General features: G+C 38.3%; 5 protein-coding genes and 1 non-coding gene across 9 annotated transcripts in view; 4 read left to right on the plus strand and 2 right to left on the minus strand.

The window, feature by feature from the left end:
* The first annotated feature begins 4,571 nt into the window (after nt 1-4,571).
* Nucleotides 4,572-6,684, plus strand: LOC104422531 (3-ketoacyl-CoA synthase 12). The gene has a single exon (XM_010034875.3). The coding sequence runs from the start codon at nt 5,096-5,098 to the stop codon at nt 6,503-6,505; it is 1,410 nt and encodes a 469-aa protein (XP_010033177.2). The 5' UTR covers nt 4,572-5,095; the 3' UTR covers nt 6,506-6,684.
* A 3,428-nt stretch (nt 6,685-10,112) lies between these two features.
* Nucleotides 10,113-14,700, plus strand: LOC104422532 (nudix hydrolase 9). Of its 2 annotated transcripts, XM_010034876.3 has the most exons (9): nt 10,113-10,274; nt 10,422-10,496; nt 10,880-10,936; nt 11,429-11,514; nt 12,154-12,212; nt 12,777-12,925; nt 13,314-13,457; nt 13,656-13,814; nt 14,218-14,700. In XM_010034876.3, the coding sequence occupies exons 1-9, from the start codon at nt 10,173-10,175 to the stop codon at nt 14,314-14,316; spliced, it is 930 nt and encodes a 309-aa protein (XP_010033178.2). In that variant the 5' UTR covers nt 10,113-10,172; the 3' UTR covers nt 14,317-14,700. The 2 variants fall into 2 exon arrangements, with proteins under 2 accessions (XP_010033178.2, XP_010033179.2); XM_010034877.3 differs by lacking the exon at nt 14,218-14,700 and having other exon boundaries at nt 13,596-13,732.
* A 1,527-nt stretch (nt 14,701-16,227) lies between these two features.
* LOC104422533 (E3 UFM1-protein ligase 1 homolog) lies at nt 16,228-26,287 on the plus strand. Of its 3 annotated transcripts, none has more exons than XR_001981884.2 (21): nt 16,228-16,687; nt 17,196-17,507; nt 17,587-17,853; nt 18,517-18,564; nt 19,612-19,677; nt 19,780-19,883; nt 21,824-21,917; nt 21,999-22,055; nt 22,781-23,225; nt 23,319-23,473; nt 23,571-23,636; nt 23,721-23,789; nt 23,877-23,969; nt 24,077-24,142; nt 24,576-24,622; nt 24,712-24,775; nt 25,121-25,198; nt 25,282-25,344; nt 25,594-25,686; nt 25,874-26,025; nt 26,176-26,287. XR_001981884.2 is itself a non-coding variant. In XM_010034879.3 (21 exons), the coding sequence occupies exons 1-20, from the start codon at nt 16,514-16,516 to the stop codon at nt 25,973-25,975; spliced, it is 2,463 nt and encodes an 820-aa protein (XP_010033181.2). In that variant the 5' UTR covers nt 16,228-16,513; the 3' UTR covers nt 25,976-26,003; nt 26,121-26,148. The 3 variants fall into 3 exon arrangements, 2 of the variants coding, with proteins under 2 accessions (XP_010033181.2, XP_010033180.2); XM_010034879.3 differs by lacking the exon at nt 26,176-26,287 and adding an exon at nt 26,121-26,148 and having other exon boundaries at nt 25,874-26,003; XM_010034878.3 differs by lacking the exon at nt 26,176-26,287 and having other exon boundaries at nt 25,874-26,114.
* A 3,962-nt stretch (nt 26,288-30,249) lies between these two features.
* Nucleotides 30,250-37,200, minus strand: LOC104422534 (probable NOT transcription complex subunit VIP2). The gene is given in 15 exon segments (XM_010034881.3): nt 30,250-30,594; nt 30,703-30,844; nt 31,007-31,048; nt 31,141-31,193; nt 31,305-31,742; nt 32,008-32,177; nt 32,180-32,201; nt 32,301-32,389; nt 32,978-33,073; nt 33,185-33,397; nt 34,097-34,478; nt 34,598-34,776; nt 34,854-34,962; nt 35,382-35,528; nt 37,059-37,200. Coding segments are annotated over 14 exon segments (2,013 nt in total). The 5' UTR covers nt 35,400-35,528; nt 37,059-37,200; the 3' UTR covers nt 30,250-30,534.
* On the plus strand, nt 34,854-34,934 carry LOC120289256. Its single transcript, XR_005547180.1, has one exon. It is a non-coding gene; the product is annotated as a small nucleolar RNA snoR35 (small nucleolar RNA).
* A 33,415-nt stretch (nt 37,201-70,615) lies between the features above and the next one.
* LOC104422535 overlaps nt 70,616-71,692 on the minus strand; it is a 2,215-nt gene continuing 1,138 nt past the window's right edge. The window contains exons 2-3 of the mRNA XM_010034882.3: nt 71,611-71,692; nt 70,616-71,185 (exon numbers count right to left, since the gene is read on the minus strand). The exon at nt 71,611-71,692 is cut by the window's right edge and continues 92 nt beyond it. Of these exons, the coding sequence (XP_010033184.1) occupies nt 71,003-71,185; nt 71,611-71,692 (265 nt within the window). The 3' untranslated portion in view covers nt 70,616-71,002. The remainder of the gene's footprint in view (nt 71,186-71,610) is intronic.

Genomic DNA, 71,692 nt, shown 5'->3' on the forward strand with positions numbered 1-71,692 from the left:
TTCTCCAGCAGATGCTGCGAGTGGGCCTCGCGTTTTGTCCTCGCTCAACAAACCAGGTAGCGGACTGGGCCGCACGAAATCAACGCCTGAAGTCCCCTTCCTCCGAATTGGTGGGCCTCGCCTCCTTCAAGCCTTTGGGCTCTTATATGTTTCGATGCCCCGGTAGCGGGCCAAAGCGGGTTTCCGCTTATATGATAAATAAATTTCATCCTTTTGACAAAAAAAAAAAAAACAGCTGGGCAATCTTCGAAAACTGATGACAAGGAGGAACTGATTAAAGTGAACGACAACGACTCAAGAGAAAGAGGGAAAGGAAGGGGAGGCATCGCGGCATTCAATTTCACTCGTTTTTAGGACCGATTGATCGAGTCCGTGACGTGACGGGAAACCAGAGACCAGTGGAGCCTCAGGTCTCAGTTTGAACCCAGGTCCGTCCTCGATTTTTAAGGTTTTTTTTTTTTTTATTTATTACCAACCTAACTTGAATGCTTCAACTGTATCCTCGTTAAATGCGGTCCTCACTGTCCATAAATTCATCAAAATCCGTAAAATCTGCCCAATCACATGTGCCTTCGTTTCTCTTCGCAGCCAGCTCATCGTCTGATTTTGTATGAACTGAAACTTAAGAAGAGGCAGACGAACCATCTTCTTTTCTTCTATTTTTGTCTGAAACACTTCGTGAACGATGAATCAGTGATGGCCCTGAACTCACGTCCTTCTCGTCCATCTCGTTGAGCTTTCCTATGCTGGGACTGGATTACTTGCTCACGTTTACCCGTGGTCTGGGTGATTGAAAGGAACTGCTGGTACATCCAAGCCGATCCGCGTTTAATGCTGTGAGTCGACGCATTGATTGTTACGTTCCTTGTTTAGCTTGAGCCCAGTTGAGTAATTTGACATTAAACTGATAGGCTATGAACTTTGTAAATGTTGACTCAAAGTGGGTATAATATGAGTGGTTACCACTGCCAAATGGTTGATTTTTCACATGATGCGGTATTCATAAAGTTTTGGAGATAGATTTGGGCAGTTGAATCGTATGCGTTTCCAGGTGATTGAGTCTCCAAGCCTATTATCAAACTCGTGCTCGATCTTTGAGTTCGAGCTTTAGCTTGTATATAAAAGCACTCGATGGACTCAACTGCCCAAAAGCACATCTATAGTCATAAAAGCACATGCTGCAGGAAAATTGAAACTTGGCGAGGGTATAATGCTAAATCTGAGTCGGGATTTGAGCTATTAGGAGGATGTACAATGCACACATCTATAAACAAAGCCATTATTAACCTTACTCGTGTTTGCACGCGTGCATGTACATACATGGTTCAAATAACAAGCATAAATTCGGAAAAATGTCCTAGCAAGTTGAAATTTTAAGGTTGAGATGTCTTTAACTAATAACAACCATATCTAATATCATCTGGATCATGTCCATATGTTAGTTGACGTGGTGGAGCAAACCAGTCACCTTTTAGTAGGGACAAGGAGTAAAGCAATCAAGAAAACCCAAGGTGTAATAGAATAGACTATTAAATTTTTTTTCCAAATCAATTGAACTTATAGAACATAAGTAGAAATAAAATTGCTACTCTTATGAAAATTTCTTACCCAGCTACATTCAAATGATCTCTTTGTAGTGCTCTAATCGGTTCATTTGTCAAGGCGCGACTAATAACTTCCAGGACATGTTCCTCAAGTTCAAGCTTGACTTAATCATGTTAGTCTTCTAAGCAAGCGATCAATCTTATTCGAGAACGATAAATGTGACGTGTATGGATTGATCATTTCATCCATTTATAACACGTTAGACAATCCATTAAAATAGAAAATGTTACATCAAAATATATTAACATATTTATATTTGAGAACTTCTTTAAATATAGCAAACATGTTACACGAGATGTCATACCATGTCATAATGTCTTGTCACGGATACAGTTGCATTCATTGGATATGACACGGAGTTACAAATTGCTAGCCCAACTTTATGGATCAAGGGTGGCCTATCTCCATTAAAACTTTGACTTTTTGTGAATTTTATTAAAAAAAAATCTAACGGCAAGAAATTGATGTGGTACGAAGTACTTATTGCACCCAAATAAGCCCATAACTCATTGGAGCTCTCGGGGATTCCCTAGGTGAAGGTCATCGAATCTTTTTCCTGAAAACTGATCGAGTGTGTTGCTAAAAATGAGTGATTTGAAAAATATTTTTCTAAAGTTAATTATATCTATGACTTAGAAAAAAATGGTCAACATATGATATTTTCATTATCAATAACAAACTGTCCCTAAACATTTTTGTTGATGATAAGAATGTCTTTTGTCCATTAATTTTCTAAGCAATATAAGCAATCATTTTTTAGAAAAATGTATTCCAAATTATTAATTTTCTCCAAAAACAAACGTGTCAAATATAAAATAGTTTTCTCATCGCTTAATTGAAAGGCAGGGACGGAGTACAAGAAATTTATCAATGGGGGCAACAATACAAGACCAAAAAGGTAACTTTAAAAAATTTATAAGATCGAACAAACAGTTATTTTATATTTATGTTGCATAAGAATCACTGGACCGTAGATTTTGTTGAGGAAAATGAGAGAAAATACTTCACAAACTTTAGGTTAATATGTAATGTGATCTCTGAACTTTTTATTTATTCGATATGATGCATGTACTTTAGTTCAATGTACAATGTTGTCTATAAACTTTTAGTTTATTCAATGTAGTCCCTAAATTTTTTTACACATGTTCAATTTAGTCCATGGAGTAAAATTGTCAATATTTTTCCTAAACTTGAACTAATAGAAGAATGACATTGGATATTTCCATAAAGTTACAGACTAGATTGAATATTTTATCAAAAGTTCAGGAACCACATTGAATAAATTAAAGAGCTAATTCCCTGAAAAACTCCAAACCGGTATACATATGACAAATTTACCCTAAACTAATTTTTTGACCACAAAAAATCCAAAATTAATATGTCTTTGACAAATCTACCCCGAACTAGTACACTTATGACAAATTTACCCTCTATTAGTTTCTGTTAAATTTTATTATCAAATTATTAAGTTTGATGATATTTGACAGTTGACTAATATATCAGTTTTGCATTTTACTCTTCATATGTCACATTTGTGTAATTTTTATGATTTTTTGTTGTATTGATCAAATTTAATAGAGGGTATATTCGTCACAAATATATTATTTTGGGATTTTTGGCGGTTCAACAAACTATTTATGGTAAATTTGTCATAAGTATATCGGTTTGGATTTTTTTTGTAATTATTTGAGGTATATTTGTTACAAGTGTACTGGTTTGGATTTTTTGTGATCATTTGAAATACATTTGCCACTTATATATCAATTTGGGATTTTTCATGGTCAAAAAATTATTTTGACGTAAATTAATCACGCGTATATCAATTTGGGGTTTTTATAGTATTAAATCTAAATTAAAAGTTTATGAATAACATTACACATTAGGTTAAAATTCAGAGACCACATTGAATAATTTAAAATTAGGAAGTTGGCCAAAGTTTAGAGATCACTTTTGTTAGGACTTCAGTATGCATGCATCTCGACACTGCTTCCTAGTGGAAAGGTGTCAAATATGACCCGCAGTGCATAAATATTTTTTTTCTTGTGCATGCGTTTTCTCTTTATAAGAGCACGTACATTCTTGAAACAATAATTGAGGGAATTCGCAAATTATTGCATACGAGCCCATGAACGTGTAGAGCCTAAGTTAAGCGTGTGGGGATCGATCAGAGGTGCATAACGTGTACTTTTGCCTACCTTTGAGGCGGTATTCTCCAGCAGGCTGTAGCTCCTTTGAATGCCTTTCCCAATCCCATGTCCTTGTCCTTTTCCAAGAAAGACTTGCAGTTTCGTGATTTTGTTGTAATGCTAACGACACAGCAACAAAGACTCAGTAGACCGAAAGCTTATGTAGGATGATCAGCCGTATATAACCTCGGAAGACTAGTATGCAGAAACCATAAATGGTCCGTTGTCGCATAAGTTCTCGTATACCAGTCTTTGTAATTGTCTTGCGTTTCTTTGCTTTGTCTCGCGGACAGATTGAAGTTGATGCCGCGATCGCAGCGCGCCGGTTTGCAGAATCCTTGCACGAAGTGAGAGCCTGCACGAAACTCCAGTATATTCTTGCGGGCACTTAAGCCAAGTCATTCTTTCCAAGAAACGTTATTTTACCCTGACGATTTTTCGCTTCGTAAGCTGCATCACATGCCCCAGTAAACACAAGCACTGCAAGTCGCAGTCTGATGAAAATCAGATGTATCGTATAATAAGATATTTCTCTATTTGAAGTTGAATCTACAACTTGGTGTGTCATCTTTGATTCCCTGCTGTCACTCGGTACGGCCGCAACATTCACTCAAACACATCACTTTGCGACTCGCTCATTCCTGCAAAATACAAATATGCCGTATAGTTCGTATAGGCGATTCTATCTACCGCCTGCGTCATTCTTAAATGCCGGTAACCACCGTCAAATAAGCTCCTAGCTGTGAACTATAAAGGCGTCTCTTTATTTTGAGGCCCTGAGATATTTTTTCATTTTGAATCTCTCCCTCAAGTTGGAAGTACACTTGCCTCGTGGGGTTCAGATTCAATTCACTTCGAATTAGCAAAGACTTTTCCATGGACGAGCAGTGCGCATTAGAGCTACCAACCCCTCCGCAAAAACGGGTATCAATAATTTCCAGGGGAGGTGCACGATGTTTATGGGACTTGTATATAAATAACTGTTCCTCACAATGCCAATTAAGGGCTGGCTTTGTCTAAGCATTTCTTATTGAAAGTTGAGTGTTGGGTGTGGGGGAGGGTGAGGGGCGAACTTAAAAGCAAAGTGAGCGAGTGTGTTTTAGCATATTTTCATGTCCGACTCATCGTATTCCCTCCTCTTTTCATCTGTGTGCTTCATTTGATACTTGAGATCTTCCAAAAGCTTATACTGCCTAGCTGTGCTGCTCCCATCCCCTAAAGTGATTCATTAACACATTCGAATAATTCCCTAGAATCATCCCTTTTGGCCCCTCTCTGTCGTGCGCGCACACAAACACACACTCATGGAGCTTATCATGATAATGTATGCTTCATCCATCTTGTACCTCCTTTTCATCATATGGAAAAGGATTGATGAGAGGAGAGACAAGCACTGTTACATCTTGGACTACCAGTGCTACAAGCCAACAGATGACAGGATGCTTGGCACTGGGTTTTGTGGAGAACTTATGAAGAGGACCAAGAGTCTTGGTCTCTTGGAGTGCAAGTTCCTGCTTAAGGCCATTGTCAACTCCGGCATCGGAGAGCAGACCTATGGCCCGAGGATGGTCTTCGCTGGCCGCGAGGACAATCCCGCATTAGCAGATGGGCTTGTCGAGATGGACGAGTTCTTCCACGACAGCATCCAGAAGCTCCTGGACAGGTCAGGAATTGCTCCTTTGCAGATCGACGTGCTCGTTGTGAACGTCTCAATGCTCGCTTGCATCCCGTCCCTATCTGCCCGGATCATCAACCACTACAAGCTGAGGCACGACGTGAAGGTGTTCAACCTCACTGGGATGGGGTGCAGCGCGAGCCTCATATCGATGGACATCGTGAGGAATATCTTCAAGTCCTACAAGAATGCGAACGCCCTCCTTGTGACCTCGGAGTCACTGAGCTCGAACTGGTACTCGGGCAACGACCGGTCCATGATCCTGGCTAACTGCCTGTTCCGGTCGGGTGGGTGTGCCATGCTGCTGACCAACAATCGGGCCTTGAAGAGTCGCGCCATGTTCAAACTAAAGTGCCTGGTTCGAACCCACCACGGGGCGCGGGACGAGTCCTATGGATGCTGCCTCCAGAAAGAGGACGACCAGGGCCTGCCTGGCTTCCACCTCGGCAAGAGCCTACCAAAGGCAGCCACCCGGGCGTTCATCGACAATATGAAGGTGATCGCCCCCAAGATCTTGCCAGCCAGAGAACTGCTCCGCTATGGGGTGATGACTCTAGTCCGGAAAATGAGGCGGGGCTCAGCGAAACTGGCCGGGCCGAGGCCTGTGCTTGACTTCAGGACTGGGGTGGACCACTTCTGCATCCACACAGGCGGGAAGGCGGTGATCGATGGGATTGGGGCGAACCTCCAGCTGAGCGAGCACGACCTTGAGCCCGCGAGGATGACACTGCACCGCTTCGGGAACACGTCTGCGAGCAGCCTGTGGTATGTGCTGGCATACATGGAGGCAAAGAGGAGGCTCAAGAGAGGTGACAGGGTGTTCATGATCAGCTTCGGTGCTGGCTTCAAGTGCAACAGTTGCGTGTGGGAGGTGTTCAGGGACTTGGGAAATGAGAAAGGCAAGGCCAATGTTTGGGAGGACTGCATTGAGAGCTGCCCATCAAAGAACACGGTCAACCCTTTCATGGAGAAGTACGGTTGGATCAACCAGGAGGACCCAAGCACCTTCAACAAAGACTCCTTAGTAAGACATAATTGAATTGAAGAAGAAGAAGCAGCAGCACCAGCAGCTCATTTGGTTTTGCATTCTTGAAAGTTGAAGTCCCTCTCTTTAGTTTCACCTTTGTCCTTTAGATGATTATTATTTCCTCCATAATACTTTAGTCTTATTCTGTATCTTTTTGGAGTGGCATTGTTAAGTTCATGTTCGCAAAATTCTAAACGCAAGTGCACGTATCGAACAATTAATATAATGATAAGAAAAAGTATCATCCCACGGAGATCGATGATTAATAAACCAATTAAATACTAAAATAGACTAATTCTAAAAAATTTCTAACAGATCAAAATATAATTAAAAATAAATTAAAAACGAAATTTGTAGACTAAATGCAGTAAATCGATTAGATAAATATGTTAAAGCATCCGATTTCACCATAACCACTAGATATGAATTTCATATTATTGTGAATACAAGAACGATATCAAACATGTGATAGCGGAATTTTCTAATCTATTTACTATCTATCTCTAGGTATGGCAAACCTACCCAGCTTATTAATCCACTATATCTCTATGTGAATTAAAATAAGCATAAATGCATTAAAAACTATGAATATTTCTAGCTTACAATCAGTCTTTTGGATCACTTTATCATCGAAAGCTACACAAATAATGCGATATATCTCTATCCACGTTTAATTCATGGTTATACATTATAATGAGTAATTGCATATTATCACTTCTCAGTCTCAAACATGCACATCAAATCATTCAAATGGTGGTTAGTCACTCAAAAGCATTAAGCACAATAATATATAACTCACATGAATGAAATCAATTGTAAAACATAAAAATCATGAAATTCACGTCATCATGGTTAGGCTACATCGTAGCCCTAACAAAAGAAAATTAGAACATAGTATAATAAGAAATAAAAATATAAATCAAACCTAGCATCTTGAATCAAAGAACAAGAATTCTGTCACCACTTTGGTCTTCTCTTCAAAATACTTGAAAAACTCTCCGAAGGATGAAAACGATCTAAAAAAAAAAAAAAAAAAAACCTCTGCTCTCTCTCTGTTCTCCTATTTATAGGATATATCCAAAATATCTATCTCCCAACGCTTGCAGATAATATTAGGGAACAAAATCATGAATTTCTTGATTTGATATCCATCTGCTGCTTTTATTTGAATTCATGATAGTTGCCATTATTTTCCTTATCATCTCCATATCTCATTATTCTGCATAAACAAGGAAAATTCAAATAATCATAAGGAAATCCAAATATTTTCTCTAAGATATTGCATTAATTGTCGCCTAAAATAGATAAAATAACTCTATTTTTATAGAGTTATTAGTTCAATTGGTGGATTTCACTGCCCAACAAGTTTAAATTGCTTAATTCACCATATGATGAGAAATAACCATCTTCTCCATGTACTCTTTTTTTATTCGGGCTTTCGTTGCTCCTTTTCTAGTTTGCTTGTACACTTTGATTTTCCCAATCTTTGAGCTGTAATTTGTTACTGTTGTTTCTGAAATCTGAAGGGAATATAATGTGTCATGTGCAATATCATTTTCATGCTTATTGTGATGATCTAGACCAATGATAGTACGGAGGGACTTGCTACGATTGACTCGGCAGTATGCTTGCGAGGCTAGGTGCTTATCTTCTATCCACATCAGTATCCAAAGCGGACAATATATGTATAGTGATGGATCAAGGTCCTTACACTTATACTTTCAGTTTTGTGATGGGGCCAACAATTCTACCCGTTGTCTTGCAGTTGCGTGAGGGATGGATGATGGTGGGGAACATGCGTTGAAACCTTGAGGGGCCGCGCTGCCTCGACGTGGTGGACCATGTCTCTTGAAGAACTCGGTGCCTAATCCAGGCCTGTGAGCCTGTAGGGTAAGAAGCCGCGTGAAGGTACAATCTTTAGATTTTATTTAGTAACATTCTAGAAATCTGAAATGGATCATATCGAGACTTTGATTCCATATTAGAAAATATAGCCAAAAGGCATAAGCCACTGGGCAGAGAAAACAGAGACATGCGCAGAAGGTCGCTGGGAACATGCTGGAATGTACTTCGATGGGTTTAAGAATGGGGGAGACGATACACATCCGTGGGAAAAAGAGAATGCCGTGCACGTGATGGGAGTCACTTGGAGAAGTGCTGAGAAAGAGCACATACGAGAACGGGAAGAAGAAAGGCATCCGCGCTCTAGCCCAAAAACCTAAATCCAAAGGGAGCTTTTTTATGCATGGAAACACAGGAAATAGAAAAGAAATGCAGTATGATTTCTCAGGTCATAAAGACGACCTGCCGTTTTCAGTTATATACTACATCAGCATCACATGGCCAATATATATAAATATATATATAGATATGCTTGTGTTATATATTTGTTCATTTATTTATTGATACATATATGTACGCACTAGTCAATGATCATGGTCCCCCTTTCTTCGAGTACAGTTCAGATTGAGTTAATGTAGGCGAAACACTTTGATGGTGAAATAGAGAGAGGAAGCGTGACGTTTTCTTTCCTTCTCTTTTTGGGTCAATTCTCACTAAATGAAAATTATCTTATTGGATTCGGAGTTTACCATTCTTGACTACAATGCCACAAATTTGATCGAGTTTCGGAATCTTGGGTCCACTGTTACTTGGCTCACACGTCACGACATAATACTAATTTTGAGTTTGACACCGTCAAAGGTCGATCCACACCACACTACTGTAGTTGGGAAAGTTAGGAAAAAAAAAGGGAGATAAAAGTTTCTGATGAAAATTGAGAAAATAAAATTTTTGTGAGGAAGAGAGGGAGAATATGGATATTTTCTAAAGTTAGAACTTACCATTGTTATACAATGTTTTAAACTAATAAACTTCAATTGTTTTCTATGACCGACCAAAAAAAAAATTTGTTTTCTATGGCTACGTTTGTTTAGTAGAAAGCGATTAATTTGAAAAATATTTTTCTAAAGAATAAATTTTCATATTGCTTACAAAGATGAATATATGAAAATATTTTTATCATCAATGAAAATGTTTAGATATAAATTGCCGTTGAAGAAAGAAATATTTTATTTTGACAAATTATTTCTAACAATACAAGCAATAAATTTTTTAGTGAAACAAAAAAAAGCTTTCATAGAAAATGAACGATTTGAAAAATGTTTTTCTAGTAATGACCGTCTGTATTACTTGAAATAATTAACCAATACAAACTATTTTCATGATTGAAAATAATTTATGTCTAAATATTTTCATGGACAATGAAAAAAAATTCTTTACTTCATGATACCATGCTTAGGAAATTTTTTCTCTAAATTATTCATTTTCCGATAAATAAACAAAGCCTTAAAAAATAGGTAACTTTTCCCGTACATGTAAATATTGATATGTATTGGTAAGTGTTGTCGGCGGACCAGCCTAAGCCCGATCCGAGCTATAAAGGTCCGAAGACATTCCGTGGGTGGGCTTAAGCTAGAGCGCTTAGATCGAAAGCTCGGCCCGAAAACATGCATATAAAAATCTTACGACGGGCCGGATTCGGCAGAAACTTAGGCCCGACTTTAAGGCCTGCCCGATCCGACCCGCCCGATCTCGTGGAATTTTTGCGCGCTATCGGAGGCTCTTCCTCCTCATCGGACGGAATATCCCGCCAAGAAGAACTCGAGCACCGGCGTCGATGGATTCGCAGGCGACGGCGAGCTCCGCGGCCGAAGATGGAGACGCTTCCACTCCTTACGATCTCCTCCTCTCGTGTCCTCTCGGCCTCTCTCCGTCGCAGGTGCCTCTTCCTTCGCTCCCTCCTGCTCTTCCGCCGGTTGCCGCTGAAACCGGCGGCGCACCGTCCGATTCGCTCTCGGAAGGCGCCGTCACGTGCGATCGCGCCCGTTTGTAGTAACCGCGTTTGTGGTGTTCCTCTTTTTTGCAGGTTTCTGCAGATTTCGATGGATCGCACGATAGGATTCCGCATCCCGACATCGACTTGGAGAATTCCATTACTGAGGTGAGATCTTTTTGCGCTTTCGATGTTCGATCGTCTCTCGCGATATCGTGAATAGCTTCGCCTTTCAGCTCTCGGATGGTGTTGAAGTTTGGTCTTATGGTTCTGGGCCTTCCGGCCATTGCGTTAAGTTGACGTACTTGTCAGATTGGCATGAGAAATTACAGGCAAATTGAACTCGATCGAACTTTACTTTGCTGTTACAGTACTTTGGGTGATTGCTTTCGCATTTGATTCCGTGATCCGCAGTCACAGCAGTGACTGAGCTTTGATTGCTACAAGAAGCACCTTATCGACTGGTTTAGTGGATTTGTTCTAAGACGCCCGTTCCAAATTCCGGCAATCAGCTGTGTTTTTTTCTTCCTCACTTTGTCTCTCTTGTTCAGATATGGGACCAAAGAGTTCACAAAAATGCTTCTCTGTACAATGGGACGAAGTTCAGGGTATGTTGATACTTCTTTTATTCTCTGGGTGTCTTGAATTTAAGAACTTGTAGTTAGCTGGATGCTTGATCAACTGTCGCATTTGTTATTGTGGCACCATGATTTGGCAGCCTACGGTTTCTTGTGGTAATGCTTAATGAAGGAATGGGGTGGTGAAGTTCCAAATAAGCTACAGACTTTTGGCCAGGGCTGCCAGATGGAACTTTTGCGTTGAACACTGTCTCTGAATATTTGGGATCACTCACTTTTAATCTTAAACAATGGACTTTCTGAGATGTTGTGTATTAATAGTTATTTTATGCACCTTCATACCTGATGACATTAGAGGCTTGATCCCACTCTTTGCTGATCCATTCTTGGTAAATGTCTCAGTTCAAAGTGTCCAACAGCCAAAATTAGAATAATCAAAGTGAAACTTGTGAGGCTGTAGATGCGCATGCTTACTCATGCGTGTTAAGATGAACTGCGGTTTGAGTAATTATAGATTCACAGTATGCAGGGTTCATCACACATAAGGAAGGAAGTGAATCCGGTAAAATTTCTTGGGTATCACTCCGCCTTGGCCTAACAGACTACAGGTTTGTCTTTTTCCCTCTCTCTCTCTCTCTCTCTCTCTCTCTACCTCAATGAGGAATGTTTTGATTTTCAAGGCATAGATTATACATAACACACGGAAGACAGTGCAAGGACGACTGCATACTTTCCTTATTTGGTTTGCTGGGCAAGTTAGTGTCCATCACTAACGAAATTTGATGGATAATTATTATCTGATTCATGTCATGAGCACAAGAAGTCTAAGGGAGCATTACTTGAAATGTCAATCCAATGAAAATCATCAATAGACAGATCAAATAAAACCGGGTGACAGCTATTTAGACCTATCGTTCCCATTTCTAATTTCACCAAGCACTCTGTTTTGAGTTAGTAATACTTTTGTTGCAGATTTAGAACCCTACTAAACTGATGTACTAATTCTAAATGATGAATGGCAATACCTTCCCTTCTTACTGCTTCTGATTCACTCAAGAGTCAAGATTACCATTCTGAAGTTGCTTTAAGGAGAAACTTTTTTTTTTTTTTTTTTTTTGGAATATTTTGGTCATAAACATTGGCAAACGTTGTTAATTTCACAGCATATGGTTATTATGTGATTTTATGTTTTCATTAATGAATGTCTACAGTCTGCCGCTGTTATGATGCCATATACTTTGTTTCAGGACTTTTGTTGGGACAAACTTGAATCCTCTGTGGGAAAGGTTTCTGGTTCCATCACAAGGTATCTTCAGTTCTTGTTGAAATTCATCTGGAACTGTGCACTGTCTCTATTTCTCACATGCACACATATATGAATGAAATGCTCTCATGGCATGAGAATGTACTATTATTATGAAGGGCTTAATACCACAAAAGACATTAAACTATGCCCTTGGCGACACAAATACCCCAAACTTTATTTTGTGTAAAAAAACCCCGAACTTATATAAAAAAAAGTTGGGGGTACTTGTGTTACAATGTGCAAGTTTAGGGGTTTTGGTGACAAAAAACAAAAAGTTTCAGGTATCTGTGTCACGGAGGGTGTAGTTTGGGGTTTTTTTTGTGGCATTTGCCCTATTATTAATATACTAATGTAAGATATAATTAGGTTGTTTTGCTTCTGAGAAGAAAATTAAGTGGAGACAAGCATACAATAGTTTTTAATGATTCATTTTCTGTAATTAGATGGTTAGGCATTATTGGACATAGCCTACAAGAGGTTCAGATATCTTGGGGTTGCTTGCATCTTCTTCAGTCCCCCAACGATTTTCATGTTGTCTCTATGCCGTTTGTTGCCTTTGTACAGAGGACACCATTCGCTGTCAACACACCTCCAGTCCGTTAGGCAATGGTGCAATTGTGGAGACATCAGACAATAAAATACTGGTACTTCGAAGAAGCAATAATGTTGGGGAATTTCCTGGTCACTTTGTGTTTCCAGGAGGCCATCCAGAGGTACTAAACACAAGATCATAAGAGCTTTTTTGCTTTTTCCAACCCAAAATTGGAAATAAATTGGCACAGTACTACTTGTTTCTAATAGTAGAACGTGTGTTGGATGGATGGTTAATGCTGTGAGAGAAAAGTTGGCATCACCATCATGACAGCATTCCATACTATCACTTGACCAGATCTATTGTAAGAGATTACATAGAATACGACCTAATCAAAATGCATCCATTTGTCTCATACACTATGGGGATGGTGAGAAAATATATATTTTACATCCCAGAGGGGCTATAATTGGAGATACATGCAGTAATGAATTTATCTTTTAGATTTTGCTGGAATTTTGGACTTTCAATGCCCTTATAATTGTTCACTTTTTTTATCTTGATTACAGCCCCAAGAAATTGGAATAGCGTGCCATCAGCCTGGCAAGAGTTTGAGGGAGTCTGAGATGCTCAACAAGAGAGTTTCTGAAGAGATGTTCGACAGCATTGTCCGAGAAGTGATTGAAGAAATTGGAGTACCTGACTCATCCCTTGTGAGTTACTTCTGAATTTGAGTATAACCAAATCGTCTGTGTTTCACTTGCTTCCTGAGCATATGGTCTGTGCTTCAATTTAGTTAACTCACTATGAAATTATTCTCAGACCATGTAGACTAAAAAATGGCATTGCAGGGTAGGCAGACCTACCTAGCTTGATGAAGCACATCTGTTGACCACTTGACATTCATGCAGAGCAATCCACTTTTTATTGGTGTATCTCGTCGGAAGATGAATGTTAGACCAGCTGCCTTTTTCTTCATGACATGCACTCTTCAGTCTGATGAAATTCAGAAATGCTATTCTAGTGCACAAGATGGCTTTGAATCAACTCAACTTCATGAAGTGACACTGGTGAGTCCAAACTTCTGTTTTATTTGAGTTGCCGTCATAATCCTTGACATGTAATGTGCAAAGTTCGCCTATTTGCAGAAATTACATTCAAGCATGAGCAATTATTCAGTCAAGGAAAAAAAGCTTGAGAAAATATAGATGTTGTGTAGACCCACTTGTACAATCGGAGTTGTATCTTAGTGTTGGATCCCATAGGAAGTGGCATCGGTGGTTCTTATGGAACCTATGAAATAACCTATGGATATTCAAATCATGATGTTGGATGGTTGGTTACTCCCAAAATAAGCTACAGTTCTTACGCATTACTTCTAAGACAAGTGTGGAAAGCATGAATAGACTACCTACATGCCTTTTATAGCCCTTCGACTTCGATCTAATCAGTTATCTATTCTTGTGCCGTCAGATTGAATTGGAGAACTTGGCTTCTAAAATGCCCGGCTGCCATCAAGGTGGCCTTGCTCTCTATAAATTGATGTTGGAAGCTGGGAAGGACGCGAGATGAAAGCTCTGGACTCGTGGTCGACAAAGAAAATTCTCAGATGCATTGACAACGAAAATTCCCATAACTTCCCTCCTTTTGCTTAAAAATATAGAATCACATACTTAATGCCATCGAAATGGCGAGACCCACACGGGCTCCGTGGCCATGCGATTGAATGGCCGGTTCACGTTCTGCGAGACATAATGTAAAACTATCACTTTGTTAATCCGATTTAGAATCCACACAGAGGATAAATATTCAATACGTAGGAACCACAGAGTTCTGGTTCAACATTCTGTCACCTTCCCTGTGACAGTCTGCATGGATTATTTTGCCACGGTTTGTTCGACTTCATTAAACTGTCAACAAAGGTTAATCTCATAATTGTTGTTTTCTGGATGATCATCGGACCTCCATCTCTGATTTTTTAAATCAGTTCTTTATTGTCGTTTACATTGACTGACGACTTTATTACAGTACTAGCTTGTAAAATGGGTCAGTAGAATGTTTGTACGTGACTTATAGGGTCTAGGAAAGCTCCCTATATGGTTCCTGCACTGGGGACAGCTATGATGAAAGGCAGGCAGTTGAATTTGATTCTATGCGGAGACATGTAAATGTGCATTTAGTAATCATTTTATTTCGAGAACAATTTTTGTTCAAAAATGATTTTAATTTTATTTTGTTTCAATGAATTTTGATTATTCGAAGGTGCTTGATAAACTGTCCAAATTTTTATTCCTGAAATGGAAATGTATTTGATAAAACCCTTAAAATTTTTAATCCAAATCATTTTTTTTAATCTTTTAATAATTTTATTAATTTTTTCTCTTTTTTCCCTTTTCTTCTTCTCCTTTCTTCGGTCACTAGCCATGGCCGGCAATTTTGTTGGAGCATTGGCAGCCCTCGACAACCCGAGTCACAATGAGGCTCGTTGGCCAAGTTTTGCCGTGAGCTGGGCGAGGTCAACCTAGCCTACATCTAACAAGGCTAAGCAGTCTCACCTGACCTCGCCGAAGCTCGGGCCAATGAGCCTCACAGTTGCTGGTCATGGTTGAGATTGACGTGCTTTGCCAATTGTTGTCAAGTCGATCGCCAACTATGGTTGAGGTTGGTGATCGAACAAAGGAATAAGAAAAAAAAAAAGGAAAAAGAAGAAAAGAGGAGAAAAAAAAAAAAATTAAGCTTAATTTTAGGAATTGTTCATGAGAAAAAGAATCGGTTTTTTTTTTTTTTTTTTTTGATTCTGCTCCAAATTTATTCTCAAAGACAAAAATTTTGAATTTTTTTTTGGGAATAAAAAATTATCAAATGAATTTATATTCTTTTTTATTCAAAGAAACAAAATAATTTGAAGTGTTACGGAATAGAACTTAAGTTTCTTGGAAGAATTTAGCTTCCATAAGAGGATGATTTTTTTGTTGAAGAATGTCCTAAATAATGAATGCATGTCACCAAAAACAGTTTTTTTAACCATGAAATAATTATTCTAAATTAATTTGTTGTCTTAAAAAGAAATCTCAAATCGGTATCCTCGATTTAAATCTACTGGTTGTGAGTATTTTCAATATTTCATTAAAATGCTCGATGGGGCGATTCACAAAGCAGAAGAGACCAAAAAAAAAAAAAATAAATTGATTGTTAAGATAAAAAGAATGCTGTGAGAATCCAAAATTCGAGAATCAACGAAAAGAAAAGAGCCTTCGTGTGATAAACTGTATAACAGAGGAGCGAGGAAAGAGCGTCGAGAAAAAGATAGGGTTTTGTTTTGGGTAGGGTAAAATTAGACTTTTAATAAAATTTTGAGGGTGAAATGGATAATTAATAAAAATTTATTAATTCTCTCGATGTCGAAAATGCTGAAATGCCTGCCTTGGGCTTTGAGCATTTCAAAGGCAAATATTTTGACAGGTAGTCTTCAAAAGCCAAACCAAATGCCCTTAAAATTTTTCTCAAGGGATTTGGGGGGTTGAAGCTCTTTGGAAAGCTGAACCAAACATCCCCGTAATCCCTTCTTGGCCATTTTCCAACTCCTCTTTCGGAGCGGCATTACGCAATCGAGGCTTTGCTAACTGACGCGATCGCGCTCGCGCTCGGGACAGCAGCAGAGCGGAAGCCTCGACGACGCGTGCGGTTTTTTTTTTTTATTTCTGGGCATCCTGAAGAGGAATTCTCCATCGGAAAACAACGCTTGCGATCCCTGCGGGAAGAAGGAACCATGGACGACGAGCTGCTGGAGCTGCAGAGGCAATTCGAGTTCGCGCAGCAGGCCAAATCCAGCGTCCGCCTCTCCGACCGCAACGTCGTCGAGCTGGTCCAGAAGCTCCAGGAGCTCCGGATCATCGACTTCGATCTCCTCCACACCGTCTCCGGCAAGGAATACATCACTCCTGTACGCCTCTCTCTCTCTCTCTCTCTTTAAAATCAACATCAAGTCTGGTTTGGCTTTGGAAAGGAGACGAGAAAGAGACGTGTCCACTCGATCGTTCTATAGTTTTTGGTCGATGTATATGATGGAGACGATTCGTGAATACGTAGACAGTGGAACTCGTGAACTTTAAGATTGCCGCATGTCTGTTGGAGCGCCCGCCGCATTTTCCTATCAAGTTTGGGCGACCTCGAATTAGGGCGCGTTTTGCGTTTCTTGAGTACGGGTTTTTTCTTTCCTTGTTTTCGTCCAGGAACCGCGGAACAGGAAATTTGGCTTGGTCGAGTTTACAAATGGTCAATCTTGGGCTTGTAGAGCTGAGAAACCAGTAAAAATTATGCCGTGTGCAAATAATTTTTTTTGTGGTGCTCTTTCCTGATTTGATGTGGTTTTCTAACAATTCTGATTGTTTGTTTCATTGCAAATATTGTTTAATTGCTGGAGAATTTTCTAAATTTTGTTGTCTCTATAGGATCAACTGAGGCATGAAATGCTGTCGGAGGTACAGAAATTGGGGCGCATTTCTCTAATTGACCTTGCCGACACTACTGGGGTTGATTTGTACCATGTCGAGAAGCAAGCTCGAGTTATGGTGGCTGGTAATCCAGGCCTTACGTTTATTCAAGGGGAAATCATATCACAACATTACTGGGACTCGGTTGCTGAAGAGGTCAATGAGCGGCTTCAAGAATGTAGTCAGATAGCTTTAGCAGAACTAGCTGCGCAATTACATGTTGGCTCAGAGTTATTGACATCAGTCCTGGAGCCTCGACTTGGGAGCACGGTATTATGATTTTCAAAGTCCTGCGAACTTAGCATGACAAGAGTGTACCTTATCTGCAATGAGTTTGTCCTGTTTTTAGGTGAAAGGAAGGCTTGAAGGTGGGCAGTTGTACACTCCAGCATATGTTGCTAGAGTTAGTGCTATGGTTCGTGGTGCTGCGAGAGGCATTTCTGTCCCTACAAATCTGTCTGCATTGTGGAGTTCTCTACAGCAACTTCTGCAGGAAATGGATGGAGCTACTGGAGTGTCCGTCGAAGCATCATTCTTCCAGTCCCTATTCAATGAGCTATTGAAGGGAGGAGAGATTCTGGGTTCACTCCGTGCAGGAGTGTACTGGACTCCAACTGTATGTGATTTGCTAACTCATGCTTTCCTTCTAAGGACTATGGGATTGTCCAATAGGACTAATGAGATTGTATAGCATCCATTGAAGTATCATAGTTGTGTGTGGCTGCCAAAATTCGTCTCTAGTGGAATTGTCATCAATAACTTCAACTAATTCTTTATTACTCCTTTCCTCAAGAATTATCAATTTCATATTAAAAGGGTATATCTGCTGTTTTCACCAAACTTCTATAGGGTGAAAATGTTGAGTTTCTGATTTATGCAAGAGGAACTAAAAGATTGATTGGCAAGTATTGTCAACCTCGAGTGTAATAGGCACAAGGGACGAATAATAATGCTTTTATACACTGTTGTGTCCATTCTTCTTCTTATGATATTGCATTTTTAGAGGCACTATATGGCATGCCGAGAAAATAGTTACCTTCAAGTTCCACAATGAGAATGTACTTAGATAACATTTGTTTGTGTTCTGCTAGCTACTTTCAGAAAAAGGCTGGAGGGTTAAAATATGGGGGTTGTGCAAGATATAAAGTAGTCATAGTGTAGGTGCAGGTTCATTTTGTGTGCTCTAGCAAATATATTTTTTTCCTAAAGGAAAAGTATGCTTTTCATTTATTATGATCTCCACTTTGTCTCTTTCACTTACCATGTCAATATGCTACAGGTCTTTGCCATTGCTCAGAAGGAATGTGTTGATTCTTTTTTCTCGCAGGTTTGTGGCTTTATGCTCCCAACACTCTTCCTCTCTCTCTCTCTCTCTCTCTCTGCCTTTTGGTTTAGTCATGCAGTACAGTGTTCTTGGCAGGGTGAAGAGGATGATGCTACTTAGGATAGTTAGGAGGGTCAATAAAATTGAATATAGGATCAAATTGAACATTTCTAATTTTGGAAGGCATAATTCCAAGACCTATGTTTGTGTAGCACAAATTGTGCTGATTCATAGGAATAAGTGGGATGTTTAGAACTGAATCTGCTATATGTACTCCCTTACCAAAAAAAAAAAAAAATCTGCTATATGTACTCACTGCGTCCTGCAGACTATTTTGCTGAGATGAGATGTGGTTCTGTAGCAAGAGCAAGAAATATAAATTGAATTACCTTTGAACAGCTCAAGTTTCTTACAAGCTGAAAGCCTGAAACATAAATTATGACGAAATTAATTGTTTCTTTAACAGAAAATTATGTAATTTATACTTTTAAATGATTTCACTTACTAGGTTTTCCCAAAGTAGGGGCAAAATTAGCAATTTATCTCATTAATTAGACAAAAATATGGGTAAATTTAATTGACAGCCACAAAATTTTAGTGGTTTTCAATCAGGCTGCTGATTTTCAGTTGGAATCACTCATTGCACGTGTTTTCAATTTTTTGCAATTGATGCACTTTGATCGGAACCTGACCAATCTTGTAGCAAGATGATATTATAGTGCCCACGTGGCAATAACGGTGGTTTCCAGAAAATTAACCACTTGTCTGGCACTTTATCATTTTGCAAGGAAATTGGCCAGATTTTCATTAAAGTGATTCAATGCGAATATTTGAAAATTTAGTCAGTTGGGTGATTGAAGTTAATGACCTAATTGCAAAATCTACTAAATTTCAATAACCACAGATAGATGGAATTTATCCCAAAAGTATGGTAGTAGAACTAGCACATGACATATGTATTTACCTTTGTGGGTTTTGAGTTGCTGGATCTTAGTTTTCATTTTTTATCGAGTTCCATGGAATGCTTTACTGTTTGTTTATGTGTGGCAGAATTCCTTCATTATATATGAAACGCTTAGCAGACTGGGAATATCGCAACCTGTTCAATTCTTACAGGTATTTTTGGATGTATGATTAATATTGATAGATAGCTCATTCTGCATCTCTTTGCTTATTTGTTTATTCTCTAATCATACTTTGGCCATGTAATTTAATTAGTCCAGGTATCCTGATGGATTACCGTTGGCAAATGCTTTTGTGCATCCCTCCTTGACAGAAATGGTGGATACTGCTATTGAAGATGCTGTTGAACGTTCTAGCTGGTAATGTCTACAGAAGTCTCTCTCTCTCTCTCTCTCTCTATATATATATATATATGTATATGTATATGTATATGTAATGCACTCTCATATGTTTCTCATCATTAGGCAGTATTAGGAAGCATTGATAACTGAATTCTTTTGTGTGTGGACGTGCATGTTAGAACATAAAACTATACTCATATGAATATCCCATGACGTCGCCTCTTGGATGATAATGGCGAATGCCTTCATAGGCTATTTTCACTTTTGAATTTTGAAATCTTTGTAAAAAGGATTTTCGGAAAGCTCTTGAGTTTCTTTGTTAAGACTTTCTCCTATTTAGAAATTGAAATGAGTTTTTTAAATGTGATTTGAGCTTTAAAATCCATTTTGAAAGGATTTTCTTAAAGCTCTTCAAGTTTCTTTGCTAATATTAATGCAATTTAAGCTTATCTTATTTTTTGTGATCTATGATATATTTGTATCATTATTTTTGGTATTGGGAGAACATGTCGGTTTTCTTGAATTGGACATTATGTTCACATTAAAATTCATTTATTCTCCACCCTTTAGTCTGGATGGTAGGGTTCATGTATTAATGAGTTCGTCTTAAATGTTTTAAACTCATAGTCACCTGTTTTGGAATGCTTTTGTTTATTCCTTTGGGATAAGTGCATCAGAAGTTCTAAAACTTACTGCAAAAGTGCAATTGAGTCCTAAAACTCTCAAAAAGTTTAATCAAGTCCTAGAACTTATCAAATTATTGCAATCAAGTCTCTTTGTTAACTTCGTCCAATATGACTAACGGAAATTGCTCACATAGCTTTTATTATGGCTCTTTAAAAACAAGCGGTGCCAATGTGGAGTGACACATCAGAAAAAATTGAAAATTTTAAAAAATAAAAAAGAAGAAGAAGATAAAACAACTAAAAAAAGAAACAAGTAATTAGTGTGCATTGTTTATCTTAATCTTTCAACACCTTCCTCTCTTTACCTTCCTACAACTCGCTCTATACTATGTTCTTCTTCATCGCTGTCTTCTGTTCTCTTTCCTCTGTTTTTACTTTATTACTTGTTCTTCCTCAAGTCCTCTTCGTTACCCAAGTACAGAACAATTAGATCCTCGCTCTTTTCTCAACTCACTAACAAAGTGGGCACCTTGCGGAAGGACACAGAAGTCCTTACCCTTTACTGCCGGCAAAGTTCAGTTTCGTTCAAATTGATCTCGAGCAAGTAATCCATAAAATTCACTGACTTGCTTTGGAGGAATTGGCTCTGGGGACCTGCTTAGTGTCTGGCAGCAAGTTCAACCCCATCGGCCTCGGGACCATCCTGCCAGCTTCTGTGACAACCAGTGGGTCTTGATTGGGGCACCCTGGGCAATCATTGCCTTAAATATATCAGCCCAAGGAAACCCGACCTTAAGGAAAGAGATGAACAGCATTAATGGTTTTTTTATGTTATTTTTTTGAATGTTTTCTGATGTGATGCCGACCAAGCACCATAGAGCATTACATGTTTTAAGAAAATAATAAAAAAAGCCACGTAGCATTTTTTGTTGGCCAAATTGGATGGAGTTAACAGGGAAACTTAATTACACTTTTTGAACATTTTAGGACTCAATTGTATTTTCTTGACAAGTTTTAAAACTTCTGGTGCAGTTAGTTCTTTTTAGTCTTTGTCACCTGGAATCAAGTTTCATGCTTTCTGAATGACTTTTCCTTAGCATATGTAACTCTGTTATCACAAGTTCCGTATCATTTTTTCTAGGGACAAAGAAATTGCAATGGACATTATTGCTGTCTGTTCATTTCTTGTACATTGCACTAATCTAGATAACTCTAATGAAATTTGTATGCATTACAATGCAAGAATTATATGGTCATTTAATTGATTATTTTTATCACGGTATTGTGTAAGACTTTCCTTTTTCTCTTGTTTGATATTACTTGTTCATGCAGGATTGACTCATTATCTGTATTACCTGCGTCCTTTGGTTCTCAAGATGCATCCACGATTTTATTACATTGTCCGTCTGTTCAGTCTGCTCTCAAGGTAACAGTTTGTCACATCTATTCATGATACCTAAAAATTTAACAAGTTGTTTGATAATTATAAATGAAATGATTTCTGCAGTCTAATAAAGCTCTAATCCTTGAGGAGTCCTTTGTCTTTAGCAATGCCTTTATCAAGGTAAGTCTTTCTGTAACTATTGTTCCTTCATAATTTCCTTGGGAATCTGTTAATTGAGAATGATATTTTCTCTTGGAAAGGGATCATATTCTGATCCTAAATATGTTTTGGCTCATGAAGATTTGAGGGCCTATTCACTCCGTTTGATTTTTAAAATAGATGCTTGATATGTCTATCTTAGCTATGTAGGTGTTTTCCAGCGCTTGATAGCCGGTCATCTTCTCTTACATGGAAACTATGAACTGAGTTGCTTGATAGAGGTCGATGAATGTTCTAGATGTCAAATGTCCCTTCTACCTGAAAGTGTGTTACATTTTTATGGCTTAGGTCTTCTTTCTTTTCTTTGGGTTTTCTTTCTTGGCCTCATCTGGGTGGCCAAAAGCGCAATTTGTCCAAATCACACTAGAAACGTGCAATCTGTTTTTGACACTTTATATTGTGGTTCATATTGAGGTTTATTTTCTTTCGTAATTTGAATAATTGTTTTTCACTTCTCTTCTTGGTTTTTACATTTAATTTACATGTCTTCTGTTCCTGTAGATTGACCTCACTTACCGGTTTCCGTCTAGCACCTTTTTTTTTCCGTCTCTCATTTCTAGTTAATTAGTTGCCAAATGAAAGATTTGGAACTTCTTTCCCTTTCTGTTCATACGGAGGCATGACCAATTGTTTGAGTTAGTCATGTTCTATGTGATTACTCACTTACCTTTTTACAATTATGGTAGGATGTATATGATCGCCTGGAGAAAGAGATGGCAGTAGCTAATCTCTCAGGATCTGGTAGAGTTAATCTTTCTGATGATCGATCTTCAGCCAAGGATGCTAAAGGAGTGCATGATTCTGGCCTTTCCTCCGAGTTAAATGAAACTTCAAGTGAAAGTACGTCTATTAAACATGCTGTTGATAAAGGGGGAAGGAAAAAGAAGGGAAAATCTGCTGGAAATGCTAAATCTGGTGCAACTGAGAGTGGTCTGGACAATCAGGATTTTGTGCCGGTAAAATCTAAGAAAAACCAGAAGAAGAGCAAAGATTTATCTTCTGTACATTCATCAGAAGTGAAATCAAGCACTAAGAAAGATGCCAAATCCCAAGAAGAAAACCAGGGTATTCCTTCAGGAGAATGGATTGTGCAAATGATCACTACATTGTTTCCTGATTTTGAAGAGCAAGGTGTGATGATTTATAATGCAGAGTTTTAATTCTGAATGTAGCATATGACTGACATAATCTGATTTTGATGTAATTGGTCATTAATTTTGGTAGGTGTTGATGATCCATCCAGTATAATTAGGTCTCTAGCTAACCACTTGAGACCTATGCTAATCAATTCATGGAAGGAAAAAAGAAAGGCAGTGTTTACAGAAAATGCAGAGAGAATGAAACGGTTGCTTGATGATTTGCAAAAGAAAATAGATGAAGTGAGCAAGATCATTCACTTCTTTGGTCTTGTTTGCCCTATACCATGACTATGTTTGGCTAAATGAGTTATCTTTCCTCATGTATTTCTGATTGCAGGCTTTGTTAAATATACAGCTATATGAAAAGGCATTAGATTTGTTTGAAGATGACCCATCCACTTCAGTATGTCCTTCATCTATTTATCAATTGAAATAGGAAGTTGTTTCTTATTAAATATATTAAAGGGCAGTTTCATGTGCTTTACAGGTGGTTTTGCACAGGCATCTCTTAAGAACAACAGCTGCTTCTATTGTAGATACGCTATTTGTTGATCTGGTAGCCGTGTATATCCTGCTTCATCACTCTTTGTTGCATGAAATATATCTTTTATGAAGGGGTGTGTGATAGATTCGTGATCTGCAGGATGCCTACAACAAATTAAAGACTGGAGCTGAAACCGAAAATCCTGAAAATTCACAGTGTGTCTCGTTTAGTTCTGCAGAAAGAACTGCTCTTGTATGGAGATTAAATCCCTTGATCTGCCTTTTCATAAACTAAGCAATGATAATTTTTGGATGGGGTATTGACAGTTGAGTCTTATCTACACCTTTCTTCTGGTGCAGGCAAAGACATTTCCTGGAAGCCTTTCAAAGAAGGCTCTTGCAGTGGTTGACGCTTTGGAGGGAAAGGTCTGTCATTGAATTAAGTTAAATAATATTTTGGTTTTGATGTTTGATAATAAACTAAGGAGACTTCCTCCAGATCAATATTGTGTGTGAATTGTCTAATGTTCCATGTCCTTGTCGTTGAACTCTGTCTGGTACTTTTCAGTAATTCTTGTTCTTTTTATTGGCAGATGTACCATTTGCTTATTTGCAGTGTTCAATGTTGTAGCTATCCTTTTTCAGTTGTTCCAGTTTTCCTTATGTTGACAGACATCATAGTTGAATAGTTTTCAAATAGAGATTGAGATCTGCAATAATTTTGTGGATGTTGCAGTGGTATTTTTTTTGACATATAATTCATTTTGTGATATCGTGGGTAATGGAATTTGCATGTTATATAGTAACTCTTGTCACTTTGTGTGTATAAATTAACGACTACAAAAATTACCAATGACAGAGTGTGGAAATTTTCATGACTGCACTGACAGATTTTGCAGAGGAGAGGTACTTATGATGTTTTTATTTGTACTTCTTTAGTATGTGGTAGCATAAAACTCTTTTATTTACTATTCCTAGTTGAATGCTTTTTTCAGTGGATTGGTAGTGAAAAAGCTTGATAAGAAACTGGAAAGGGCACTTCTGCATTCTTACCGCAAGGTAAGCCTGCTTCACACCATTACGTAATGCCAGATATAGGAACATTATTCTGTAACTGTTATTGTTCACAATATATTTGTCATCTTTATCCACTTATATCTTGATAAAGCTGATTTTTGATCTCACATTTGGTCTTCGCTGTTGATGTAAAGTTTACAACCTTGGACCTTCTACTGATCATCTTATAATTCTCAAGCTTTCTTGCAACTGGAGATCTGTTGTCTACAAATAATCTTGAGTTTTGCAGTTTTTGTACATGCAAATGAAGCAGCCAAGAGAATCATTTTATTTGGCCTTTGCACTTGATACTCTAGTTTGCATAATGAGTTCAGAGTGTCACCGTAGGATTTGACCTCTCAAGTGTCTACGGAAGAGGATCCTATCTCTCTTCTGCCAAAAGTAGTGTCGCTACTGTATATTCAGGTCAGTAATAGCTATTGTTTCTTTCTGTGTTTTGTCTGGTTCTCTTGATTTGCTTTGACGATTAAAACATCCCCAATGTGTAGGTTCATGGTAAGGCTCTTCAAGCTCCTGGGAGGGCCATTTCTATTGCCATTACCAGATTGAAGGTATTGTATCTGTGGGATACTGCTTGTGAAACCAGAGACTCCTTTATGTAATTCTGTCCAGCAAAAAAGTTGTCTTGCTACCAGAAGCATTTTTTTTCAAAGATCTTGATGGTATATGGGTCTTATTATTGCTTTGGATAACTGGGAAGTGTGAGACAATGTAATACCATCTACATTGCAACTATTTGCAATTTTTGTTGACATATTCTGCTCTGGTAGTTTGGTTACCTTAATATGTCTATTTGTCAGGATAAGCTACAGGACTCGGCTTACAAGATTTTGACAGATTATCAAGCTGCTACAGTCACCCTCCTCTCACTGATTTCTGCCTCCACTGGTGACGTAAGAAAAAAATCCATGTTAGATAATAGATACGACATATATGTTATCATTGAAGTTTGTCTCTGTGTTCACAATTGGTTTGAAACCTTTCATTTGCTGTTTTGGCTGCTTTGTTCGAAAAGTTCCTTGAAAAGATTACCTTAATGGATCTGGTGTTTACTGTTCTCTCTCTTTCTCTCCTCCTCAGGAAGAGGATTGCACTTCTGAGAGAATTTCCAGTAAGAGGGAGCTTCTGGAGAATCTAATGCCAGCACTGAAGAGCGTGGTGCTCAGCAAGCCTCAAGCCTGAGAATTAGCCAGAATTGTGCCATCTTACGGTTAGATCATAACTGACTTGGGAGTTATTGATAGACAGAAAAATCATGGTATACACTTTAGGGTACTAGCTAAAGCCTTACGTATGTCTGGTGATCATATTCACTCTGGTACTGTAGTAGGCGGGCCAAGCTGTAGAAGGTATTTAGTACTTTATTGCTCAAGAAATCAAATGAATTTATGTTACGGCAATTTTTTAGACAATCAAATGATCTTGCGACGCTGGCAATTGTGCTGGTAATGGGGGAGTTATCTTGTGCAGGGGAGGGAGGAGAGAGAGAGGAAAGAAGGAAAAAAAAGATATTGGGGGGGGAGGAGGCGGGGAGGAAAAATCCAATGTGGAAATTCATGTGTGATCTTAGGAGGGTGAAAAAGGAGGCCTATAATAATATGGAACAATTTTATTTAGTCTTGAGGCATTATGGCTCCGTTTGGTTTATTTCCATATAAGATTTGGAACTCTAAAGTCCTTGGTCAAATGCAAATAGCGTTTGGTTCTTTTTTGTTCGATTTTGAGGAAATACAATTGCATCTCCAAAGGATTTTAAGAATCTATAACCCAAAATAGGTTTGGAGATCTTTTGTGAAGTTTCATTCTTGGAATGCAAGTCTTGGCTGTTAGTTTATTGTTCATCTCCTCAATGGTTTGCATGGAAAAACCAAGGTTGATGACCGTCGGCCAAGGCATCGCGCGCGCCAACAACCGCCACTTGACCTAGGCGACCCCAAGCAACCCTAGGCGATAGTTGCCTAGATCGCGGTGGGGCGAGCAATGCCTGAGGTCGCCCGATCTCAAGTGAGGCCATCTGGTGGCTAAGATCTGGCAGCCTGTGGGTGATCTCCAAAAAAAAAAAAAAAAGTTAAGAACCTTTTTTTTTTTTTAAAAATTTAGTAGTTCTTCACAGATTTAATTTTTACCAAACAACATTTAAGTCAAAATTATTTCTCCTATACATTTTAAAATTATAATTTACCAAATGCTATTTGCTTTTTAGAAAACCTTTTAGTTTGAAGGTATTTGCATTTTCCCATGAATATTTCTCCAAAATCAAACCAAACAAGGCCTTTGTTATTTCTTTCTTCACCACAATCAGAGCAAAAGATTGGATGGTTGACTTCTTTCTCGAGCATAACCACCTCTACTATTAATAATCAAAGAAACAAAATTTGTCTTTGGCCGATCGGCCATTGTGTTGGCCTCGTTGTGTGGGCATGGATGCATAGGCATGCGTTGTGTTTTAGGTTGGCTAGAGCTGGCAAAATTGGTCATAAATTCATATTATAACTCATTTTTAGTTAAATGGATCATATATGAGTTAAGTGAAAATTAAATATGGGTCACAAATTGTTCTGAATGGGTTATTAGGAAATCCACTTTGAATCCATGGCCACTCTCCTCTGCAGTGGAGGCTCTGCTCTCTTCCTTCCATGACTGCAAATCTTTGGATGAGTAGAGCACCCCTTCCTTTTGATCCCAATCGATTGCAGCCATTGCCTACCTTGTCGTCATGTCACCATCTTCGTCGCTGATCTTGAGCTCATTGACCTCTGGCGAGCCGCGAGCTCGCCGGCCTTGACGGAGCTCGAGTTCGCCTAGATTGGGCGAGCTGCGAGCTCGCTGGTTGCGACGGAGCTCGGGCTTGCCTAAATTGGTCGAGCCCCAAGCTTAGGCTTGCTCGGATGAGCAGAGCCTTGATCTCGTTGAACTGCGGCTTGGCCGGTCACTGTCGACGGAGTAACAAGGGAGAGGGAGGAAAAAGAAAGAAATGAGAAAAGAAGAAAATAAAATAAATAATAATAATAATTTCAAAAAATTTAAGATAATAAAAAATTCAATTTTTTTAATGATATTTGGTAGATAGATATCCATATACATACTGGAGAAGTACTTTTAGACGAAGCTCGATGCTATTTAGATTGGTAAATAGAAATTATAAACATAATAATGTAATTTTTAACTTGGTGCACTAAAATCAAGAAATCAACCAAAATTAAAAACAATTACAATTAAGAAGCTATGCATTCTCACATTCAAGAAGATTTGTTATAAGCAAATATTATTTTCATGTCAATTATTAGCTCATCAAACTTTTTCTTATCAAGAGTTCTTCAAAAGTATTTTAATTTAAAGGTTTTTCACATTTTTATTTTATTTTATTTAACCCGTTTTGATCCATATTTATGTAGTATAAATCAAGTGATCCATACCGACTTGACTCGTACCCGAACTCATACCGATCCGACTCATATTGCTAAAATATATTAATATTCTAGGAAAACCCACTTTGGATTAAAACTTCAAATTAAATTAAAAATAGTAAATAAAAAAAAAGTTAAAAAAACCTATAAATTGAAATATTTATAAAAAAATTAGACTATGCACATGCTTCTTTTATTTGAAGTGAACATACCATTGAATAACTAAAAACTGTAATATGAATTTTTTTTAACTAAACCTAAAAAAATTCATTTTTATGATTTTTTTATAAAAAAAGTGTTTTTAAAACATTTTTATACAATTCAAATTTTTAACAATTTTTATGCAATACAAATTTAATGGAAATTTTTATAATTATTTTTAAAATAATTTTTAAAAAATCGAATTTTAATTTTTTGAATAGAATTTTTAATTATTTTAATTTTTAAAAATATAATTTTTAATAATTTTTTTCTTTTTCTCTTTTATCTTTTTTTTTCTTCTTCTTCAGCCTGTCGCTAGCCACAACGACGGCCAGAGACCAGCCATAGGCGAGATCGAGCTTGACGGTGTCGGGTGAGGCTTGATCTCACCAACGGGCAAGGTCGAGGCCCCATCTAATGCCGATGAGCTCGAGTCTTGTCAATCGTCGGTGAGGCTCGATCTCACCGAACGGGCGAGGCCGAGGCCCCACCCAACGTCGGCGAGCTCAAGTCTTGCCGGATCTAGTGAGGCTCCCGGTTGTTGGCGAGCTCAAGCTCGAGCCTCGCCTAGCCTATTCCCGTGGGCCGGCCGCCGACGTTTTTGCTAAAGAAGGAAGATAAAGAAAGAAAAATAAAGAATATAAAATAAAATTGAAATATGAAAAAATTATAATTTCGATTTTTTTAAAAAAAAATTATAAAGTTAAAGAGTGAAGGGCATGGGTTCAAAGTGGGTTTTCTAATTACCCATTTAGAACCATTTTTTTTTTTTTTTATGCTTTACTTTTTTGGATTTATATTTAACTTTCACTTGATTCATTTCTAATTCATATTTAACTTTCACTTAATCCATATACGACCCATTTAACTAAAAATGGGTCATAATATGGATTTATGACCCATTTTGCCATCTCTACCAGACCGCGCCTCAAGAGCTAGTTAGAGCAAGGCGCCCTTGGCATTGTTTGGCCAACGATTGCTTGATCTGAGCAAAGGGCAGCAACCCTTGCCCAAAATCTGAGTGTGAGGGCCACAACTCTTGCCTACATTCGGTGACACCAGCCTCAACAGCCCCCGTCGGCCCTTTTTGGCAACAATGGAGCGGCAACAATGACATTGGAATAGCGCTAGTAAGGGCTTGCCACCCTTGCCCTTGCCTTTTATTGTGATTTTTTTTTTTAAAGAACCACTTTTTTAATTAAAGTTTTGATAAAAATTAGGATTAGGCCAAAACAAAGTTATTTGAATCTTTTTCCTTTACCCAAAAAAAAAAGTTATTTGAATCTTTTAATTCATATTTTAATAAAGTCAAAGCCATGCAGAAGAGAAAAGAATATTAAATAAATAGAAAAAAAGAACTCTTAGTATATAAAATAACTCAACCGTATCAATTTAATAAGTTTCAAAACTCGATTACACTTCTTTAAAATTTCAATAACCGATTACACTTATAACAATTTTTAAAATTCCCAATACACTTATCCCTTTAAATTTTTACGACAACGAATTGCTTCACATTCAGATTGATTTCTCTAATCAGCTTTTTTTTTGTCAGAACCTAACCACCATATACTTTCGTTGAAGGGTTTTGCATGCCAAATTGTGTTACCTATAGAACCAACAGGTCAAATTGTCACCCGTCCACTCCAAGATCATTGTTAGTTTGGAAATGTTATCTTTTTTCCTCGGCCGAAGCATGTGCAAAAGAAAATCTAAGATTAGGCGGCAGATTAAAAAAATTTCAGCCTCTTGACAAGAAATAAAACTGAATTTCAGGGACGCGAGATCTGAACCCTATGTCCATCCACAAAGCGGGACCCACCCAAAACACCACAAGATGTCCGACCATAACTAAGGAAAAATAACAGAACGGGTGATTATATAAAAGCGGCAGTATGACAATACTACGCTCTCTAAAGACAAAGTATGGGTTCAATAAATGCTCATAATACTCGAAACAAGAGATCCCCCCCAGGAGGATGATAAAAGGGCGACAACCTTCCACTGCCTGACCATATTGCGAAAATATTCGCCAACGGTTTGCAGAACTTAAAATGCAAGAAATACTAAATGCATGTTCAGACAAAAAAGGAAAATTGACGCGTGATTTACATCAGTTGGTTTGATGACTGGTTAGTGCTGAGGTAGGGCTGGTCTCTTTTCCAGCATCTCGAATTGAAGCATCATATTATCCTGCAAAGGAGCTTACATCTTGAGCTTTGGAAGTGGCCTGGGTGACCAATGATAAATGCAGAATAATAGTATGGGAAAGAAGTTGCGACAGGTATTGATCAACCCAACCTTGCGAATTATCTCGAATGAGTTAGGATCGAAACAGTGATAAGATCCTCTCTCATACAATGGTGTCTTCAGTGGTTCCATGTTAGGGGCCCTCAAAAACCACATCCGAAGCTCTTTGTGATGAACCCAACCTCTGTTGTAACTGCCAACAAAATGTTTTCAATTCTCTTAGAACCCTAAATTCAAGAGACTTTCTAACTTACATTGATAAGAGATGGAGGGACCAAGTGTGCACAAAAGCACCAAACGAAGTTTCTTTTCTTGGCAAGAAGAAAAAAGGCGTCCCTTGAGTAAAAGAGCATACAGTTCATTTGCAGCATATAATTGGGCTTCATCTTTAGGCATGCTGCAGAAGACCCAAAAAAAAAAATATAGCACGTTAGTAAATAATGAGTAATGCAATTTGCAAGAGCACTAAATGAATAAACAGAGAAGCACCTGTAAAATATGTAAAATAATGTCTCCACAGAGAACTTCGCAAAATAACCTTGCTGCAACCAAACATAACATATTGCTTAGAGATTGATAAGTGCAGCCGTAAAAGCTGATACATAACTGATAATGGGAACAAAATTGGAGGAACTAAAAGGAGGTTGGCTTACATGTAAAGTTGGGGGCTGTTTAGAATAATAACATTGTGGAACACTAAACTCTGGGTCACCCTTTGCTGGCTCATCGGACCATGGGGAACCAAAAGTCTTGTGAAGATCCTCAGAAGAATTCAAATTTAGCCCGAGTGTGGTCAAATCAATGCCAAGTGCTAGAGATGCCAGATCAGGATCACTTGTCCTTATAACACTTAGCAAGCCCAGCAACCCATATGGATCAGGAGTAGACTGTGATGTTTGCATAGGTCTCAAACCCTGCTCCCTAAATGACTGATTAACTGCAGACATCTGCTGCAAGCGAAATTGAGATTGGTTCTGCTGCTGCTGATATTGCTGGACAAGCTGGTCATATGAACCCATTCCAGATATAGCACTTGGTGAATTTAGAGGTCTAAGCCCAACCCCAGGAGGAGGTCCACTTGTTTGAAAGCCCTATCAACACAAAAAGTCTTTGTCAAAGACAACAATCGCTTGGACAAGCTAACTAAGCAAAAACAAGATGACAATGTTAAAAGGGATCACATCTCAAGTGATAAATTACAGTTCCTATCATTAATATAGAATTTAAAATCTTCTGTCACAGAAAATGATGTCTCATCTGCCAGTCTGTATCCAATCCACTACCCCCTGTATCCAACATCAAAGAGAATCCTTCCAAAATCTTTTAATTAAATGACACATAGCAAAACTACCAAACCTGAGAGTGATATGTTGAATGGGAAGATGGAAATATATCTGATCCTTGCAAGTGTAGAAGATCCTGATTGTTCCCGGGTGAAAAGGAAACCCCACCACCAGTGACTGAAGGCACAGGTTGCTGTTGTTGCTGCTGCTGCTGAGGTCGATGAGATGAGTATGCTCCCCCAAATTAAATCCAGCAGACCTTCCCATCTGCAAATGAATGTATGTTATGTATCTCATGGCAGACTTGTGTGCAACTCAAGCAACTAGGAAAAAGGAAAGAAATTCTCCCAAGACATTTAGACTGACCGAGAAATGCTGGGATTGCATCATTGACATAGCATTGTCATGAAGTTGCTCCTTCTGGTGCAAGTCAATAGAATAATCTGAATTACCACCTGTAAAAGATCTAACAGCGTGATCAGTAGTAATTAGAGAACAAAATTCCATGCAGGATGCAGGGATGCATCGCATTCCAGAAATCATAAAATTAAGCTAGTAGAGCCTCAGAGTACATGATTTTTCTTCTTGCAAAGATATGGTAAGCAACAAATATCATGACACATCATTTTGAGGAGTTGCTGGGTTATGAAAATCACTGTCACTGTCAGCAGACACATCCAACATGCATGCACTGCATCAGCTAAAATTGGATAGCATATTGATCCATTGGATTTGGTAAAACATGCTATATATATATCATAAGTTGCACAAAATTCCACAGGAAGCACAACATTTTGTAATTTAAACATGTTTAAACAACAGCTGCCATAACAAATCCCTTTGATTTATACCCAACCATGCGTAGTGGCATTAAAAGAATAAAAAACTCCTTCATAGAGAATGATGAGCAAGGGAACACCAATTCAACAAGTCATATCTGAAAATGAGTAGCAAAAGAACCATATGAAGAAATGGACCAAACACTCCTCGGTTGGGAAATGAAAAATAATTATTAAAAGAGTTATAGGGCTGAAATTATTTACCTTTAAATCCTGGTAAGGCAGGAAAATCCTCGTTCTGGATGCTGAATTCTTGATTCTGTTGAACAATTGGGCTAAGATTTTGTTTCCGAAGAGAACCTAAGATTTCAGCATTTATCGTAATACTTTCTAACATCTTCAAAACAATAATAACTCCAACATAGAAAAGAAGAGTATCCATCAACTAAAGATTTGAATTTTCCTCTTTACCTATTTGCCCTTGAGGCCCTCCAGCAGAACTAGGACGACTGGTCAGCTGAGGAAAATCTAAGTTTATGTCGAAAGGGGTACTGTCACTTGAGTTCAACTCATTCAACATTCCCATAGAGCTAAGATTATTCACTTGCTGCACATGACTTTGTGAAAGAGGATTTGCTGCCGAAGGATAAGAACCGCTTAACATTGAAAAAACCTGAGGAGATCCTGAAAACAAAAATGCAACATAAAGCAGCCCAGAGTTCAGTTTATCAGCAGATCGATCTTCCCATTATTTTTTCTTAATTCCTAATTTAAGACGGACATTATAGATTGCCAATATGAGCCAGACTTTATGTCAGAAAGTCATAAGAAGCGCAAGGTGTCACATCTATCGAGTTGAAGAAAATACTAGGTCTTGATTCTATTCTTTGCTTATCTATCCCAAAACCATTTTCTTCATCTATCTTCATCGGGGGGAAAAGCTAAATCGCGAAAGGCTCACGTGACAAAACACCTTCTGACAAAAGCAGACCATAATGCTAATCCATCCGTTAAAGTGAGTGATCCAACATTACCAGAAAAGGTCACTTAGAAACTAAATATAGTATCCTCTAGTGTTAACCAACTGGAAGTCTCCACATTGTACTGGTGGATAACTATAATCCTTATACAGAGGGGCAATGAAACATTCTAGATAACATCAGACAGATACAAAATGGACAAACTGTGTAAACAGGACTAAATCTTCAGAGAAAAGAAACCTTCATGTAACGACAGTAAAAATGGTTTTGTTCGAAAGGAAAAGAAACAAACATAGCAATCAAGTCGATAGGGGCGATTTCAAGACATGTTTACTTTTTATCACTCTGAGGTGTGCTACATAGAAATAAAAATAAAATCAATATAGCCAGCAAGACCACGTACCCTGGGAAAGTACACCGCCCAATAATCTATTCTGGCCCTGTACACCCAAATTTCCAGATCCAGCATTAGAACTCAAATTTAGACGAGATGCAAGACCAGACACAGATACTCCTCCAGCAGCATTTAAATTCTTCCCAATGCTGCCACCTCCAACCATGTTACCGATAGAGCTTGAAATGCGAGAACTTGCATTTCCCAAAATTGGGGACACCCCCAGTCCAGGAACGCCATTCCGATTTCCAATTGTTGCAGACGTAGGCAGGATACCAGGGATGGAGCCTCCAACTCCATTCGCATTACTGCTAAATCCGGGGTTTCCTACAACGTTGAGACCCCCTCTATTTGTGACTCCTGAATGTCCATGAGAACTTCCATGAGATAGCTGCAAATTGCATTGAGGCAGTGATCATTTAGCAGTTGATGGCTTGCACAGTGGTCAAATTTAGAACCAACAATTGTCTATCACATCAAACTTCAACATCATGCAAACCCCTAGAGTACCTGAGAGAGTGCGACAGGAAGATTATTTGATGCAAATCGGCCACCAGAAAGGTTTCCAGCTGGTTGTTGGATGCCGCCGGACTGTAGATTATTTATTGTGGAGCTTCTTGATGGAATTGTGGCCGCCATATTGGGAACATTAAAGCCCCCATGCATGTTATGCAACCCTTGAATAGTTCCTGAAAGACATTTAGCCTCAATATTACAAGAAGTTCTAGCAGTATTCGTGATAGCAACATTTAGCATATTTACTCACCACTATGATGAAAAACGGGGGAAGCAGCACCGGACTGACCAGAGAAGGATGTTGCAAAAGATCGTCCAGTGCCGTCTGGTAGATTCGATGTTGAGTTGTTGAGAGAAGACTGCAAGCACAATGGAGGTAAACATTTTACATACCAATTGACTCACTAAACCATACAAATTAATATAAGTAGTAAGTCCTGGTCCTTAATGTGGCGTAAAAAACAAGACATATATGGGAATGAAGTTCAACAAATAAAAAGAACACACGAAAAATCCAGCATGGGATAACTTGCATAGCATAGCTTATGACTTCACTTTATAACTTCATATATATATATTATGGCAAGGCCTTCCCTTAATACCACAGTATTTTCGAAATTCCCTAACTGAGCAGCTAAAAACATCTTCATTTTAAGAGGTACTCAACCCACGAATTTCAAGCAGTTGCACCAATTTGATGACCATTGATCATTATGTCTGTAAAATCATGGCACTTACAAGCTCAACTAAAAAATGGGAATAAAGGTTAGTGTAGTACATTTATCAACCCTGACATTGGATATATGTCAAAAGTATCAGTGAAAAATCATTCCTTGCAGAAAAGCAGCCGTTTCTTCTCTTGACAGTCAATAGAGAGAACTATGCGGATTTAACAAGCTTTTCTCCAGTTTATTCAATCTATAGCCTGAAAAGGACACATAACAGTAAGTAATTACTCAAAATTCAAGCCATGTGCACATATACATAACATACACTCAGCAGCCATAATGTAAACTGTATAGATATACAGGTTTTTATGGTCCGTGATTAAGAAGAGACCCTATCAGAATCTTCCTCTACTAAATGCATATGGACAACTCGTAAGTACTCCATCCGTATCCATTCACGTTTAAGTGAGCCAACATTTGACGACTATGGTATTATGTCAAAAGCTTAAATTGCACAGGCATTCAATGATTTTTTCTTTCTAATTCACAGCACACATTTTAATTCTTCTAGAACAATCGGCAGGAAAAAGAACGGAGACTCATAAGGTGATGGCAATCTACCAAAAACAAGATAAACTACACCAGCAAACAAAGAAAATTCTCGAAACCCCACACAGAAATGCAATTGCATGGCGACATGAGCCCTAAATGCTTATAATTGCACCATAAGCTCTCCGAGAGAACAAAAACTCGTGCACGTCATTGGCTGCAAAGCCACAGGCCTAGCAGTAAAACATCTCTTGGGAATCGAGATAGCCGCGGCAGGGATGATCCGGACCTCCTTCGCTGCAGGGGAGAGAAGGACAGCGCACAGGCAGCGAGGACTGATACCAACGAGCGTACTGACATTGGGCAACAATAGGAAACGATTTCTGTACGCTCATTGGTATATATACAGACACGCATGTATGTCCAAAACAAGGGAGCATGTTGCATCTCTTGGGAATTGAGATAGCTGCAGCATGGATGATCCGGACCTCCTTCGCTGCAGGGGAGAGAAGGACAGCGCAGAGGCAGCGAGGACCGATACCAATGAGCGTACTGACTTTGGCGCAGCAAGGAGGCGGCACCTTGGCCTGGGGGTCTCTAGCTGCGCCCAGGCAAGGACTCAGCATGGCGAACCCTGACCTGATTGGGATCCTCCCGCACTCTCCGACAGCGCTCGCTTCCCGAATGAAGCCAGTCGCCAGTGCCATCGTGATGGACAAAAACATCTATTTGACTGCCCTACATCCCACGGGCACGACTCTCTGCGAGCACTACTCCTCAAATCCACTCCGAACGCACCTGGCTACGCCCCGGAACAAGACAACGCATCCCGGTCCCACCACTAGCCCTACCGCGAACTCGGCCCGGAATTCCACAAACAAATCAGCTCTCCCGCATTACCACCGCCACGCCTCCGTAACACTCCGGACCGCACAAAAGACCAAAAAAAAAAAAAAAAAATACATCGAAAATCACATGACTCCATTTTGCAACCTTCCCCACCAGTCAACGACGACGACTCGACTGAATCCGCTCACGATGCACGGAGATCAAATCACCGCCGCGACACCGACTTGCACTCCCCCGGAGCTCCCTACCCGACCGGACACCGGAGCGCGCGGAGGGAGGGAGGGAGGGACTGGATTCGACGTACGACAGTGAATCTGAACTCGGTGACGGCGGAGACGTCCGGCGCGAGAGAAGACTACCTCGGAAGAACTCGCCGAGGGGGAGTATACCTTGCGAGACGGCGAGCCGGCGAGGCGGCCGGCGATCGATCGGCGGAGGAGGAGGAGGAGGAGGAGGCGACGGAGGCCGAGCTCGGGGACGGAGGAGCCAGTTCTCGCCTGCCCTAAATCGGATTGCGAACTCGAGGAGAGGCGAAAATAGTTACAGGAGGCTGCACGAAGGACGAGAAAGAACAGAGAACCTACGCGTTTTTTATTTATTTATTTATTTTTTTTTCGCGAAGCGAAACGACGACGCAGGTGGGAGGGGCTCTCTCTATTTTCTTTTTCGGTCTCTTATCTCCCGACATGGAGCAAAACTAAAAGAGAGAAAAGAACCGTCTGCTATAGATGATGGGGGAACAAGAGAGAGAAATATCGTGGGCCAAACGATCCTCGAAGTGGCCGCTTCCGGCCCTTGCTTGGGCATCCTCGCGATCTTCTCCGCGTCGCCATCTGGTGCTCCTGCGGCAGGCATCGGAAGCAGCCGCCCTTCCTCAGGGGGTCGGCGAAGTCTCCGCCCTCGTTGCTGAGGGAACCGTGTTTTTCGCAGCTACTAAATGGAGGGAAAAAAAGAAGACCAAAACAATACCAGTTTTGGATGACCTATCATCATAAGTAGCTACAGAGTAGACTATTATTTATAGACAGATTATACTCACCGCGAGATAGCCGCGAAAGGGATGATCCGGACCTCTTTCGCTGCAGGGGAGAGAAGGACAGCGCACAGGCAGCGAGGACCGATAGCAATGAGCGTGTACTGACTTTGGCGCAGCAAGCAGGCGGCACCTTAGCCTGGGGGTCTCTAGCTGCCCCCAGGCAAGGACTCAGCATGGCGAACCCTGACCTGATTGGGATCCTCCCGCATTCTCTGGCAGCGCTCGCTTCCCGAATGAAGCCAGTCGCCAATGCTATCATGATGGACAAAAGCATAAAGATAGCAACTCGAGAATTGTTGCCCATTTTCCTTTTTGGAGATTGCAGGAAACGATTTCTGTACCCACACATATATATACACACGCATGTATGTCCAAAACAAGGGAGCAAAAGGGCGTGAGACGTTGGATCTCTCATCTCCTCTCTGCGGAGGAAAAGAGAGGAGATGAGAGAAAATTGGGAGGATCAACTCTTGTTACCGGTTTCCTCTTACTAAGCACTACTGTTATACCTTCACCATCGTCCATTGTCATCGGATTTTGTCTCCACCATCGCAAGTTATATCACCATTCTGGAATTTCATTCACGGAGGAGCTGGAGTAATAGTCTTTGTTCCCTCTTCCGGCGACTATTGGTACCCACGCCATGGCTTCAAAGATCTTCTCCAGCGCCCCCCTCCGGCGCTGTGAGCCGTCATCGCCGCATGTCTTTGCCATTCGAAAGTTGTACGTTCCCGGTCCTGCTCCCCCCTTTTCTGCAGCTAAAGAATTCAAAGAGCGGCTATCTCATTCGGAGCTCTTCTACAAATCCTGATTTCGGTCAGTAAAGCATTTAGAGGCCATTTTCTCTCTTCAAGTTGCCAAACCGTTGCTCTAGCTACCTTCATCAACAAGGTAATTCCCTTGAAAACGCCATGTTTTGAGAATGAGGGAGGTAATCGAGAGTGTGCTTTTCCGTTGGAATGGAAATTTAATTCGTTCAAAGCTTGATTAGTTGACTACGGATGTCTGACTTGAGACTAGCTTGAGCTTGGGTGATGGATAGTCGGTAGTTGTTGAGACAAGCATGGCGATGTATGATTATCAAAGGGACAATGAAAGGACAAAGTACAGTGCAAGTGTCAAAACTTGACGGACACTTAAATGTTAAAAATTAGAAAAGTAGTGCCAAAATTGAAACAAAATATATCACTTAAGTGCTATTCCGACAAAAATTCAGACCAAAATGTTGACGTGGCGATTTTCCGGCGAAATAAATGCAAAATTGTGTCATTTTGATGTTGACATGGTAAAAAATTAATATAAAATTAATTAAATTAAATTTAAAACTAAATTTATTTAAAACATTTTAAAATAAAATTAAAAATAAATAAATTTACAAAAAAAAAAAAGGGGTACGGGCGGCTAAGGGTTGAGCCTTACCGCCGCCGCCTCCCGCAACCGCCGGGAAGGGTTAGTGACGGAGGGGGAGGGTTGGCCAGGGTCGCGGGGCTCTCTTGCCTTTTTCTTTTGTAAATTTATTTATTTATTTTAATTTTTTAATATTTGTATTCTATTTTTAAATGGTTTAAATAAATTAGTTTTAAATTTAATTTAATTAATTTTTATATTATTTTTTACTATGTCGGCACCAAAACAACATCGTTTTTGTATTATTTAAGCGGCATCAGTGTGCAAAACAACACTGTTTTGCACTTATTTCGCTGGAAAATTGTCACGTGATTTTCACCGGAATGGCACTTAAGTGATTCATTTTGCTCCGATTTTAACACTTAAATGTCAATTTTCTGACTTTTGGCACTTAGTCATTCCATGTCAAGTTTTGGCACTTGCGTTATACTTTGTCCGACATTAAAGTGCAGTTTTGAAACTTGAAAATGACAAGACAGCAAGATCGTGGGACAATCATCATTATAAGAAAGAAGATCATGGATTAGTTCAGAATTGGAAAACATGGGTCTGAAAGACCCGCAACTCAGAGAGAGAGAAAGAGAGAGAGAGGGGTGAGGGATAGAGAAGAGAGAGAGAGAGAGAGAGAGAGAGAGAGAGAGAGAGAGAGGGGGGAGGAGAGAGGGCGACAAAGGGATGAACGAGTGTGTGCGAGTCTCTCCAGGGGGTGATCGGGTCCAAAGTGGGTAGGATCTAGAGCTAGATCCTGTACGCGAACCTATTATAAACGGTTCATCTTTTCTAAACCTTATACCCGACTCTGTTTGTATTGGACCCTGTACCCTGTTTTTTCAATCCAGTTCCAGAGTCAACCCTGTTTCCACTAGAACCAGTTTTGCAATCTCCCAATATCCTATACTACTTCAAATTTTATATTAATACATGGGAAAATAACATAATCCTCCTAATTTATATTGAAACATTAAGCACTTGTAATAAATAAATACATGAACTTTTTAACTAAATGAAAAATTAAGGATCCACAGGGCTAATTATAATAAATAAAATCATAAGGCAAATAATTAGCAACAAACATTGGTATAATATTAGTCTTATTCCCACAACTATTATATGAAGTTACTCATTTATACAAGCATAACTTCTCCTACAAAAGAGAAATTAGGCTAGCCAATCCATGTGATACATAAGAATTTGGCGGCGATGAACATTGTCCATCCATCGAACGATGTGAGAATGAACCGTGAGGGAGGGACGCGAGTGAGGAAGAGAAATGACAAAGGAGGAGTGCCATGGGTGTTTGAAAGAGCCAAGAGGAATAACTTCATGTGATTGCGGGAATAAGAATAGAAATCGAGGGAAAAAAAATGATTTTGAACCTCTACTTATAAAACTAGTATGAGAACCAGTTCCAGAACCAATCCGAGAACTAGTTTTTGGGTGGGTAATCACTCGGAACCTCTTCCCGGACCGATTTAAACTGGTTTCGAATTTTGGGAACCAATTCCCGAACCCGTTTCAACGGAAACCGGTTCCTAACCCTATTTTCTGAGTAGATTGGTCCGGGAATCGGGTCTTAAGTCTCTATCTCTTGGCTGTAAGCCCAAATCTCTACTCCAAATTTTCCCCTATTTTTCTCCTTTTTCTTTGCCTTTTTTTTCCTTTAGCTTTCTTTGTTTTATATATATGCATTATCTGTTACTTTTTTTAATCGATAATTTTTTATTTTTATTGGCTTATTAAGGTGCAACAATATAAATTCCTGACGCGATTTTAATGTTCAGCAAGTGAAATCAAGAGACTACAGTGAACATTAATCAACGAGTCATATCATCAATTTGATTTGACTTAGGTCCACCGATAATTTTTTATTTTTATTGGCTTATTAAGGTGCAACAATATAAATTCCTGACGCGATTTTAATGTTCAGCAAGTGAAATCAACAATATAAATTCCTGACGCGATTTTAATGTGAAATCAAGAGACAAGTGAAATCAAGAGACTATCAATTTGATTTGACTTACATCCACCGATAATTTTTATTTTTAACATTAATCAATATAAACGAGTCATATCATCAATTTGATTTGACTTACATCCACCGATAATTTTTTATTTTTATTGGCTTATTAAGGTGCAACAATATAAATTCCTGACGCGATTTTAATGTTCAGCAAGTGAAATCAACAATATAAATTCCTGACGTGATTTTAATGTTCAGCAAGTGAAATCAAGAGACTACCGTGAACATTAATCAACGAGTCATATCATCAATTTGATTTGACTTACGTTTGAATTTACCAACATCTTGTTTAGTAAAATAGTGAATTTCTACCACTCTTATGATAATGGGACCTCTCCCAGCGCCGTTGCTCCATGCACAAGGCTTGAACTCGAGACCTTGCTTCAGGGAACCCAAGCTCCTTACCCCTGGCGCCGACAGACGAAAGTGCTCTCTCTTTTAGGAGAAAATAGAAAACGGTGGACTGTACTTTGTTTTAATCTTATTTGATTATCGAATTAAGGAAAATATATATGCCTAGACCTTGTAGGAGTGTCTTTAGAAGAATTGAGAATGATAAAATAACAAGAAAGATGGAAGTAAATAAGTGCTAGTTATGTAGAGATGTTTATTTGACTTTCTTTTTAACAAGTTTGAAATTTTACTTATTTATTTGTAAATCCAAAATGAGACCGGGATATCAAATGGGAAAGAAAAAAAGTGAATTATAATAAGATACTTTTAGATTTCTTATTATTTTTCTTTTGATTATTTTGATGATTTGAATTTTTCGTAATAATCGCTCTCTACGCACAAGATTATGATTAAGATCTTTTACAATTGCATGACTTCGTTTATACTTTTTAATATTTTACAATGTTATCACTTCCTTTTGTATATTTAGCTTAAAGCTTTGATGGCACGTAGAGAATATCAGTTGGGTCGTTAACTTTATGAGCTGTGGAATACGTGAACGATAATTTTTCGGATTAAAAATTCCGGGCGTCACATCTATACTATATATAAAGCCAACTTTCAAATTTGGTTTCAACCTTATATTTGGTTAAGATACTCTTATCTTCAAATTAAAATTTGTTTAATGAAAATTTGATCTTGATCAATTAGTAAACAAATCTCCTATTTTCATATAGCATATATCTTACAGTGCAAAAGTCATAAAAACTTTAAATTATATCCACTGTGACACGTTCATCTCAGTTTTTTTTTTTTTGTAACACAAAAAATCCAAAACTTGTACTTCTATGACACAATGACCCTCTATTAAAAATCTATCAATGGGAACTGTTTAAAATAAGCCTATATAGACACTAGCAAATAAATAGTGTTGACATAATGCCTACATGGCTTAAGTGAAATAAAACAACGTTATATTGGTTGGAAAATTATCTAATGAAACATCGACGAGAGCTAAATGTGTCACATAAATACAAGTTTAAAAAATTTGGATATGTGTTACACTGAGCATGGTTTGGGGATTTTGATGTCACCAAAAAAGGTTTAAGATAAATGTGTAATGGTGAACATAATTTTGAGTTTTTGCGGCTTTTTCCCTATCTACGTCTCTAATCTCCTATTAAAAACAATATACATTTGTCGCATATCCAGCAACCCTCATGTATCTGCAAAGGATATAGTTTTGATTAATACCGTGCAAAGTCCTAAAAGTTTAAATTATCTAACGCAAACACTAAAATCAAACTTTAACAGAGAACATTCGAATCAAAACCTGGAAAACAAAGAACTGAATGAATTTATATATTTTTACTTGGTTTTTGGAAGGCCAGATTTTTCGGTGCATACAATGCTTTGCGAGTCTGGGAACGTATTATGGAACTATCACGTATTTGATTATAGTAATTTCTCTTAGCGCAATACAGTCAAAATTGTCATTGCTATAGCTCAACTTGCTTCTTTTTTTCTATTTATGGCCATTAAGCGCCAAACTTGCTATTATTTATTACGTAATTGCGGCCTCAATTTGCCATTGCTTTTCTTCATTGTATATGAACAAGATCGAAACCAAATTAGAAACAAGAGATGCACATCGCCAATAGGATTCTCTGCATTGCAGTCGCATTAAATCCCTATTGATGAAAGAAAGAGCATAATCAAATGTACATCAAGTACTTACTTGAATATAACCACCGGGGCAAACCCTAGTGACTACCCTTCCAATATGAAAAAGGAAGGTGGGGGTTCGAAAAATTTGAGAGTGAGAGTTAGAATAAGAGTATAGTAGGACCGATAAAAAAAAAGTACTAAAAGCACGGGTCTCTAAAATCTAATCCTAGCAAGTCTAGCCGTGAGAAGCTTTCGGTTTCTTATGGGAAGCATTAAAATACATTTATACATTTTTTGGCCCATTTTAGCCTTTGAGAAAAACAATTTGTCTTGCGTAATATCAAAACACGGGGTCATGAGTTCGAATTCCATAACTCCTCGTATGTTGCACTCGTTGTCCTACATATGTTTTCCTTTCTCCAGTTTTCTATTTTGTATTGTAATGTCCACATCCCGACTTATGCTTACTAGGAAATTTTTGTTTGTTTGGCCCGTTTTCTAAAACTTTTAAGTCTTCTTTTGGAAAAGACGATTCGTCTAACATTTTGTAACCCTAACTACTTCCTTTATTTAATTATTAAAGGTGTGTACGTCATGATGTCCTCTATTCAAGGCTTCAGGAAAACAACTGGACGACAATGGTGTCTTAAGGACGTGTAAAACAATACTTTAATGGCAAACGATATTGTTCAATTTCTTCTTATAATATTAATATTTGATAAGCAAGAATAAATGCATTGAAAGTTTTGAAACTTGTCACAAATGCAATGTAATTCTAAAGTTTTGAAAATGTGTAATTAAGTTCTAAAATTTTGTCACGAAAGTATAATTAAGTCCTTAACCTTTCTTTCTAAGAGGCTATTGGCAGGAGTGATTGGGTTGAGTCCCTTCGAGTTGAGTCATAAATGTGTCAAATTTGTTCAATCAAATCCTTTTGTTGAGTGCATTTTTTGAAATTTTTATAACTTGATTATACTTTCATGATAAGTTTTAAGATTCGTTGCAGTTTCTAAAAGTCTTAGGACTTTATTGCACTTTTTGAAATCTAAATATTTCAATTACATTTTTGTAACAAGTTTTTGGGTTTATCATGTGCTTATCTCAATACTTTTAACCTCTTCATTGGATTTTTGTGATGATATACCCAACTTAGATATTAATTCAGTTCAATGAAATGTTATCGACTTAAAAACTTGTTCTCTTTGATTGTTAAATTTAATTAAAGATAATAAGTTGCTTGATTAATTTGTCACAAAATGGAAAAATTGTCTAGAAAATCATAAACTTATTGTACGATCGTTAATCCAGTCATAAACTTTCTAATTTAGCTAATATAGTCCTAAACCTTTGACAATTTTTTAATTTACCCATTTTGGCTAATTTAGGTTAGAAATTGTTGATGTGGTAGTTTTTTTTTTTTTTTTTTTGTCAGTCCTACTCTATTTCTACACTACACTCACTCTCAGACTTTTGCCCTGCCTCTTGCAGGGCGTGCGAGTCGAAACCCACTCCTGAAACTTACGCGTCCCCATCCCATCCCCCTAAGAAGGTGGGGATTTGAACCCCTCACCTCCCCCTTCCATGTTGAAAGAGTGGTAGTTTAGTTAGCACTGACTGTACCATGTAGAATGACCAATGGCTAATGTGAATGATCTTAAATGAAATGATATCATTTTGCTTTTCCCCCTTGTATTTCTAAATTTTTTTCATTTTTTTTCCTTTTCTCCACCTATAGCCAATGAGGCTTATGATGCTTGTGGTCAGCGACCTTCACTGGCCATTGCCGGGGCCCATGCAACTTGCAAAAAAGAAGATGAATAGTAGAATAGAAAAGAAAAATGTCAATATGATGTCATTTCATTTAAAATCAGCCACATTAGTCACTAGCCATGCAATATTGGATGTTGGCGATGATTGGTCCACTACGTCATCGAATTTCGACCTAAATTTGCTAAATGGACTATATTAAAAATCATTAAAATATTTTTGACTATAATGACCAATTTGAAAAATTTATAACAGAATTGACAATTGTGCAATTAGAATTTTTCGGACGATTTCTTCATCACATATTTACTTGCATTACTTTGTCATTTGAATGGTTCTATGTGGAATTTATCAACCATTTTTGCCAAATGGATGAACTTACATCATATAAAGACTTTTCAGGAGCCCTATATGTCTTTTCAATCCATGTCTTTTAATCATTCATTCAAAATAGTCATCCGCAAATGATATGGATATATCAAATAGAAATGAGAAACAATTTTTTTTTTTTCAAAATTACTAGAAAAACAATAAGTACACTACTCTTCATTATATCATCATTTTACCTATAAATCCCCTTCGTTTAGGAAAAAAAAAACCTTCTACATATATAAAATAGTTATACAAAATTAAAAATGAGAGATCTACACTCGTACTCCCTAAATTTCGACTCACTATATAATGTCATATTAGAATTTTTATTATGGTCAATATGGCTTTTGAACTATTCTAAAATGTTCAATTTAGTCCAACACTTTTTTGTTTTTTTTTGTGAAAGGTAATTGTATTAAGCTGAGCCAATATGTACAAGCAAATGGCACCAAAGCTTACACTCAAAATGAACAAGGCATACTGAGTGGAAGGGTACCGAAAGAAGAAAAACAGAAGCCTACAAGGCGGAAGAGCAAGAAGGCACGGTCACACAATGACGGTCACAACCAACGGTAGGACCAATACAAAAGAAGGTGACCGGCCCAAACAGAGGCAATCGAAGCCCAAAACCCGGGATTAAAGAACCCCGTCCACAAGCCGCAACGAGAGATTCCACGATAGCAACAACACACAAAGAACGGCGCACCTAGCACAAAAAACCGGATAGCACGAATGCTAAGGAAGTACATAGGAGGAATAGAAAATACAAGGGTCAATCCCCCATGTGCATTGAAGCCTCCTATTTCTTAGATTGTCTTCAACATTAGTGAAAGTCAGCGCCTTATCCTTAACCACTTTAATCAAGTGATTCTTCAGAGCTAGAACCGTGAAGGTGTAATTTCTAAACAGAATCTCATTCTTGTATTTCCAAATAAGGTGGCAGAGAGCTCCAAAGGAAAACCGGGCAATGGAGTGATAGAAATCCTTACTGGGAAGGAATTTTAGAGCCCAGCTAAGGTTGTCGGCCCAAGTCCTGTTACGCCAAGGGAGGTTACATCTAGTCGCCCACAGGAATGCTAACACGTCGTAGTGCTACATCCAAAAACAAATGATCAATAGAATCTGGCGTCGACTTGCAAAAGGCACACACCGCATCCGCAATCCTGCCATGAGACAAAAGCATGGCCTGAGTAGGAAGGCGGTTCTTGGTGATAAGCCAGAAGTTGAACTGGTATCTTGGAGATATAGCATTGTTCCAGATCAAGGAAGCCCAATTGACCCGAGGCTTCTTCTTCCTTATAAGGTGCCACGCCAAAGTAACCGAGAATAAACCGGAAGCACCTCCTAACCAAGTAAAACGATCCGGTAATTGAGATAATAAAGGAAGGGGCTGCTCCGAAGATTCTAACACTGCTCGCATGGACTGACCATCCGGTGAAAACAGATCAGCCATCGTAGCATGTATGGGTAAGCCGGAGCTATAAATCAAAGAGTCAAAAAATAAAAGGTTGAGGGGACCTCTCGGGTGCCAATGGTCATACCAGAAAGAGATAGAACGGCCGTCTCCAACCCTCAAGAGAAAAGATAGCCGAAATTCAGACCTAAGATGGAGAATTCTCTTCCACGCCCAAGAGCAAGAGGTGGGTTGATTAACCACCCGAAACTCTTTCTTTTAGGAATGTCGAATGGATCCACCTACACCACAAGGACTCCTTATCGTAAAAAGAATCCATATGTGTTTCAACATTGCTACTTTATTACGGTCCCTCTCATTGCGAATACCTAACCCTCCTTCCTCCTTAGGAAGGCACACATCATCCCAGGAGACCTTAGCTCCACCCCTCCCCAATCCAGGGCCCTTCCAGAGAAACTGTCTCAGGATCTGCTCAATGCGATCCAATACTGCAACAGGGATAGTAAATACACTTGCCCAGTATGCTTGGATTGCATGGAGAACTGACCTTATAAGCTGAAGACGACCAGCAAATGAGAGGAAGCGTTGAGTCCACGATTGGACCCTATTGGTTATGCGATCCACGAGGGAGATACAATCCGCCTTGCCAAGCCTGGATGAGATAATAGGAACTCCAAGATAACGCACCGGCAATGTCCCCTCAATGAAGCCAAAAGCAAGGAGAATCTCGCTACGCAAGGTTGCCGACCCTCCAGCAAGAAAGATCTCACTTTTATTGGAGTTTGGCTTGAGTCCACTCCACGCAAAGAAGGTGTCTAAACCATTCTTTAAAAGAGAGATCGAAGTCAATTCAGCTCCACAAAATAGAAAGACGTCATCCGCAAAAAAGAGGTGGGAAAGGCTCAACGTCTTACATCTCCAGAAGAACTTGAATCCCGGTTGCCTGGCCCGATCACTAAGGATCCCAGAAAAGACCTCCATAACTAAGGTGAATAGGTAGGGAGAAATCGGATCCCCTTGGCGAAGACCACGGCCACTAGGAAAAAACCCATGAAGTTCTCCGTTTATAGAAATGGAGAACTTAGGGGTACGAACACATACCATAACAATATGAACAAAATGATCTAGGAAGCCAAAAGCACGAAGAACTAACTCAAGAAAGTCCCAGTCCACCATGTCATAAGCTTTCTGAAAATCCACCTTAACTGCACACTTGGGTTGGTATGGGTCAAGATGGAATCCAGCAAATAATTCTGGGCAAGAAGGATGTTGTCTCTAATTCGCCTTTGACGAAAGCATTCGATAAGGACCGATAATGTCACTAAGGACTGCAAAGCAATCCGGTTAGCCAAAATCTTAATAATGCATTTGTAAATAGTATTACAACAGGCTATAGGTCTATAATCATTGACCGAAGTTGCATTTGGAACTTTCGGGATCAACACCAGGATGGTGTTATTGATTTCCCTGAGAAGCCTCCCTGTTGTAAGAAAGTCCTTAACTGCTGCAATGACCAAAGGCCCTACTATCTCCCAATTATGCTTAAAGAACTCAACACCAAAGCCATCAGGTCATGGCGCCTTGCCTTGAGCCACGGAGAAGACTGTATCATGAATCTCCGCATCAGAGAATGGACGAGAGAGAAAACTAACCTGTTCCCCCCTAAGAGGACACCGTATGACCTCCCGAATATCCAGTAAGGAGGGGTTGGAAGACCGGGGGCGAGGTGCCAAGAGCTCCTGAAAATGGGAGACAAAAGTATTTTGCACTAAGCTCGGCTCTGAGATAATAGTACCTGAAGTATTCATGATGAAAGAATTCTATTCTCTGTTTGCCTTCTATTAACGGAATGGTGAAAAATTTTGTATTTCGATCACCTTCCTTGAGCCACCTAATCCTGGACTTCTGCCTGAAGAAGGATTCCTCCTGACTCCTCAACTCTAGAAAAGTCCTCCGATGAGTCTTCTCCAAATCTGCTAGAATCTCACTAGTAGGATCTTGCTGAAGGCCAACTTGGGCTAAAGATAGAGCATTTCTTGCTGCATAAACCCTATCAGAAATATTAGAGAAAGACTCTTTGTTGAGTTGCTTTAAGCGGCCTTTAAGGGTCTTCAGTTTACTCACTAGCCTGTACATAAGAACCCCTTCACCCGGGCTTTCCCAAACTTGAGAAACAATGCTATGGAAAGAAGGGTGCTTCGTCCAGAACTCAAAGAATTTAAAAGGCCTCCTGGTGAGCATCGGCTGCATCACTCTAACCACCATAGGAGTATGGTCAGAAATGCCCGGTGCAAGGAAAGACGCTTCTGAATAAGAGAACTCCTGGCTCCAATTAGCATTCACAAGTACTCGGTCAATTTTCCTAGCCTTGCGGTTGACCCCCGAGGAAGTAGACCAAGTAAAGCGAAAGCCAACATACCTCAGGTCCTCTAACTCAGATTGAATAAGACAATGATAGAAATCATCAAAGCAAGGAATCCAATTGTCAGAGCTTCCAATCCGATCAGAGATTTGAGTCCCCCAACTTTCTGTAACAAAGTGAAATTAGAAACTTCAATATAGTTGAGATAAAGACGAAAGATATTAAGAGTTTTTTCCACCAAAAGATGTGTTATAGTCTGTAAGGTCCTCAATATTTATGTACATAATAGTTTCTCCTAAGACAATGTAGTCGAAAGTGGTTATTTATCTTGCTGCCACTTTAAATATTTCACAATACCTACGCAATCCGCAAGCATGTGTCTGGTAGTCTTGTAGTAAAATATCCATATAACGACAAAATTAGTGCTTGACCCAATTTTTTTCCAAAAAAAACCATGTAGATGTCCCTATTTGACCTTGTTCGTGAATTTTTTATTGTTTATTACCTATTTACGAAATTAAATGTCTATGAAACTGAAGATGTCCATGTAGATGAAGACAATCATACAAATGATAGGTCATAATAATTATTTACCTACTTATGCATACTATAAAATAGAATTAAAATTTAAGTTCTTCGTGCCAAAATAATACCCTGGACTTTTCCAATTCCAGCTCAAACTGCTCGTTGACTTGGCTTAATTATTCAGAAGTCAACCACTTCTTTTCTAATTCAGCATAAAGGAAAAGAGACCTGACTCGTTCTATAAAAAACGAGCTTGTGTTGCTTAAATAATGAGCACTATATAAAACTCTTTCTATTTCACCAAAATTAAATAATTTGAAAAATATTTTCCTAAAATTGTAGCTTGTGTTGCTTAAAATAATTAGTTAATAAAAATATTTTAATTTTTTATTGAAGAAATGGTTTTTATAATCAACACCAATTTATGTCAACGAAAATATTTTTTATTTATTCATTTTGTAAGTGATGCACATGATTATTTTTAAAAATATATTTTTTAAATAATTCTTTTTGGCGGTGGTGTCTAAGATAATAATTTTGTTCAGGTCTTTGATAAGGAGTTGGAGCCAGTGCCCTTGACTCGTCATTTCATCCGAATCCAATTAGGAATCAATCACTCAGATCGGCAAGCATAATAAACGAGGCACTTGCGCATGAATGAACATGGCACAGCATACAGCTAAAGCATATAACAATTATTTACTAGACGTGTTGTCGTTAGCATTAGCAAATTGCAATTTGCAAAATCATTAGCTGTCGAAATCTCTATAAGAAGAACCGAGTCTTTCATTGAAGTCCAACGCCCTACAAGAGGTATACTAGGATGGGAAGATCTGTTCATCGTGCCTTCTATTGGGTCTTGTCTTCCTGCTCTCGTTGTCTCGCAATCTTGAGAACGTTGTCGTGCGTGCAGCCTTTGTCTGTGGAGTAGACAGCAATGACGGTTAACACTCTTAATATCTCGCTTCTTAATGACTACGTTTTGAGTTTTGTATATACATCCTGTATTATGTTTAGTTCTCGAGTTCCGTCTGCTTGTTGAGCTCCCCCTTGATCCTGGCGTGCCGTATTGAAAATGGACTGAGTCATGCGATGGATTAGCGTCGCGATTTGCTTGGAAACATAAATGCTCGAGTACTCATCCAGAAATACTACCCTAGCCTAATTAAATCACGCCTATGTTACTATCTGCTTGGAAATAATGTCACAAAGTAATCATGTTCCTCTTCCAGTTCGTCTTCATCACACTCTCCAGTGGCGGGTTTGAGTACTTTGATCAATACATTTCTCATACTGAACCTGTGGCATGGAGATCCTGTAGAAAATTATTCACATAAATAACTAATCAATTAAGAAGAATCGAATCCATATATGACTGTAAAATACCGAAATCAATAAACATAGCGGAATTAAAACGTACATGTTTGAGTCATTACTTCATTCGAAAAAAAGTGAATCAATCTGATAATTAGTAATATATCGAAATACCAGATTTTTCTCTCTATGACCTATTTCGATATAGCGGCTTTCAATGGGATTAAAGCAACTGATAAGTATAACCTATCATTTTATAGGTTAGAGAGGAGATCTAGCAAACCCTAATCAAGAGCGTGTCAACTGGGACATTCCCATTACGGACTTTAGTTAAATACAATTGCCTACACTTTGCTACTCAACTATACCCGTTATCAATAGATGCTAATATTCAATTCAATCATATCACTGTATGGTTTAACAAATATTAGAATATCTATTAACTCAATTATTTAAAATAAAAAAATTAATTAATTAATGTAAGCCCATAATATAGAAAATTTCCAACATTCTCCCACTTGAGCTACATTAATTAACTTATTTTATATTGAAAAGGATTTTATATTGAAAATGATACTATCGAATTAATAAATGAAAGTTTTGTTTTATGTGGCTACAACTTTAAAAATAATATTCTAATAATGGCATCTCAAAACCAATCAAATCTTATATAATCTCAGTATAGGACTATGGAGATCAATGTGTTAAAAAAATACTACTACACATGACCTTCCATAATCACATATAATAAACATTATTTTCGTAGATCATGAGCCTAGTAGTATAGTAAGAAATAATGCCAACATGTGATCAAAATATATATTATTTCTTATCGGTCTTCAATGCAATTTCTCAACAACATGAAACTGCATTAACACAATTTCTAAATAACATGAAATTGCACGAATATGTCATAATCCAATATGAGATCTCATAATCAGTGACATCCAATCATCTTTAAAATAAAAATTGTTTAAAGATACTATTTTATACTTTCATTTCTCAGTCAACATGAGAAATGATAACAATAGAATCAACAATATAGATCATAAAAAATAAATGTTTTATTAGACATCAATAAAGCATTATCAGTCTGCATATAACTATAATATCTAGAAATACAAAATATATAATTCCCACTAACAAAAGAAATCAAAGGAATTTAAAGCACTCATATTTTTTACATGTTCTTTAAACAAAATGGGTCGTAAACCTTTTGTTAGATGATCAGCCAACATAGACTCAGTTATGATATTTTCAATTACAATATCTCCATTTTTTTATCAAGTCCTTAACAGTATAATATTTGATCTCCATGTGTTTGGACGCATTACTGATCTCGTCATGCTTGGAATAAAACATAGATGTAGTATTGTCATAGTAGATCACCATAGGTCTAGCAATAAAGTCCACAACTCGCAATTCTGAGGTCAAATTTCTGAGCCAAACTACTTGAATTGACTCGTCGTAACATGCTACAAACTCAGCATACATTGTAGAGTTCGTAATCAAGGTTTGCTTTGTGCTCTTCCAAGAAATAACATCTTCAGCCATCATAAAAATATATCAATAAGTTGATTTTTTGTCATCTAAACAACTAGCAAAATCAGCATATGAATATCCAATCACTCTTAAATCATCAACTCTGCTACACACGAGCATGAAGTCTTTCGTTCATTGTAAATATTCTCATCACATTTTTAGTTGCAACCCAATGTTCATGACCTAGATTCGACAAATATCTTCCAAGAGTATTCACAACAAAAACAATATCTGGTCTGGTACATACTTGTGCATACATAAGAGTGCCAACTGCATTAGCATACGAATCTTCATGACTTCTTTTTCAACATCATTATTGGGGTATTGTTCTATGCTCAATTTATCTCCTTTCACAACAGGAGCTTCACCTAACTTGCAAGTTTGCATATTGAATCTTTTCAAAACACGATCTACATAATTTTTCTAAGATAACTCCAGATTCTTCTTAGATCTATCACAATGAATCTCAATGCCTAGAACAAAAGAGGCTTCCCCAAGATTTTTCATATCAAACTTTGTAAATAGAAAACTTTTTGTGTCATTCAATAGATCAACATCACTGCTAGCAAATAAAATGTCATCTACATAAAGTACTAAGAAAATATATTTACTCTCACTTACTTTTATGTAGATGCATTAATCAAACTTGTTTTCTTCAAAGCCAAACGATCTCACACTATATACTCATTTTTCGGCTTCTTTAAACCCTTCAGGTTGCTACATATACATTCTACATCTAGATCTCCATTTAGAAAATCTGTCTTGACATCCGTTTGGTGAATCTCTAAGTTAAAATGAGCCACCAACACCATGATTATCCAAAAAGAGTCTTTAGTAGATACTGGAGGAAAGACTTCAGTATAATCAATGCATTCTCTTTGTGTGTACCATTTTGCGACTAACCTTGCCTTGAATCTCTCTATGTTGCCTTTATTGTCTTTCTTGATTTTAAATACCCATTTGCAGCTAATCAGTTTATGCCCATCAGGTAAATCAACAAGTTTCCATACTTGATTAGTTGACATGGAAATCATCTCATCCTTCATCGTTCCTAACCATTTATCTGCCTGATCACTATTAAGTGCTTCTTTGAAGGTCGTCGAATCTATTATATTTCTAATGTCAAAATTAGCTTCTCCAAGATAGACATGATAATCATTTAGAGGTGTTGGTCTTCATTGTCGTTGTGATCTTCGCACAGGCATTTTTGGAGCTCCATCATTCGTCCGGGGAATTTCATTTGTAGTAGGAGGATCTATTGACACATTTCCAGTATCTCTCTTGCATAGAATCATCATGTAAGATGGGTAATTGAATAGAGACCATTTTGTTTGGTTTTTCCATTTCGAAAGATTGAGAAGAACTCTTTTTAACATCTAATTCCAAGAATTTGGTAGTTTGAGATTCAACAATTCTAATACCGCGAGTAGGACAATAGAACATATACCCTTTAGAATGATCAGTTATCCAATAAAGTAACATCTAGTAGTCATGGGTTCGGTCTTCTTATGAGAAGGATTATAAATTTTCACATTTGCAAGACAACTCCAAACTCGAAAATTATTCGAGCTTGGTTTCCTCCCTATCCATAATCCAAAAGGTGTTTTCGATACCAATTTACTAGGTACATGATTTGATATATAAGTTGTTTTAGTTGTATTACCCCATAAGTATTCGAGCAAATTAAAAATGTCCATCATACTCTGTTTCATCTCCATGAGTGTCCATCATACTCCGTTTCATCTCAATGAGTGTACGATTGCGTCGTTCAGCTACACCATTCTATTCAGGACTCTCAAGCATTGTATATTGAGCAGCAATACCACAATCTTGCAAATATTTTGCAAACGGTCCCATTTGTTGTCCAAGTCTCAGTATATTGGCCATAATAATCACCACATCGATCATACCCGACTAATCATACCTGACTGTCGCGACCTGATCTCGCCGCTCTCGAATGTCAAAGGTGGGAAAGGTCAGATTTAGGGGTACTTAATCACAAGAGTTTTCTCATGAGATCACGAGCTCTCCCAAGCTCGTACCCCACGCAACAACGGGTTTATTTATGCGATCTAGGTATTTAACAACCTAAGAATATACAGGAGTCATCACTAGCCTCATTTTTTAGGGGTCGGCTAGAAAACCAAATTGAGGGTCGGGAGTATTCCCTCGATTCTTATGTAACCAAATATCGAGATTCGGGGACTTGGATTACGCTAATATTTCTATTAGCGCCCTTTCGGTACCTAACAGTATGTTGTGTTTTTCCTAACATATCCATGCGTTTCTTTGTATATTTTCGGGATCATCAATTCTATACTAAGTGATCATATGTGGTGGATTACTTTCATTCTATTCTATTCCTAAAAAAATGAAATGAAAACAATCAATGAAATTGAAATTGCAATACATGAAGTAAACAATTAAGAAAAACAGTAAATCTATCATGCAATCCTAAAAATATGAAAGAGAGCACAATCAAGAAAAATGAGAGAAAAAGAGAAAATCCGTAACTCGTCGAGTATTATACAACACAAGGAACCTGAGACATACGTCAGGAAAAAAACGAATATTACATAATAACGGTCGGAGTGGACATCGACCACCACCTTCACGCCTTCTCCATCTTCAAAGGCCCTAATCTAAACCTAATCTAAAAAATTTGGATGACTAGATGCATACAAATGAAAGAAACAATCATAACATATCAAAACAATCAAGAGCAAGACATCTTTTGTGCTAAAAAAGAGTGACTAAAGTCACAAAGTCTCTAACCATTGGGATTCGCCCCAGTGGCCACTCTTCCAACATGGAAGGAGGAGGTGGGGGGTTCAAATCCACACCTTCTCAGGGGGGGATGGGGTGGGGACGCGTAAGTTTCAGGAGTGGGTTTCGACTCCCACGCCCTGCAAGAGGTAGGGCAAAAGTCTGAGAGTGAGTGTAGAGTAGGAATAGCGTAAGATTGACCAAAAAAAAAAAGTCACAAAGTCTCTAGATCAAATTCTAGGTGATATCCCAAATAAATCTCATAGAGACACTATCATCATATCAACACATGAATTTCCAAAAATACTAGAATATGAACTAGTCAATCTACTATAGAATATAGCAACATGGAATATTATCATTTCTTATATGCTTCAGGCCTTGAATTGCCCCCAATTTGATGAAAAAACAAATGTAACATCAATGCGGCACCTCTCTATATACTCACACAACTAGAACACTACCAAAGTGACGTTGAAATCCTCACATTCCCCATGAGAACAAAGTGGCCAGCAAACACTCTTATTATATTCAAAGCTAGAAACGATGACAATTTGATGAGCAATCCATATCCATACATGCCCATCTCACCATGCATATTTATGCACCTCAAGGACTACATAACATCAATCTCAAGTCATTCATACCAGAACTTCTCACATCCAGCAACTTAGAGGACTAATATTATGTACATCTTCAACATCAGTTAACACAACAAATGCACGCATGAACAACGAATAGCACATCAATGACACAACTAAACAATTCCACACACCATGACATATGAACAACAAGCACACAAAGAATAGACACAATTCGTAACAATTTGATATATCTATTAGTCCTATGGAGCCTGAAAATGACTATAATCTCTTTAGGAATCCAAAACACATCAAAAAAGTTTTCCAAAACAACCATTCAATCCCACAATATTCCACTATCATGAAGCACCGACCCATGAATCTAAACATAACCTCCAGCAGGAAATCAGGAAAAAAAAAAACAAGGTTGAACAATGTATGACTTTATAAAGATCAGGGACTTCATGTATGTCAGTCATCAAAAGCAGATTCTCAATGCAGAACAATAACTATTCATGGACGATCACCCTGGCCAAATGAACTTATATTTTTATGAAAATTTTATATGTTGTAGATCTACATGTCCTGATCAACTTTGATGAGACGCTGACTTAGAAAATCTGAACAGAGATTAATTAAAACAGAACATCAGAGCAGAACAACTGCAATACCAGATTAGTGTTCGATCTTTGCAAGAAGCATTAGGCAGGGCAAACGATGATCAAATCGCACATATAATATGTCTATGAAAAGTTTGAGAAGTCTATTACAAATCTCCATAAGACATTAAGTCCTAATAACATCATCTACAAGCTCGATCCAGTTAAAACAGAAAATCGCAGTAAGTCAGAACAGCAAGTCAATCTAAAACTACTGCAGAATCAATAAACTTTGTAAGGTGTTTTTCAGTGACCAAATGACATCCATTATGGGCATGCGACATATCAAATCAAAGCTCTAGAAGTGCATTTTTTATGTCTAGAAGGGCTCAAGGTCAAAAAAACCTCATCTAGCACTTCGTTTCAGCCAAAACAATAAGTCCATCACAAAGATACGAAATTGCAGATTAATACAAATCAAGCTCAATCAACCTCGAATTCATGATCATTGATCATCAAATTAAGGTGCTTATCAATGTGCACACACATACAGCATTTACATTATTCCTCACATAACAGAACATGCAATTCATATTCACTCTCGGTGGACAAAATCAGAACATGCTAAGCATCCAAATCAACTCAATTTACTCAAACTTGGAGAAAAAATGTCGTAATCAATTTCAGTTTTCATACATGCGATTCTTGATCACCACTTAAGATCAATTAACAAATAATTGTTGTGGAATGAGGCCAATGAAATGGACTAAAACCGAGAATGAAAAATAAGCAGGGACCAAACAAGCAGCGCACAAATGGAGACTCGGCGGAGCAAAACAATAGATCAATTCAAAGGCACAATGAGGAGATCGAACAAATACATCTTCGTTTGAACGTCAAATCATCAACCAGATGCTAACATGTAGGAACTATATTGAAATTTACACTCTAGTTTCATTTAGAAAAATCATCGAACAAATAACAGACACTTTCATCCAATGATCCAGATGCAGGAATACGTCAACAGTTTGTCTCCATATCATCACCTGAGGTCAATCACTAATAGCAACTCGATTACATAAGATCCAGACATGATCAATATCTAAAATTCTTGGCCTCTGTTTGTTAAAGAAAAACATAGTGCACTTACTTGATTGGATATATCATACTCACGATAACCACCAATTCAGCAACCAGTAAACAAAAACGGCTAAAGAAAGATCCACAAACAAAATCGCCCTGTCAGAGCATCGTCATTTCATAATCTAGAGCTCGTTCGATTCAAATATCAAACCTAGACAAGCTTTTCCACTAATGAAACTTCAAGAGAGGACAGAGATCACCAGAAAGAGGAAGCAACGTACTGATGCTACCGGAGTCTCTAGCAACAAGGACCAGCTTAGAAGATGCTGAGGATAGGGTTTTGGAATTGGGGGCGAGCTCGGCGACAGGAGACTCGATCACCTCCTCTTTCACAGCGTTGACGACAAGTGCCGTGGCGGCTCCTCTGCCCGGGCTCGAAGTAGTAGCCTCGGAGGAGCTACACCGGCGAGGGATACTCACCGAAGAACGAATGAAGACGGCGGATCTCCGAGAAAGAGCCGGAGAACGTCCGATTGTGAGCCTCCAGAGCCAAGTCTAGCGAGAGAAAATCTGATCAAGAGACTCCGAGCCGAGAGAAAGAACCAATCCCCCTCGCGATCCTCAACCGCCGGCCTTGAATCTCCGATCCTCGCTAATGAGAGAAAACCCTAGCCTGCAACTCGAGCTCGACGGAGAAGCACTGGAGACGGAGGTGGAAGCTCCCTCCGGTGGACGGCGAGCGAGGCCGAGATTTTCTCCCGAGGAATGATGGATTTCTACCGGAATTGCCCGAGGCTAGGGTTTCGAGCTTTGCCATGGAAGCTCCATCGAGCAGTTATAGAGAGAGAGAAAGAGAGAGAATCCAGAGAGAATGCGAGCGTCCGAGAGAGAGTTCCTCTCCCAGAGAATATTCCCCCCATGTGAGTTGAGAGGTTTTTAGAGAGAGAGCTCGTGAGAGAGAATCCCCCGCGCGAAAAAAAATGAGCCAGCCTTTATATATATATATATATATTTTTTTTTTTTTTCAGCATTGTTTCCCTTTTTCTTTTCTTTTTCTTGTTTTCTTTACATTTTTTTAATATTTTCATTCTTTTTCATTCATTTTTTTGGCTCTTTATTTTATATATTTTTCTTGCAAAATGAATGTTTAAAAATGTCAACAAAAAATCGGGTGTCAATATTGACAATCTTAATAATTTTTCCCAATTATTTCTCAACTTCAAGTACAAAACACTTTGAACATTTCAAGAGCATCAGTCTTCTCATTAATTAGATAAACATAATAAGAAATCATCAATGAACGTGATGAAGTATTTATTTTCACACGAAGTGGTTGACTATGGCCCACTAATATTAATATGAATTATCTCCAATAAATTTTGACTACAAGTAGCACTTTTCTTCTTGGTTTTAGTGAATTTTCTCCTTACATAATCAATACAAGTATCAATATCATCTATGTCAAGAGGAGGAAGAATATCAGCCTTGATAAGTCACTTTACCATTTCTTTGGAGATATGCCTTAATCGTTTATGCCATGGCAATGAAGATTTTTCTTTGATTAAAGATCTCTTAGTAATATTATTCTCAATATTAAAAGAGCAATATGGTCTATCAGGAAATAAAGATAATCGATATAATCCATCAAATAAAACACAATTCCCAATAATTCTGGAATCATAACTTAAATGCACTCTTTTATTTGCAAAATAAAGACAATATCCAGCTTTGTCAAGCAAAGAAAGAGATACTAAGTTTCTCCTAAAACTAGGAACATAAAAGACATTGTTCAAGATAAATGGAAAACCATAATCTAAATTCAAAACAACTATCTCTATGTGCTCCTTATCAACTCCAATATTGTTTCTAACTTTAAACTTTGACTCCCTCAGACTTGGATTCCTTAGATTTGTGAGACACTATAAGGTAGTAGTCACATGAACAGTAGCACCAGAATCAAGCCACCAAGAATCCAAAGGAACATCAACCAGATTTGATTCAAAACAAACCAACAATACACCTTGGTGACTTTCTTTTCTTACTTTTAGCCAAGCTTGGAACTTGTAGCAATTGGTTCTCTTGTGACCCTGCTTCTTATAGTAAAAACACTTAAAATCCTTATCTCAATTTCTCCCATAGTTCCCATTTTCTTGTAGTCTTGCACTTTCTTTGGACCATGAGCATTTGACCCTTTAGGTTTCCATTTGCTTCTAGATGAACTCAACTTGGCATTGGCAGTTAAGTTGGTGGACTCATATTTCTCATTCTTTAACTTCTCTTCCTCAGTCACACATTTAGTAATCAAGGCATTGAAACTCCATGTCTCATTTTGAGCACTATAAGCAGCCTTAATCTGGCTATATTCAACCAGTAGAACATTTAAGGCGTGATGCACTATATAATTTTCAGAAATGACAATTTCATGAGCCTTAAGTTTGGACTGAATATGGAACATCTTCAGTATAAGTTCTCTAACACCCATAGCAACATCATACCTCATGTTTGTGAACTCACTCAATAAGTTTCCAGTTTCAGCCTTATTTGAGCTCTATATCTTTCTCTCACCGCTTCAAGGAACTGTCTGGCATTTGTATATTCTAACAAACCACTAATGAGATGCTTAGCAATGGACCTCTTCATAGCTATGAGGCTAAGTCGGTTAGATTTTTCCCATCTAGTATAATGGGCTTTTTGATCTACAGTACTTTAATCATTGGCCCTAGCAGGTTCATCCTCATGTAGAGCCAAGTCCATATCAATGATGTCTAGAACAAACTCTATATCTTGCTTCCATCTCTTGAAATTTGATTTCGTTAACATTTCAATCGTGACATTGTTGTTATTTACAGTAAAGGTAATTGTTTGTTACACATAATGCAATAAGATCAATTATGGGCAATAAACAATTCAACAAAAATAATTAGTACATTATAAACTCCCATTTGGGTAGAGCATATAATGTACCATTATTTTCATAGCATGAAGTTTATAAAGCAACAATAAGAAAATTACATATAATTGTCAATGATCTATCCCATTTGAGTAAACAAATCCTTTAAATTATATATCTCCATAATATCAATATATAAGGGAATTACATATAATTTTCAAAACATTTATCTCATTTGGGCAGATAAATATTTTTCAATTATACATCCCCATCTTTTAAATATGAGAATTAATTTTCATGCTATTTTCTGAATTAATATACACAATAACCCCCTTTGGGCGAGTTATGCCCTGTTTGTTTAATTGTGTTTCTGTTCTTCGGAACAAAAATTTCTGTTCTTTTGTTCTGGGGAATAAAAAAAAAAAAAAAAAGAACAAAAACGCGTTTATTTACACTTTTGTTCCCGGGAACAAATTTTGAATAGTTGTTCTCAAGAACACTTCCAAGAAACACTTTTTTCTTCTTCTTCTTCTTCTTCTTCTTCTTCTTCTTCTTTCTTTTGCCAGTCGTCGGCCCCCCAAAGAGGCCTAGCCATGGCAAGGCTCGTCGACCCAAGCCTCACTATGGCTACGCGAGGCTTGTTGGCTCAAGCCTCGCCGTGGCCGCGCGAGGCTCGGCCTCCCTTGGGTTGGGTGAGCTCGGCCTTGCCAGATCCTAGCCGGCGCGAGGCCGGGCCTCGCTAAAGCCCGGGCGAGGCCGACCTCGCGTTGGCCCGTGAGGCCTCACGGGGCCGACAAGCCTCGCCGTGGCTAGGCGAGGCCGCCGACCCTTGTTAGTCGGTCGCCAGCCATGGTAGAGGCCGGCGACCGGCCAAAAGGAAGAAAGAAAAAAAAAAGGAAAAACAAAATGAAAATATTAAAAAATTAAAAGAAACAAAAAAATTATACAACTTTACTAAACATGTTTTTGTTATTTTTCTATTCCAGGAATAGAAATTGTACAATTTTATCAAATGTGTTTTTTGTTCAAAAAATTGTTCCCTGAAACAGAAATAGTTACAGGGAACAATTTTTGAACGTAAACGTTACCAAACACGCCCTAATTGTATATACTAATTTTTATCAATAGGGAACTCCAAAAATTTATGCTCAAAATTCATCAAACAATATGAAACACTTTACAACATGTGCTTCCAAATATCATATTGCATTTTTTCAAACAACAATTTTTGCCACAAATTTTTTTTATAATTTTATAATTTTAATATTTCGGACCCCACCCGTGGGCCTTGACCCACGCCCGGCCTGTAGACCTGCAGGAGCCCACTCAGGCCGCTTGGAACAGGCGGGCCACGAATTAAAATGGCCCACGGATAAAAAAATGTAATAAAAATGGGCTAAGCCCTTTATTTTGAGCCCAGAATCTCTATTCATTTGGCTCATGGGCGGGAACCCAGAGCCCATTGAAAACATAAAGGTTCTGGGTGTAGCCCAAAACCTAAAACATAATAAATAAATAAATAAAAAAAGACAATGGATGGGCGTGGCCCGGCCTGGCTGAAGGTCTTCTTCAACCTTTAGCCAAGTCACAAAAAAGCTACAAACCGGGTCACACGACCCGGTTTTGACCCGAAACTCCAAAATAGCATAGAAACATTGATTTTAGATGAAATCTCTTCATGGTTCTTACTTCTAACTTTAATATAATTGACTAGATTGAATTAAACAAAGAAAAAACGAGTAAATCTCCACATATAAGCTTCAAAATTTCGGATCTAAACCTCCCATGGCCGAATTTCGGATTTCTTAAATTTAAGCCCTAAAAACTCACTTTAATACAATACAAGGATGCTAAAACATATATATATATAACAATACCATGCAATGATTTACAACGAGCATTAATCAATTGCAAGTAATTTGAAAATTCTAGAACCTTTTGATAGATAGACCCTAGAATTTCAAATTCAAATTCTCACTCAATTCTCAACGAAATTATACAAATTATATATGGTTGGAAAGTTCTCGACATGTGGAACAAAACCCCTATGGTTTCAGGATCAATCGAACAAAAAACCTACACGAAAAAATAATGTCCATATTCGGCTCAAAGAGGGAAATTTCGAATTTCTCCATAATTTTTTTTTCTACAATCATATATGCTATGCTCTGATACCTCATGTAAAAAATTATTCACATAAATAACTAATCAATATAAAAGAATCAGATCCATATATGACGGTAAAACACCGAGATTAATAAACACAATGGAATTAAAACGTACTTGTTTGAGCCATTGCTTCACTTAAAGAAAAGTAGATCAATATGATAATTAGTAATCTATCGAAATAACATATCTTCCTCTCTATGACCTATTTCGATATAGCAACTTTCAATGAAATTAAAGCAACTAATAGGCCCTTTTTATAAGCTAGAGAGGAGACCTAATAAACCCTAATTAAAAGCGTATTAATTGGGCTCTTCCCATTATAGGCTTCAGTTAAACACAATTGCCTATACTTTACTGCTCAACTACACCCGTTATCAATAGCTGCCAATACCCAATTCAATTAGATTACTATAGAGTTCAACAAATATTTAAATATCAATTAATTTGATTATTTAAAATAGAAAATTAATTAATTAATGTAAGCTCATATTATAGAAAATTTCCAATAGATCCATGCGTCAATGGCTTCATATGGGACTGGGTCAAGTGTAGTTCTGATAAGCCGCCTCACATAAGGGTCTGCGAACATTTTATTTTTCGCCACTATCATCATACTCAAAACTTCTGTCTGAGATTAGTTGCGTTCCTTTCAGAGATCTCAGAGGCTATGGACTCTATGGCAAACTCCCAGATTTTAGTGAAATGGACGCTCTAGAAAAAATGTCAGTCGGAGAATTTAGTAGTTGCTTTCTCTTCTAACAATCTCACTCTGAGGCATCCTTCATTTTTCCCCTCTTGGCTTTGAGGTTGCCAGAGATTTGCGCAATACCGGCTTGCGCGGTTCCATTCCTGAATTCCTTGGCAAGTTGCCCAACTTGAAAGAACTGTAAGTTCTTGAATTTTCCTCTCGAGTTAACCATGTGTGCAATCTCATTGACGTTGAACTATATTGCTTTCTCCAACAAGGGACCTGTCCAACAATATTTCAGCGGAACCATCCCGGCGTCAATATTGGGCAACACCAAAATTAATCCAGCGTAAGCGAAACGAATTTTACTCGCATATGCACGTATGGCATATGCTTACCCGAATGAGTTGCTTTCTATTTGGTACTTATTATCTTCATCATCACCTTTTATGCTGACAAATCATTGGCACGGACGACATGCTGATTCGCGCTCAAAATTGTTATCTTAAAGCGTGTCGGGAAACCCGAGGCTCTGCAGCTCCGGCAATTCGTGTTCCACAACGGGAAGCACCTCGTCCTCGTCTGATGCTGGCTCGGGCAACTCAGCCTCTTCAGGAAGTAGCGAAAAGAGTAATGGCAACTAGCAAGGTGAAAATCATAGTGGGAATTGCAGCTGCCGCTTTCTGTGTGCTTTGGGTTGTGGTGGGTCTCGTTGTCATTAATCATTATGCACCACAGGCAGAGGTCACAAGCTGCTGCTGTAGCGGGTTTGTGATCAAATCAAATTAAAACTTTGGTTGAGCTCATTATAGGATTAACAGTAAGGAGTTTCGTTTCCTTACACAACTTTTCCTTTTTCGTCATAACAATAGAGCCATCCGTAAGCCCGAGCCCACGAAATACCCCGGTAATCCCCTAGGCCAAGATGAGACATGAGCAAGAACAGATTACATGGACCTTACATGGAATTGTTCGCACCGATGGTGTGGGAAATCGAACCCGGGTTAGCAAACTGTTCCACGGACACGTGCCTTTTCCTTAGCCACCTAAACTTCGCCGGCGAGAACATTTCTATTTTCCATGCGGTCCTTAAAACTTATTGGTAGCGTGATCATGAAAAATGAAATGCTGGGAAACAAAGAGGCATAGCAAACAATACAGCAGCAGAGGGCATGATGGCACGGGGAGAAGAAGCGATTGGGATGGTGGGGACGGGTCAAGTGGAAGTGGCGGAACATGGACCGGACAATCGTCAGGCATCACCAGGAGACCGAGATCATCTCCCTTTGAACCCTTGAAAACCTCTTCTTCTTCTGCTTTTCTTTTGGTGATTCCTTTTGTTGCTGCGATTCTCTTTTGCTTTTTTGGTTTGATGTGAGAAGAATGGTTCTTTTTCCACAAAGAAATGGTAATTTTATGTGGCAATTCGAACTAATACAGAAGACAAATAGGAGGCTTAAGACATGGCCCAGCTATTGCATGCTCCTCACTCATATGAACTTAATAAATGTTGGCCGTTAGATTCATGTTGGCTGTTAGATTCAATGAAGACTACATGGTATCCACGTGATCTATGTGGCTGCCGTGATCATATGTTTTTAAAAACATAAGACTTGTTAAATGTATCGATATCTCTGCAACACCAACGTAGACCTTTTGAATCAGAAAAGTTCTATATAATAATGATTACAGTTATCGGCTGCTAGCAACTTCTGATGAGTAGGTTATCTACATTTTGTTGACTCAGATAAGTTTTAACCCTAAAAAAAGAGAAAAAAAAAAAAAAAAGTACACACCCTCACCTCTCCCCTTCCACTCTAATTGGAAAAATATGAACGTTGATTGGGCCAACACAGTAAACACTTGATGGGCTGGGTCCGCCTCGTTGGGCCTAACACATCTTTAAAGAAGAAGAAGAAGAAGAGTCAAAAAAAGGAAAGAAAAAATTGGCTGAACTTTCTTGAGAGTGAAGAGGGAGTTCGCACAACAAGAAAGAGGGAGAGAAATGGCAACCTCAGGGGAGAAGACGCAATTCAGATTTGGCGGTGAAATCTTGTCAAAATTAACTGAAGTTTTAGTACGTTGTTCGTGAGTTTAAGATCTACAAGTTAATCAGTTTTGCTTCTTGAAGTCCTCTAAATTGTCTCTCAATTTATTGGTAGTGGTTAGAGTTTTCTTGCTCCTTTTTTAATCTATCTTTGTGGTCTAAGGGTACGTTTGGTTCAATTTTTGCCTTTCAAGCTTCCAAAATCTCTTGGGGAAATATTTGAGTGTTTGGCAAGTTTTTGAAATAGTTTTCAGCCAATACTAGCTTTGGAAATTATGAAAGCCCGGGACAAGTAGGGACCGCCTTTCAAAGTAGCATTTGCGGAATGCTAAAATTAGGGTTAAAAAAAATCTTCCAAAAATATCCTCATAAATTCTTCAATTTTTGGGTTTTGCCCCTTGTTGCTACTATTTATCTTCTTTGTGAGTGCAACCAATGAGAGCCAGCGACGTTAGATTTGGCCAACGAAGGGTCAGTAGGAGGCTAGTGAGGTCATGCGACCCACGCAATGGCCGCCTTGGGTCACGTACCCTGATGAGGGCCACTTGAGGTCACTCAACCCAGGCGATGGTCGCTCGAGTTATGCAACCTTAGGCCTTATCACTTGGGGTCTTGTGACTCTCATCAGGGTTGTCCAAGGTTGTGCGACCTCGGTTGCTAGCCCAAGTCCTTTGTAAAAAAAATTTCATCAAATATTACTTCACCCAAAGTTGCTTTGTAAAGGAGTTTTGACTAAATGAAATTTGCATTCTCAAAGATTTTTTATTTTTAGCATATTTGCATTGCACCTAAAGCCCATGAAAATTCATGATTCTTGTTTTTCTGCTCCATCTTTGATTTTCAGCACTATATTGAGATTATTGATCCTTCACACGTTTGAGTTCTCAATGAATTCTTGTCGTCTCTTCCCAAGAAAGTTGTATTAGAGCCAGCATTTAATCGAAGAAACCAGTGACGTCATGCTTATGTTAAATGCCTCAAATTAATCTATTTGCGAGCCTCGGACTAAGGACATATTGTACGGTAAAAACTTGTATGGCACTATAAATGGATATGAGGCTAAAGGAGACAAGGAACATAAAAATTGGGAGCAAATGAATTGAAAAATGGTTGGCTTTATTCAACAATGAATTGATGATAGTATTTTTCATCATGTTACTCACAAAAAAAAAAATGAATGTTGAAACATTGTGGAAGAAATTATAAGATGTTTATGAGAGAAAGACCTCACAAAACAAATTATTTTTAGTTAACACTCGAGTCAATTTCAAATTGTTGTAAAGTAGTTAACAAATTTGGAAATTGATCTCATTGATGAGTTGTGGACATGTTTATTACTTGGTACTCTCCTTAACAGTTGTGATAGTGTGCTTTCTATGAGCATGAATAAAGAAAGCTTGTTAGATTAAGAAATAAGGAGAAAATGTATAAATTATACTTCTCACTCGGAGGCTCTGGTAAAAAAAAACAAGAGAAATCAATCAAGAAACTTCCAAAATTATAATAAAAGAGGCAAGTCAAGAGGAATATCCAAATTAAGGCTAAGGAGGAATGTGAAGTGCTATAATTGTGGTGAGATTAGAGATCGTATTAAAGAATGCAGGTTCACAAAGAGAGATAAATCCCAAGATAGGATTAGAGATAGGGAAAAAAAAACAAAAAAGAGATGCAAGATACAATGGCAATTGCATCTGATGTTGATATTGTGTTTATTAGTGATGGTGCTTGTGTGAACCTTATATGTCGAGACTTTAGTTGGGTTGTTGATTCCACTGCCTCAATTTATGTCACCTCACAATGTGACAACTTCACATCCTATCACAATGATGATTTCAGTTGTATCAAATTGGGCAACCGTGGTGTTTTTAAGATTATCAAATGAGATATGTTCATTTGAAATCCTATGTTGGATTTAGAGATCACGTTGATGTGTAATGTCTTTGGATCCAAGAGAAACTAGAGAAGAAGCAATGAGTTTAATATGATGATTAAAATCTTGGCCATGGTAATATTTGATTTTTGTAGAGATAAAGTGGGCACCGTGGAGCTTCCCTTATGAGGCAAAGGGGAGGATTTGATGGGTTGGGACTGCCCATGAGGCTTAGCATTCTTTTAAGATTAAAAGAAAATTAGGGCTGAACGTTCTTGATAGTGAAGAGAGAGAAAAAGGAACATTCACACCAAAAAAAAAAAAATGAAAGGTGGGAGAGAGACAATAATGGAGAAGAGACAATTTGGATTTGACGGTGAATTTTTTTTCAAAATTAGTTATGATTTTAGAATGTTGTTCGTGAGATCGAGATCCACAAGTTGATCAGTCCTGTTTGTTGAAATCATTCTCTAAATTGTCTCTTTATTCCTTTGATAGTGTTCAGAATTTTCTTACTTTTTTGTTAATCCATTTTCATGGTGATGATATATATTACTTTGTTGTTGATATGTTAAGTCTCTAACTACGTGACTAGAGATGAATTATTATGTATTTTACAACTCTGGATGATTCATGGAAGTTTTTTAACGACCTCATAATTCTTCCCACATTGGGTTTTCAATGCCTCTTGAGGGCGGCCCTTGCATATTTTTGCAAAGACAACTAGCAAAGTCACAAAATTCACTCATTAAGGATGACGACTAGCATATTCATTTGGGGAGAGTGGCTATGCTGGTGAAGGGTGGCAGTTATTATGATGACGATGGTGGTGGCCGTGATAGAAATGTATAGACGAGAGAATAGAAAGATACTTACAAGGTTAGGGTTTTTTTTAGGGGTGATCGGTTCCCGGTTCGGTCTGGTTCCAAGGTGGAACCGAGAACCGGACCGGGAAAACCGGTTCCCAATTTTGGGAATCGTGGACCGGACCATCAGTTTCGGTCCGGTCCGGTTCGGTCCAATAGAATCAACACTTTCTTTTTTTCACTAAATAACGACCATTCATTAAAAAACGACCATGCTTCGGACCGATCAATCCAATTCGGATCCCGGGCGATTTAATAAAACTACTCACACGTGTTTTCACGTACAAAATATTCAAACTTCACTTGCATGAATATTAATAATAATTTATGTGTTTCACTCTTAGTTTTAAGCATAAAAGCCATGAACAATTTGAGTAAAATTTGTGATTGGCTTAGGTTTTATAAACAATCTCTCTTCTATGCTTTGAATGTTTAGTCGATGTCGGACTCTTTGAGGCTTGAAGTGCCTTGTCATTTGCAAGTGAGGGGAGCAAGAGAGAGAGTGAGCATGAGGAACTCCTAGAGCCTTATCCCACATCGAGTAGCAGATAAAACTAACAAATAAGTTTTCTAAGAGCTTTGGTGGTCTCTTGGCCACATAATTGTTACCTCAATTGCAATTCCGATTGCAACAAGTTTCATATATAATATTCATATATTATATGTATATAAATTATATATAAAAAAAAATTAGTCCAGTCCGGTTGGTCCGGTTCCCACCTTGGAACCGGGAACCGGACCGCCGACCGTGGGAACCGCCCAAAACCGGCCGAACCGGTCCGGTCCCGGTTCAGGCGGTTTCCGTTGTACACCCCTAGTTTTTTTTCCGGTTAAAATCGATAGGTAATCTAATTTGCATGTGGTCCATTGGAAAAGATGACCAGCACCTGACCTAGGTGGTTAGCAGTCAATATCACTGCTGGGGCACCAACCAAAAAACTTGCTCTTTTATGACTTTCGCGGTAGTCTTTTTTTCAAAAATATTCTCGAGTCACTCATTAAACAGAGTAAATAAAAATTATTTGATCTTCAAAGTATAGAAAATTACAATATTTCTTTATCTGATTACTATATATCTATCTGGGGCACTTTGTCAACATAATCCTTCTCACATATAATATTTTAATCTCTTGCTTAAAAGAAAAAAGAAAAAAAAAAAAGCAAGCCAAAAGCCGTACTTAGTGGGAAACGCACCGCCGGCAGACAAATACCCAACACGCAGCCGTCCTCCTACCTTCTAGGGTTGGCTCTTTAAACATAGCTTAAGCTCCTCTGTCGGATAAAAAGAAAGAAAGAAAGACTCGGATTCAATCTATGTACATTTCATAAACATATTCAATTTAATGGACGATCATCATGCTGGGTAGGTCTTCTTCTAATCATTCAGTAACATGAGCGACCAAATGATTTCTGTAAAAGCAGTATTCCATGATCAAATGGTAAATTTTCTAAATTCTAAAGCGCTCGGTGTTGAGGGTTTTTTAATGTTTGAAAATATAAAAATAATTTTCTTTTCGCAATGATATTATTTTAACTAAATGCGATTAACTTTCTTCCCTTCGCCATGTGAGATCCTTTTCTTGTAGGACACTCTCCAAGTCAATGAATGGTATTTTATTCACGAGTATCTTCAAGAAGGTTTTTTTTTTTTTGCTAAGCGACTTTCTTGTCGTGGTACGTGCATTGAATACTTTAAAATATGAGACGTTCCACGTTAAATATATTTAACAAGCATAACAAAAGCATCGGCCATTGACAGTCTTTAAGATTAAGCTGATATCGAAACCACAAGCTCTGGCCTCTCCTAAAATTTATAAGTGGTCGAATTTGCATGTGTTGCTTCTTGTGTCGTGTCCTGATTTCTTCCTTTAGGAAATTATTTGACGATTGTGTTTCATGTAGTGAGTTATATTCCGATTCTCAGATATAGTGAGATTCACGTGCGATCCATATAAAACCTATCGTCTTTTACAGTTGAAATACAGTTTATACATACATATGTATATATACATAGATGCTTTAGGCTTTTCTCTAACCTACTCCTTGTCTACTCAAAATGAAGTTTACACTAGTCGATAGTCATCATCAATAGCAACTACGAAATTGGACTCGATTCACTTCATACGAGCAAGTCTAGCAACTCCCCCCCCAGCATCATGGGGACCAGGGAAATTGAATCCGTTTCATTGTGATATTCATAAGGATGGGACTTCATTGGTATTTGCCTCGAATTTAGGCTCTTGAGATCTTCGTACTCGGCTTCAAAAAGTAAGTAGGCGGCTCCGCAACGAAAATCACTTGATTAAGCCTGCTTTATCGGAAGCACTTATTGTAAACAATATGTACAAATTATTTTCATGAATTGCCATCATGTTGTTCCGTCAAACCCAATCGATCCAGCTTGCCGGAAATGCGAACGGATACATGGTTTTGCCTTTAAGAATTATTGTTTTTGCTCGCTTTCCATGCCATATCTAACACAAATTAGTCGAACTGTAGGGTCACTAGAACACAAGTGATGATTGACAGTGATAGCTGATTAGGCCAGACAATGGAAAGAACTCAACTTTGCGGAAACGAAAGCTCATAATTCCATTATGATCACGCTATCAATATACATCACCCATCTTTAGGTGCACGAACTAGGGGACTAAGATGACTACAAAACCAGTCAAATCAAAGGATGCCCAAAACTCTAAGCTAAAGATAGAAACTGATGATGCGTGCAATTGTTTAGAGAAAATCAACGACCCGGAGAAACAAATTTTTTTTTTTTCATATGATCGCTTGTATTGTCTAGAAGAATCAACCAACGAAAAAAGAATTTTCGTTCATCTAATTTTATAAATAATACAAGCGATCATTTTTAGGAAGAATATTTCACAAATCGTCGATTTTCCGCAAAACAAATGACCCCTAAACAAAATGAAAATCTTATTTTAATGTTTGAGGAGCTACAGATTCCCTGACGAGAAGGAGTCGAGGAAGTTGACCCAATTATCCTCGTCTTCTTCTTCGTCCTCCCTGCCGGCTTCATGGCTCCATGGAAGCTGATAGCACTTGTCGATCTCGTCATTCCTCGCAAACCGCCCTCGGATGCGCGGCCGGCTGTCCGCTAGGGTTTTCCTGCAAGCATACTGATTGCCAAAGAGGGTTAAGCTACTTGCCATTGTTATGCTGCATTCAATTACTTTTTAAGTGTTCGAGATATCTAATACTCAATGAAATCAATCAAATCACGTTAAAATAAAAATAAAAAGGAAAGCGAACATGGGTTCGTCCCGTCTTTTCTAGTAGGCCCAGGAATGCTATCATGCAGGCATCCTAAACAGTTCAAAGACTTTCCATCACATTTTCTTCTCACATTTCTCAGTACATGATTCAGAAATGATATCGATCATTACTTTGAAATCTTATCATATTCATCGCACAATGCAACACTAAAAGATTCGATGCAGCAATAAGCGACATCAACTTCGCCATTGCCATTATATCTTTAGTCAAGAGAACAGAAGATTATCAAAATGAAACCGTGGACTTTCAGAAAAAAAGAGCTAGAGACCTTGATCTTCTTGTTGAAGTTTCTCTGGTTCCTCTTGCTCCTGTATCGCTCGATCCGCTCCTTCTTCTCCGCGGGGCTGTAT

Source organism: Eucalyptus grandis, chromosome 10, assembly GCF_016545825.1.
Source record: "Eucalyptus grandis isolate ANBG69807.140 chromosome 10, ASM1654582v1, whole genome shotgun sequence".
Classification (NCBI taxonomy): Eukaryota; Viridiplantae; Streptophyta; class Magnoliopsida; order Myrtales; family Myrtaceae; genus Eucalyptus; species Eucalyptus grandis.

What these genes read in the sequence shown, in the direction of transcription:
- LOC104422531 (XM_010034875.3), top strand. Translation starts at nt 5,096, where the DNA reads ATGGAGCTTATCATGATAATGTATGCTTCATCCATCTTGTACCTCCTT.
- LOC104422532 (XM_010034876.3), top strand. Translation starts at nt 10,173, where the DNA reads ATGGATTCGCAGGCGACGGCGAGCTCCGCGGCCGAAGATGGAGACGCT. An exon ending in TGGAGAATTCCATTACTGAG is followed by an intron (nt 10,497 to 10,879) that starts GTGAGATCTTTT and finishes TCTCTTGTTCAG; the next exon opens with ATATGGGACCAAAGAGTTCA. An exon ending in GTTTCTGGTTCCATCACAAG is followed by an intron (nt 12,213 to 12,776) that starts GTATCTTCAGTT and finishes GCCTTTGTACAG; the next exon opens with AGGACACCATTCGCTGTCAA.
- LOC104422533 (XM_010034879.3), top strand. Translation starts at nt 16,514, where the DNA reads ATGGACGACGAGCTGCTGGAGCTGCAGAGGCAATTCGAGTTCGCGCAG. An exon ending in TTGACGCTTTGGAGGGAAAG is followed by an intron (nt 24,143 to 24,575) that starts GTCTGTCATTGA and finishes TACCAATGACAG; the next exon opens with AGTGTGGAAATTTTCATGAC. An exon ending in TGTCGCTACTGTATATTCAG is followed by an intron (nt 25,199 to 25,281) that starts GTCAGTAATAGC and finishes CCCAATGTGTAG; the next exon opens with GTTCATGGTAAGGCTCTTCA.